The sequence below is a fragment of the Lagopus muta genome, chromosome 4 (genome assembly GCF_023343835.1).
Source record: "Lagopus muta isolate bLagMut1 chromosome 4, bLagMut1 primary, whole genome shotgun sequence".
NCBI lineage: Eukaryota > Metazoa > Chordata > Aves > Galliformes > Phasianidae > Lagopus > Lagopus muta.
Genome location: NC_064436.1, coordinates 65,481,921 through 65,532,454, shown reverse-complemented (window position 1 = coordinate 65,532,454; position 50,534 = coordinate 65,481,921). Strand labels below are relative to the sequence as shown.

The following is a 50,534-nucleotide window of genomic DNA, read 5'->3' as shown; positions in this document are numbered from 1 at the left end:
GATTGAGAGCAAATTACCCAGGAAAAAAAAAATAGAAAAAGAAAGAAAGAAAAGGGATCTGAGCTTACAGCTTCTTGCTTGCAAGAAGGAGTGTAAAACTGTATTTGAGGGAAATGCTTGGTCCTTCCCATTGCAGATTTTCAGCATGTGCAAGTAGTGCTAAAGGGAGTTGACCATCTCAGCTTTGTCATCGCTCTCCTCAAAGGCAGAACTTGACGTCCTGCTTCTCTTTTTCTCTCATTTGTCTCCCCCTTTCCTCTCATTTTCCCCTGTCCACATGACAGTCATAAAAATATAATGGGAACAAGATGAGAATAGTGCTGGTTAGAGCAGCTTCCTTCTGGATGAGAACCATGCGCAGAAACTGGGGAAACCATGAGATGCCTTTGGAAAGCCACTGAGGGAAGATCACAGTGGTCACAGTGACCATGTTTCCAAAACCCGAGCTGTGCTTCAGCCATACCTGGGCATCATGTGGACAGGATCAAAAACCCCAAGATGAGAATTTTAGCTTTAATTTTTCTTCACTACAGAAAGATTCTTTAGGGCAACCATCAGAGGGTGCTCAAGGCATCTTGAATCCTCTATACCGGTCAGCACATGCACAGATTTCTGACCGTGGGGATGCTGGTCCCTCCTGAGCAGGATCTGCTGGAGATGTCCCTGTGGGCTGCTGCTGTCAGGGGGGGCAATGTACCCAGCTTGCTGATTGCAGAATTCAGTTTAATTGTTCACAGCACACTCTTTTAAAATAAATTGATTTGGCTTTCCCAGGAGTGACACTTCTGAACTGACTCACCTGCAAAAAATTTGTCTCATAAGCAAATTAGATGGCTTGTCTTAAACAGACTGAACCCCTGTTCTTCTATCAGCTAAGAGGATCCTGTGTTATTTAAAGATCCTAAGTTTCCTTATATAAGAGTTCAATTGTTTCTTCACCAGAAACAAATAAAAGATCCAAAAAAGAAAAGAAAAAAAAGAAAAAAAGAAAATCCAACCCGCCTTTAAACAGAATATAAATTTATACATCATTGAGTTCTTAATTTTCATGGAATTTCTCTCCCCCTCACAGACAGAAGTTGTATATACAGGATTTTAGTATTTCCTCTCCGGCTCCAGCCCCAATTTGAAAGACTGTAAAAGTTTGAACTGATTCCAATAGTGCGCGGTTTGCATGGTCTCTGCTACGCTGCAGAGTCAAAACAGCCCACACAGTAACAGACATGCAGTAAATCTTGAGTGAAGTGTTTCCTTTCTTCACACACACACACACAGAGGACTGAAATTCAATTATAGTATAAAAAAATACTGCAATTTCAAGGCAGAAGATAAAAAAGTGAGCGCTGCTCCTCGTAGTGAGGAACTCGGTGTGTTTTGAGGCAATATCAGGTTTCTCTGCCTGGGGCTGATGATAACATGGAGCATATTCTGTGGTCAGGCTTGTTTGCAAACATGGGCTCATTATTAGCGAATAATCATAGCAGTTAATTGTCTTTGGAGAGCGATTTGGAGTCCCCTCACACTGCATTCTGCCTGTCCCATGTACTGTTTCCCAAATCCGGGGAAGAACAGAATGTAAAACCGCAGATCATCAAATTAGCTGTAATAAATGCTGCAAGACCTGTGTGCTCTGCTAATACATTGACTCCTTCGTTCCGCTTCGCTTTTTCTCTCTTGTACGTACTACAAACAAGGGAAGAAAACAGCAAGATGTGTGCCATATATACCCTCCCCCCTAAGGAGCTGTAGGCCGCCATGAAGGAGCTGCAGCCGCCATGAGGACGTCTCTCAGCCTCCTCTGCTCTGGGCAAAACAACCCAAGGGATCTCAGCTGTTCCTCCTACATCTTCCCCTCTAGACTCTAAAATACACTGATGGCTGACAGAGGGTGGATCTGTGTGATTTTGCGACAGGCAGGAGCCCTGAGTCCTCTTTCTATCTGTACAACATGGCGTGGGTTATTTGCAGAAGTCTGGTGGCCTGGTTTTCCGTTGGCCAAAAGATGGCTGAACCTGAGCTCTGCGCTCTTGTGAAGATGGTGGATATTTGCTATTTTGGGAAAACAGGCTCCAAACTTCTCCAGCCCACTGTGTCCCCACATGCAAAGCACGAGGTGTTGCAAAAATCAGCTTTCTTTATGTGGTGCAATTCGGAGGGAAGGATATATTCGTTAATATATGTCTGTCTCAATGTTGGAATTTTTTTGTCCTAAAAAGCTTGTTATTTAAAGGTGCCATCTGGGTTATTTGGGCATCTGTCCTTTATTCCTCAGAGGGACTGTGCTGAATCACAGCTGGAGACTTACCTTCTAGAGGGACCTACTCTAGCTAAAGTGCAGCTTCTCACTTCAACTCATTTTGAGTTAAAATCAGCGAGACACGGGCCTGGCTGCTGGTTGGTGCCATGAGTGGTGCCATTAGAGATCTTGTCACAAAAATTCTTCAAAAATTCTTTACTTAGAGGGGGGTGAGGCACAGCAATGGGCTGCCCAGAGAAGTTCTGGGTGCCCCATTCCTGGAGGTGCTCAAGGCCAGGCTGAATGGGACGCTGAGCAGCCTGATCCTGTGGGTGACAACCAGCCCACAGCAGAGAGTTGGAGCTTGATGGTCTTTAAGGTCCCTTCCAATTTAAGCCATTCTATGATTCTATCATAAAAAGTCACCTGGAGGATGATTCTTTTTTTTTCCATGCCAGAAACTCAGGCTTGTCACTAAAGAGGATTTTGTTCTAGTTGTTCTTAAGCAGAATTCTTCTAGCCTCCCAATAAAGAGACTATCAAAGGTGGCATCTCATACTTCCAGAAAACTGGTGGTTTAGAGAAAGACCACTTACCAGGATGAGAAGCTGAGCTGTGAGAAACAGATTTTTGTTTGTTTTTATGCTTCAGTTATAAAACCAAACATTTGTAAAAAATTTAGGTTTTGCTCCAGCCAAGCTTTAAATTTTTTGCTTTCTTTCAGTAACCCAAAAAATTAAAAAACATTTTTGTGTCAAACCCAATGTTCTTTTGTTTTAAATGAAAACATTTTATTTCAGGCCTTTGTGCAGAAACCAAAGAACCCAATAGCTGTGTGGAAGCAGTACTTGTCTTGTACCTACACACCTATCTCTTCGAGAGCTTGCACATGGTGAAGCAAACTTAAATTTCACTTGCTCCACCATTGGTAGAGTGGCTCCATTGGCTTCAAAATCCTTCCTCTGAGACAATCAGCCTGCCGCAACTCTATACAGTAGTCATCAGAAAATATTTCTCAAAACTCCTCTTAGAGCTTTGCACACAGTGTCATGAAACCCTAAAAGTCTCTGCTAAAAAATGGAAGGCCATGGTTGTCTCTCTCATACCTGTGGATCAAGTTTTCAATTACTCAGATCTATGTATGAAAAGTTGAGTAGAATCATAAAGAGGAGATCTTATAATAGGGTGACTCAAATGATACATTGCCAGTATATATCTTGTCCAGAGCTCACAGTTCCCCAAAACATGATGGCCACTTCTGTATGTGATTTTGTGTCTCCTACAAAGAGGTCATCTCTTGGGTGGCACTTGGAGCCAGGTTCTCCTGTCACCAGCCTTGGAGATGGTCCCTGGCTGGCACACAAAGCAGCATGTTGCTCTTGCAGAGCTGACCTCAGTACAGATTCATTTTTGTAATCTTTAATAGCGCAGCTATGTCCCATAGCCTGGTGGTTTGGGGGCAGAAAGATGAGAGATTCAAATTCAGATGGCCCCAGGAAGAGGAGGAAATTGAGGCAGGGTTCCTCACAGTCTAAGTGAATGTACTAACCATGAAACTATTAGATAAAAGAAAGGGGTGTTGATGTGTGTTAGGAAGAAGCAATCATAACTACATTTTTTGGTAAATTTACTCTCCACTGAAAATAAATAGTCTGGCCGCCTCTACTGAGAAGTCACAATCTCCCATTCAAATCCTTGGGTTCTCTGTTTACAGAATGACCTTTAATTGTTTTAAAGACTCTGCAAATCTCTGTTTCAGGCAGAGCAGTAGCCAGAATGGAATGGCTCCTTACGTAAAGCAGAGAGACATGAATAGTTTAAGGCAGCTGCAAGGATTAATGCTTTGCAGGGCAGCTCTTTGTCTTGGGCCACGGAAAGGACTGGTATTTGGCACTCCATTTTGTTGCATATTTTATGGTCTGGAAGAGGTCTTAAGATCTTTTGTAATGCAGTCATTCCACAATGGCTCTCTTCAGTGGTGCTTTGGAACTCATTGGAGGGCTGAATGGAAACGTGCTATTTTTCTTTTTGTATGGATGCATAGGATGAGATACTCTCTATCAAGGAATTTTTTTCCAAGTAGAGGCATAAGAAGGCATAAGACACACTTTTAGGATATGAGATTCCAGAGGTCATGAGACCTGGGATGGAGTGGTGAGTTTTGGCTAGAAGACACATGGTTTTGGTTTGATTTCTGCTTTTAGAATGGTAACGTGATGATGTAGTGAGCCTTTGGCACATGGCACTGGGGTCTGAGACCGCGACCATTGCTCAGTGGTGTCAGAGGTGGGGACGTGAAGAGTATCCTCAGCAGACATGAGGTCAAGTTGTTCAGCAGCAGGATCTTTCCTGCTGACACAGCCGCTTTGTAGGATGGTTTGTTGTCTGGGGCCAAATGCAGAAAAAGTGTTGCATGCACTATGCTAATGTGTTGATTGCTGCATCTTACCAAGCAGAAGATGTCCTGGTAATGCATGCTTACTGTACCAGTTATTATTCAGTTATTCTGCTGCTTTCTTGCAGTTTGTGCTTTCCTTCTACCATCGACTTGCTATTTATTTGCTTATTACAAGGGCATTTCTCTCTTCTTTGCTATCCTTTCCTTCAAAAAAAAAAATTGTAGCTCGTTCTGGCCACTGTTCTTGAGTTGGAGGAAGAACTAGATGCAACCTTCTTCTAGTCTGCAGGAAATCTGTAGGGATGTGATCCTGCTTTGAACTGTGCATTGAGGGGAAATGCCCGTTCTGTGAGATCATCCACTGTGGTGTCTGCTAAAGGAACTAAAGGTGCCATGGGTTGTGCTCGCTCACCCAGATCCCATCTGACAGGAAAAGGAATTCCTGTGTAATAAAAATCAAGATAATTACCCATGAAGAAATGCTTGATTGTGGAGGGATTTTCATACACATTAGTAGATGGGAGGTCAAAATCAGAGAATGTAAGTTCAGTCCCCAGAAAAAGCAACTTTGGTTGTGATTTTTTAATTTTTATGTTTAATTAACATTGTGGTTTTCTTCACGGATTGCTGCTTGGTTCGGAGGTAAGTCTGCATTTCGCTTTTCTGGTGAAAATACCTGAAATCCTTCAACCTGTGAGAGCTGTCAGTGAAGGGAATATCACACTATTATCCCCACCTCTTTCACACCCATTGAGTGAGGTATTCCACATATACTGGGAAAGAGAGCAGTTTTTTCCTCTTTCATCCAAAACATGAAGCTTAGTAGCTCAGCTTGCCCTATCTGACCCATTAACCAGGAGAGCAACATCTGGGTTCTACCAGATCTGCTCTTCTCTGAATATGATGGAGTTGGAAGGAGTTGGCTGTGGAGAACTATTTAGTCCTCACTTTTTTCTGTTCTGATGCTGTTTGAAAAAATATTCAGGAAAAGGGTGATAAATGAAGTGTCATTTTATTGTTAAAGAAAATTTAAAGAGAGAAAAAGATATGAAGAATGAGAACCATTATGTATGCAAGGTTACGGGATGTTTGTCTCTGGGGTAGGGGCAGTTGGATGAAGGATGAAGAAAAAGCTGTGCAGAAGGCTGTTTTGCTCTTACTCTTCCACTTCTCTACAAATATTTGTAAACTCAGGATTATTGGGTTTGGATTCATAGTGGACTTTGCTAGGAGAGTTAATGGGAGACAGATTAAGGGGGAAAATAAACTATGGGAAGTTGCCTGAGGAGAGATGATCTTTTTGGTGTTGGCTGTGATCTTGGAAGACTTGGGCTCTGTCCTAGAGTCAGCTGTGTGGTAGATATTGGAAATTTTAAGGTGTAAATGTTTCAGTTCATATGCTCACTTAGCAGTTCTAAAAGGCTCGGAGCAGCTCCAACTCTTAACACAGCACTTTGGTCCTTTGTGAGTGCATGTGCATCTCCACAGACTTCCACTGGAGTGTTGGTCACATCATTTCCTCGCAGTGGTTTAGGGAGGAAAAAAAATATCAGAATAAGCAAACTCTTTGACTTAATCCTTTAAGAAATGTGGAGCTTACTCCATCAGTTTGAGTTACTGCATGAAATGCAACAAGTTTCTGTCGGATAAAAAATTCCTGTCTTTCCACCAAAGGCATCTGTGAAAGAGATAAACTATAATGCAAGAGTCAGGATTTTTATTCCAAAACTGTCATTGCTGGAAATTAATATGAGCTCTAGCTATTTTTTCTGTTTGCTTGTGTGTTTTGCTTTCCCTCCCTCAAATGTTGCAAGGTTTTTAGGTTCTGGTTCAAGTCCATCCCCAACAATGCTGAATGCCCTTTGAGCTGGCCATTACAAGAGTGCAGGGAGGGCTTCACCCACAAACACCTCCAGGCTCAAGCAGGGCAAATTTTCATCATTTTGATTATAATGTTCTCAATTATTTTGTGGCTTATAAAGACCGGAACAAAGACTTGCCAGCAATGATCCCCTATTTGTGTCTGCAAGACAGAGGCACCTCATGCCTGGGATCTGCATGGGATTAGCAGAAGCCCAAAGCTGAGCTTCCAGGCAATACATTGCTGACAAACATGGTTCCCAAACACTCAGACTCATTCAGATTTTGATCCCTGCTTTCTTTATCCAGCAGTTTGAGGGGCTTTTGAAACAGTAGGCTTCCTCATTCTGGTGCTTAACTGAAATTCTATGTCAGTCTGATAACGAGGGCTGGGAAGGACCCTGGGCTGATGTGCAGTCTTACAGGGACTGCATATTGGCTTTTGCTGCACTGTTCAGAAAGTGTTTTTTTCCTCTTTGCCTTACTATTGTCTCTGTCTGTTTGTCCTTGATTTTATCAACTGAGAATGTGGCTATGTGTTGTCTACAAAAGATTTTTGAATGACTGCCTTTTGGCCAGCTGGTTCTCTTGGCATTTTGGTGCAGACTGGTGAGAAGAAAGGAGAAGGAATTGGATTCAGAACTCCAGAAAATGAAGCCACCTCATTTTTCATCCCCTTTGATTAACTCACTGATTTATTTGCTTGTAACAATGACAAATGACGCCACCAGCTGATGCTATCACATTTGGCAGAGTCAGCTTGGTTTGAACTCAGCAATTAAAGCCCTACATGGGACAGATTTATAGAAATGTTTCACAAACTGTTGGAGAAAAAAAAGTCTTTGTTAGACACAAGCTAAGTAGGAATCTGTAAGGTTCTGAACAGCAAAAACAAATAGCTATCTTTATTTAGAGCTCCTAATTTCCACTAATACTACTTCCTATCATGATCACAGGACATCTGTAATTTACTCTCATTGTATTTTCATCTGTTTTACTGTCAGTCTGATCCTGTTCTTATTAACACCAGTGTGAATTGGAAGCACTTCCACAGAAATTAACCACGCTGACTTTACACTAGCACAGCCTCCAGAGAGGCTTAAAATGCTTTGAGCAGGCAGCTGTAGGCAGGCAGTTAGTTGCTGGAAGAGAAATTTCACCTTTCACTTAAAATCTGCTTCTTGCCTTCATGGCTCTGAGGAGAGGCTCTGAACGTGAAAGGTTCAAACCAAGAAGGCAAATGAGAACTCCAAATATATTTATCCCTTGTTGTTATTATTACTTCGGAGGCAGCTGGAAAGTGTCATAATTTTTTTAGTTTTTGAGGTCAGATATTACTAAATGGCAGGGAAGTGGCTCCAGGTCACGTTACATTCATTAATACCAACAACAGTTTTGTGCGCAGAGATGTTCTGCCTGTAGGATAAGCCCAAGCCTATTCCCTTCCTGAATCACACATCTAATGTGTTTCACAGCCAGCAGAGGAACAGATATTTCCAACTGCCCTGAACTACTTCAGGAGAGGTTCAGGTTGGATATTAGGAAAAATTTCTTCTCCAAGTGGTGTTGCATTGGAACAGGCTGCTCAGGGAAGTGGTGGAGTCACCATTCCTGGAGGCATTCAAGAAAAGGGCCAATGTTGCATTGAATGACGTAGCCTAGAGCAGACACAGGCATGGGTTGATTGTTGGACTAGATGTTCTTATTGGTCTTTCCAACCTTAATGATCCCACAGACTCCACACCCAAATGCTCATGCCCCTGCAAGCTGCAGGACGTCTGGGGAGATGGAGAGAAGTTCCAGGAGAGGCTCCTGGGGTGGCTTACCAGGAGGGAAGAAGGTTCTATGGCACACAGCAGGGTGAGTACGAGAACAGCATTTTCTTGCTTACCATAGTGGAAATGCTAAGTCACAGCTCGAACCAGTGGTTGAGCATCTGGTGGGGAGGCAGGGCCAACCTGGGGGAGCTCAGGTGCAAGCAGTGCACTGAGTGACCACAAGGGGAGGAGCCAGGGTCCAGCCTCATTTAAGGGTTGGCAGTGGAGGCAAGAGTCTCCAGGCACTGGAGATCCCTGCCTACCAAAGGTCTTCTGTAGGTAAGCAGTTTTTCTTCCTTTGTTTCTGTATTTATAGCTGCTTCATTTGGGCTTGTTCTCATTTGCTGCAGCCTACTACTATGCTATTATTGCTGTACTTTCCATCATGTTACAGCATTATACCTACCTCAGCACAGATCAGGAGGTTGTTGTGCCTGAACTCATTTTGCTGAGAGGTGAAAGCAGGTATGTTTTTTGTCTGCCAGAGTGCAGATGCTGCCTTGGAGAAGGATGAATTGGTCACAACACATTTGGTCTTCCAAGAGTAGAGATGCAGATTGACCTAAATGGCTCAGCACTTTCCCTGCCGTAAAGCATAAACTCAGTTTAAACTCTGTAACATGTAAAGGCTAAACTTGTGTATTACATGTAATGCCAGAAAAGCGAGCAGCTATGTTATACATCCAACCTGTACAATGCAATGCTCTCATCCAGTCCTCCCCTTTTATGGCACTAATAATAATTCATTCTGCACATCTGCTAATGCTCCTTGTCTCTCTCCATTGCCCATGGCTTTTTTTCAAATGTTAATTCTGCGTGTGCTACCTTTTATCTGGAGATGAAGATGGATTGCTGTGTCAGGCTGGATTTAAATTCATTTTGCTGTTAAAAATTTGTAATTATATTGAAAGGTTGTACGAAATCCAAGACCTCTCTGGGCTATTGTGGTTAATTAACTGCTACAGATATTGTGCATTCAATCAAATCATTCTCACTGCATTAAATTAAGTTATTAAACGTTTGAAATTGTTGAGATACTAGCAATGCTTGATCACTGGAAGGTCACACACTTCGTTACTTATCTAGGCCAAGTGCTACGTGTTGGGTAATTTAAGTGCAAATGGATTTGTTGGTTGAAGGGTCCTCTGAGAAGGCATTTACTAATGACTGGCAGATTTGGGGATGTAGTTAGAGGCTGAGGCTGGGACCTTCATGAAAGTGATGACTTCCTCATGTGATGGGTTAAGCGAGGTCTATCTCTCTGCCTGAAGGCTTCAAACAGCTTGTTTGCAGCAAAGGATAGGATTGCTCTAAATAAATTTGGATGAGAGCAAAGAAATTATGTTGGATGATGATTAAGGCATTGGAACAGGCTGCCCAGGAAAGTGGTGGTGTCACTATCCCTGGTGCATTCAAGGAATGTGGAGATATGGTGCTGATGCACATGGTTTAGTGGGCATGGTGGGGATGGGTTGATGCTTGGACTAGATGATCTTAGAGGTGTATTCCAACCTTAAGGATTCTATGGTTTGAAATTGGAAAGAAACAACTATATATAGATAACTTTGTGTTACTATTCTGGAAAATGCTGTCTTTCCTACTTGTCCTTATTTGCCAAGCTTTTCACACCATTCTGTGTGCCAGCAGGTCTAGGTGTGTCCCATCTGCAGTCCTGGCTATTTCCAAATGTTGGAAATGCAGCTCGTGGATCTGCATTGTGCTATGATGTGCTAGGTTACATGCTTTCAAGGAAAGTGTGCAGGTCAGGTGGACGTGGCAGGGAGTGAGGCTGGAGATAACACTGTGCTGATGCTTGTACTGTATAACTTGGTTGCAACCACCCCACAAAGTCTCTTCCCTTAACCTGCATTTGTCTTGCTATGCTAGTAAGTAACCCCAGTTACACTCCCGGATGTGCTGGCAGCCCAATTTATCTCTTTTCTATCTGTCTCCTTGCTCCTCCCTGTGCACCACCCATACCTGGCAGAATGCAAACAACTGTTTGTATGTACTCAAAAGCCTTGTGACCATCAACACGTAAGATAACTCTTGAAGTGCATCTGGTGGTTCAGAGAAGCAGAAGAAAGCCATTGAGCTGCGAGCCAGGCTCTGCCCAGTTTGCTGGAAGGCATCACATGATGGTCTGAGATAACTGGAGAGGTAGTGAACACAGCTGCCATTCTCTTGTAGGTGGGGTAACTGAGGCAGGAGGTTATGCAACATCATAGGCAGCAGAAATCTGCTTTCAGGGAAAAAAACCAAAGCTTTTCCATCACTCAGACTCCAGCTCAGTGCTTTGTTGGGGATGTTAAAGACAATCTCAGATTCTCTCTGCATGGAGGATGCTGTAGAACAGGGTCCAGACTTCAAGTCAGTATAGCAGAGCTTCTGTCTTCCCTGCCTTAGCAGTCTCCACCTGCCACGTCTGTGCTGTGATGCAAGGAAGATGGCAGTGAACGTTCAATTCACCACTAAAATTGCAGTAAGCCTTATTCTTCTCCTGTTTCTTATCCCACATGCTCCTCAGAAATCAATATTTCTATCTGCTCCCCTGCAGGAATGTAGCGTGCCTATCCTAATTGGTCTTTTGGGAGAATACAGAGGGGAAGATGTTATTGTTTCTCTCTCAGCTGGATGTGTGTTATCATCTCCCGGACCCACAGCCTGCAGCTGGTTTTCTTTGTCAAATGATTTTGGCTAAGCTGCCATGATAATTACACAGCTGGGCAGTGGGAAATCCCGCCCAGTAGCTGACGCCTGGCTAATCGCCACTGGTTGTGTTTGGAGACTTGAGGACCTGCTGTAATAACACCGCCACTTAATTAGTCGTTTCCTGAGTAACTGCTTTGGAAAGCAGAGGAATTGCTGCTTCCTAGATCTTCTTAACTATGTGAGTACAAGATGGATGAAAGAAGTCCAAGTAAAAATCTATGGAGGGAGTTTATGCAGCTGGCTCTCAAAGCTCAGCCCTGCCTCAGTTTCTCTTCTTGAGTTTGTAAAGACAATCTAAATAACATCCACTGCTGGAGCATGGTTTATCATAAGGACATTTGACTGAACTTCAAATGTAGATTAAAGAAATACAAATGTCTCCTCCTCTCCCAGGGCTGTATGGCAATTCATCCACCCCTCTGCTGACGGGGCTTTCAGCTTGCCTTTCATGCTATCTGTTCTGCCTCTAAAGCTATTTTGTGCTGGTGTTTTGTTTGTTTCTAGGTTTTTATTAAAGATGTGAAGAGTTCAGCTGCACAGCGTAGCAGTGAGGTGAATAGCAGTACCTGTGTTTCCAGCTTACTTCCTCGGGAAACATTTTGCCGAGATTTAAACTAATGTGTTCCCCCTTGCTCACCTTGGGCTTAGAGCACAGCACTGTGAACCACAGCTCACCTGACAGGCGGCATCTCACCATGACAAAAGCTTCAATAAGCTTTACTGAGAGAAGATTAAAAAAAAGAAAGTGTGAAGTACAAATATCTGTCCCCAAAAGAAAAACCTCACCTGCTCCTCTTCCTCACTGACCACCAGCCGCCTTAATCCTTTTCTTCATCTGCCCCCCAAAAGCCCATCAGACCTTCCTCTTGTTCCCATCCTGTCCCCAGCCCTTGACAGGCCCTGTCTTTGTCATAGACTTATAGAAAGATAAGTCAGTAAGATTGGAAAGGATCTCTAAGATCGTGTAGTCGACCCACCAACCCTTCCCTACTATGCCCACTAACCATGTCCCTCAGTGCCATGCTTCCATGTTTCTTGAACGTATTGAGGAAAAAATGATGCCACCACCTCTCTGGGCAGCCTGTTCCAATGGTTGATGACACTTTCAGAAAATAAATTTTTCCTAATATCCAACCTCATATTTTTTCCTAATATTTACCTATCCTGAATACCTGCACCCCATGGCTATGCAACACCACCATTCTTTCCGCATCTGTCTTTCCTCTCATCCAGAGCCACTGCATTGCCTCTTCTCTTAAAGGAAAGATGCACTTTTTTTTTTCTTCCCAGTACCAAAACCCCACCAGTTCTTTATTTCTCCTCTGAGCCAACATGCCCAAATTTACCTCATCCTGTTGGCAGTTCTCACCCTGGCTAATTCCTCCAAATGCCTTGCCCAAATTCTTCCAGACCATTGCTGTATGGCAGCTCCATTTCTCCTTAAATATGGGGATCTTTTCCTCCTGGCATGCTCTCATTGCCATTGATGTGCATGGTCATCCTCCCCTTGTTGGTTGCAGTTCTTCTGTCCTTCTCTACAGTAATCATGGCTCATTCAGGGACATCGAATACCTAGATCACTGTCCCAGCCAAGGAAAATATCCTGACAGACTCTGAAAGCAAGAAAAGAGGTTATTTCCAGGAGAGGAAAAAACAAACAAACAAACAAAAAAACCCTGTAGGATGGCTCCACTTTGTTATTAAGACTCCAATATATCCTAGTTTTATCTGAGCAAAGAATTGCCATTTTAGTGAAGGATTTGTTGGAGAAGAGAAATTCAAATCCTGGTCCAAATTCAAGTTTGCCCAGAGCTTCAGGAAGCTGAAATTTGTTATTGTAGTTTGGATCCACCTCATAAAAGTGTAGTCTACATTCTGGCACTCAAACTCCAGTCCAAATTTCCCCCTCATTCATGCAGTTTCTGGTTTCAGCTTTGGGTCAACGTTATCCCTGGGAAGGAGGTGCAAACACCATCTCTGATTTGGTGCTTGGGGTAGAAAAGTCCGAAAGTTCTTTGTTTCATTTTTAATTGCTGGTACTCTATTGTAGTTAATTTTTTAATTCTTTATTTACATCTAATATTCACATTTTGCATGCAAATATTAGTACAGTCAGTATCAGCCATGTGCTTTGTGGGGCTTATTTGGGACTCAGGGCCAGCAGCTCCAATTAAACTGTGGGTAAATAACATTTGGGTATTTTGGAGAACTCCTTTCATCTTCCAGAATCACAGAATCAAATGTGGGCTGTGTGGTCCAAACAAGATCTGCTGAATCTAGACTCTGGATATTTTTTGTCCTTTGCTGCGTAGCCTAATATCCACGGTAATAATTGGTACTGGTACTTTATAGGAAAAGCAGAAGACGCAACTACCTGAGATCTATTTGTGCCAAGGAGGGCCATGAAGGTTGGCTGTGGGGTGGTCAAGACCCTGGTCACAGCTCTGGGGTCCCATGGGTGAAAGAAAAGCCATCTGGGGAGAGAAGGTGAAAGTGAAGATGTGGTGGTCCCTCCAAGGGATGTGTTTATAGAGCTGGATGAAATTGTTCAGTCAAAACATTCTTTCTGCTGAAAATGCCTCTTCTTTTTTTTTTTTTTTTTTTTTTTCTTATAATATCAAAAATTTTCTGTGGGAAATGTCCAATTTCAACAACAATTTTGGGGCTTTCATTGAGAAAGAAAATGCTTGAAAAACGTGCAGTTTTTTGGCAATGGAAAGCTAAGGAGTTTGGCAAAATCCCAAAACAAAACCAAAAACCCCAAATAGTTTTGGTTTGTGGCCAAAAAGTTTCCAGTTTTTGATTGCCAGAAACCAAACATTTTTCAGTTTTTGCTTTTTCAATGAAAACCCTCAGACTTCTGCAGAGGGGGTGAGAAGTTTTATTGTCACCAATTTTCTCTCGTAGGAACAGAAACAATTTCTGATTTTACCCTTCTCCTCCATGGATAGTGAGCATGGGATTAGGACCGGCTGTTTGTGAGCTCCCTTTGTGTGTCAACCTGAGCTGCAGCATCTTTTTTTGGCTGAGCTCCTCCAGCACTGGCTGCCTGCCCACTGTGGGCTGTCTCTGGGCAGGTTTGAGCATCCCCTGTAAAATAATTTGGACCTTCAGCTTCCAGAAATCTCTGCAGTGTCCTGAAGATGGTAAACATGCTGTGGGATGGCTGGGCATCGAAAGGATCTGTCCCTCAGTAAAACTACCTTTGTATTGGCAGGGGCATTGGGATTACACAACACATCTTGGCTTCTTAATTGTGATTTTTCCAGCCTTCCTTCCCACCCACTGTGCCTGGGATTACACCTGTCCTGGTGTACATGTTCTACACTGCTGTGTTCCAGCTTGGATGCTCTCCCTTAAAAACAATTACTTCATGTGTTGGGTCTAGTTAACACTCCTTTGCAGTGCTCAAGCTCACTGACCCTGCAGACGCTGAGTGTTAGCAGTTGAGCTCTAGTTGCCATATGTAACTCTCATTACCTCAGTGTAGACAAGACCTGTTTACACCTTTAGAGCTTTAAAATCTTTGAAGCGAATCAGCTGTGGGAGGCTTGATAGCAATTCTTTTTTTCCTTCCCAATGATGCTGAGTACCAGTATGTGCCTATAACTTCACTGGAGCTATGGGAGATGGACACCTGTGGAAGCTCAGACAACTTTTTGCCCTCCTCTGCCCTGCTGAAATCATCACTGCAAACACAGCCAGGTCTTTGTGGATTTTCTTCATTTCAGATGCGAAGGTGACTGACCAGCTGTTGTTTGAGTACTGCAGAGACCTTTGGAGAACCATACGTGTTCAGCTGGGGATGAAGGGCTAAATTCAGACCACTTGTGCTCTTGGCATGCTACTCGCCCTCATCAGTGCTGTGTTTGCTTTAGAAGTCTGACTTAGCTGGCATGTCTCCGTTGTTGGCTAATGAGGATTAATTCTGATTCTCTTCAGGCTTCAGAGAAACAGATTGTGGAGGGGCTTTCATCACAGGGGGAATTAAGGAAGCTAGCGAAGTATCTTAACCCAAACCACACCACTGATGGCTTTCAGTCAGAAAGGAGGACAGATGAGATTAACCTCAAAACCCCTCTGCTTCCTTGTGGGGACTATAAACCCCAGTGCCAAGTGAGAGAAGAATGCAGGAAAAGAATCATTTTAATGTGGATGTGTAAGAAACTGGACCACCAAGTCCATTCCACATTGGCCACTGAGCAGTCATCAGAGGGTGTTGACTTTTGACCACTACTGTTTTTGTTAACAAGGAAAATAAAACCATATGTTGCCTAAGTAGATGCACAAAACTTTTCTCCAAATCCCTACAGACAAACTGTCAGCAGCAAAAGTATTTACTTTGGTAATGCAGCTGGGCTTAATCCCAGCCCCATTGTGTTTGTGCATGCCTTTTCACCACTGAGCTCAATAACACGCTGCTTGTGAAGAGGGTGAATGAATGCATGCAGTATGATTTCTGTTATTAGGCCTATCGGTTACATCCCAAGACAAAAGGCTGGAATCAACAATGGTAGCACTACACAGGCACTGCTCATGCTTTGAGTTAGCCTAAGTGGAAATCTTAGTCATAAGTCACATCAACTAGCCATCAGTTTGAGGTAGGCCAGCAGGACTTGGCCCAGTGGTGCGGATCCTCAGCTGCCTTAAATCAGCATAAAGGCAGTGTAGTCCAAGGAGCCCCAGCTGAGGATTCTGGCGCCTACTGTCTATTTGTGAGCTTAGTGGTTGCTAAATACTTAATTTGCCGGGCTGCAAGCTGCTGTGGCTGAGCAGCTGGGGGTAGCATAGCCTGGTGGGGTCCCCAGCTGGGACCTCTGCAGGTATAGACATCTTTTGGGATTGTGTCCAGAGTGACAGGACCACCACATGCTGATCTTCCTCTCCCTCCAGCTTCCCTGGTATTCCCATGTTGAATAAGTTGGCTGGGACATTGCAGAGGTAGAGGGCAAGAGTGGCAGTTGGGTGGAAAGGTCTATGGGTTGGGTGTGAATGCCAAGGAGATCTGTGATTCAGTGTATTTCTGAGAATGATTTGGTAATGGAGATGGCAGTGAGGAATGCATTACAGATCTGACCTCAGGTCTGTGATGGGCTCTCCATGGAAGATGTGTCCAAAAATAGCTGCTTTCTGTGATTAAATTAATATGCAGGGAATAAGTTGCATGTGTTCCTGAAGTGATTTTTCTGTTATATGCATTAAAACAAGGCCATCACTGACTGTTTGAGGTCATCTATGGGTTGGGGGATGGCTGATGTAGGTCTGCATGCAGTGCCCTGAAGTGATACCCGAACTAAACAAATGTGTCTCTGCATTGGCTTGGCATGATTCCCTCCCAGAGAAGAAATGACTATTCATTTCAGGCTTTGCTGGGACAAGAGGCTCCTTTCTATGATAACAAGCTCTCTTTCCTGGTTACAAGACCTATTGGTAATGGTAAGATGGGAGGAGAAATAAATGAGTGAGTTATAGAATCCTAGAAATATTGAATCCTGGCCATTGTAAAAGACCACTAAGGTCATCTAATCCAACCATCAATCCATCCCGTCATGCACACTTAACCACTTAACCATGTCCCTTAGTACCACATCTTCATGTTTCTTGAACACCTCCAGGGATGGTGATTCCACCACCTCCTTGGACAGCCTGTGCCAAATGCATTAATACTCTTTCTGGGAAGAAATTCCTCCTATTAAATATACAGTCTCATGTGGAAGGTGAGGAAAGATCTGGAAGAACTGAGATGAATGGAAGCTTTCTGTGCGACTTGGAGCTACACAGTTGTGATCTGTCTGTAATTTGTGGGAATGAGACAGGAATAGTCATAACACTTGGTACCTAATCTAGCTTGTTTGCATCTCTCAACGAGCCTTCATCAAGCTTCCAGCATAACTTATTCTCAAGCACAGAGTTCCTCTGGATATGGATTTTGACACAGGCATATTCAGAAAAGAAAGTCAAAGGCACTGTGCCCACTGCTGTCACTGCAGACATCTGTAAGTAAGGTCCATGCTTGGTGCTGACATTGCCTTCGTGGCAGTGCGTGCTGGACACAGCTTTCTGTAGTGCTGTAGGATGTGGAGAACCTGGAGGCAGTGTGCTGCCAGCATGTCCCAGTCCTCATTGTGCTCTGCTGGTGGCCCAGCACCATTCTCACCCTATTGAAAAGTGACAGGACTGCTTTACAAAGCAGAAAGCTGTGGCTGCTGCAATTCCAGTTTGGAAAGTGGAGAAATGCCACCTGTCCTCACTGTCATCAGAAGAGCTGAAATATTCCGATTAAAACCCAGAGTCCTTTTTAGCATGGCTGCAGCTGGAGCATGGAAGCAGCTCTGTGAAAAGCTGTTTCAGTGGCTTCTCTTTGTACTCCATAGAGATGGGTTTCTATCGAAGTGAGTTGTGCTGTGGGCCTAAGGAACCCCCAAAAAATGGTTCCTCAGTGCAAATTAACCCATTCCCAAACTCTGGAAATAAATCGGGAAAGGAGATTTTGGCCCACGTTTCTCCTTGTGAAGCGAATATAAGGATTTTTTTTTCTGTCAAGTTAAAGACTTATAGAAAAATCAGATCAAGCTGCCTGGGGAGGTGGTGGAGTCACCAACCCTGGGGGTGTTCAGGAAAAGTGGAGATGTTGCATTAAATGACATGGTTCAGTGATATATTGGGGATGGGTCGGTGGTTGGGTTAAATGATCTTAGTGGTCTTTCCAACATTAGTGATTTTATGATTCTGTGATCTTCCCAACTCAGTGAAGCACATGCTATCTATCCACTTGTCACACAGTGGCTGGCAGGTTTGTAAAGATGCAATTTTTTTCTAATAATTTATGATTAACTTGAATGTATTCCTTATAGACCTATGGGATGTAAACCTTGTAGACTAGGGTACAAATAAGACCATGGCAAGATGGGTTCTTTAAGATGTCTTTTGTAGAGGTGCAGAAAGGAAAACATACTTCCCTTGTCAGGAAAAATGATACCAGAAAAAATTTAGAGATCGTTCATAAACTGGAAAACATGGGACACTTATTTTACTGCTTTTTGACGCCATTTGGCTCACAAATGGGGAAGATATTTTGATATTTTTCCCTAAACAATTTTTTTCTTTTTCTTTTATAAATTTAAGCTGGATTCTTGTTGCTCGTGAATCTAAAGTTTTCATTCAAAATCTCTTATGGGGTGAGAGACAGGGAATTATTTGAAATAACTCTTCCTGTACAGAAACCCTGAAACTCTCAGCATTGTCCTAGCAATGCTTCTTCCAAGCATCCCAGGGAAAGCCCTCTATTCAAGTTCTTCCTGGAGTGAAGTTGCTTTAAGGGATATGCACCATCCTTGAGGGCGTTCAAGGCTGGGTTAGATGGGGCTGTGGGCAGCCTGTTCTGGTGAGTGGCAACCAGCCCACGTCAGGGGGTTGGCACTGGATGGGCTTTAAGGTCCCTTCCAACCTAAGCCATTCTGTGATTCCCAACGCTCTTGAGCCCCAGCCTTTTTCCTGCCAATTTGCTGTCCTGCTGCCATGCCAAAACAATTCCTTATGGGTCATGCTGCACATGGGCTCCAACTAAGTTTAAAATTTCAATTATTTCAGTTCCCCCACCTTGGCCCCAAGTGTTTGAGTCCTTCCCCGACCTGGTTCACAAACAGTTGCGTTGGGCTGAAGGACAGGACATGCATGGCCCTCTGTAGCTGGCTTTGCCTCTGGAAAAACGTCACATGGAAGATGCTCGTGAGAATTTTCTGGCCAGCACTATGTGTTATGGAAGCCATCACTGCACTGAGATCAGGCCCTGCCTGAATAAAACCTCCTCTGCTGACCTCAGTGCCAATTGCTTCAAGTAATTAAGTCCCGAGCAGCACATTGTGGAGTAGGCCCTGTGCAGCATGCAGTATTGCTTGGTAAGGACACAAACACAGGTGCTCTCTGGGCAGTTGTGTATGAGCTAATGTCATGTTAAAGATTTCCCATCTCTTGGTGCTCAGAACAGAAAAATGAGTTTGAACCACAGGATAATTATAAGTGAGTTAAAACGTTCCTGGGCTCGCTAAGCCAGCTAGGATGCTATTTAAAGGAATGTATCATTCTCTGCTTTGTCCTCTCGTCTGCACAGGGAGCTTTCATTAGAGCAGCTGGCAGAGAGAGGCACTGAGCCTTGGAGTGCTCGTGCAGCTTTTCACGGACATCTCAGCTTGAAAGAGCCTTTGACTGTGCATCTTGCAAAATGTTTTCTCTGAGATGTCAAAACATGCATCAGTCAAACCAAAGGAGTCTGGAAAGCATTAGGTGCATGTAGGCGCTGCATTACCGATGTGGCTGGGGCTACTTGGGGGTTCACAGCAGGCACTTCCCGAAGATTTACAAAAGCACTGTGGTCCTTGGGGGATTTCTGATGTCCTGGGTGGCTCTGCCATGATGGAGACAAACCTCAATCCCAGCAGGATTTGTCTGCGGGAGGGACAAAATTTCCAAAGCTGATGAGGTTTGAAAGCAAGCAAACAACTTTTGTTGTCCCATCTCTAAGAGAAGAGCACACTGTGCATTTTGTTCTCTTCCAGAATATGATGTGACACACAGAACCACCCAGCAGCAGAGGGGAAGCTGCTCTTTGGGAATGTCGGCAAGAATGGAGGGTTGTGAGGCACAGCATGTGATTACAGCATCCTATGGGGATCACCTGAGCTGGGTGCCTTGAGAGGTGATGCAGCTTCTAAGACCCCACGTGGTCCCACAATGTGTGGTCTGTGACTCAGGGACAAGCTTGCCTTATAGTGTCTGGCACATGAAGCTGAGAAGCAGATCATGGAACTATAGAATTCTTAAGGTTGGAAAAGACCACTAAGACCATACAGTCCAACCATCAACCCATCCCTACCATGCCCACTGACCTATGTCTCTCAGTGCTACATCTCCAGGGTTTTTGAACATCTTCAGGGATGGTGACTCCGCCACCTCCCTGGGCAGCCTGTGCCAACGTATCACCACTCTTCCTGAGAGGAAATTTTTCCTAATATCCAACCTGAACCTCTCCTGGTGCATCTTAAGACCTTTCTCTCTCATTCTATTGCTGTTACCTGTGAGAAGAGGCTGACTTCCACATCGCTACAGCCTCTTTTCAAGGAGCTGCAGGGAGCTATGAAGTCTCCCCTGAGTCTCCTCTTCTGCAGAGTAAACAATCCCAGTTCCCTCAGCCACTTCTCATAAGTCTTCCAGATAAACCATTTTGCAGCTTTGCAAGCATACAAGGCACTGCTATGATTAGCAGGAGATATTTCTGTGTCCCACTCTTCACTTCGAGAGCCTGAAGGCTGTTGGAGGGGGCTTAGGAACATGCAGCATCTGAGTTTTCCGAAGTGAAAGACAGCAAGCACAACACAAAGATGGACACAGAGGAAAGCTGGCTTCAGCAAAACTCCTGCGTGTATTTCAGCAATCTGCTGAGAGCTGCTTGAAAACCATTTACTTTCAGGAGCACGGTTAGTGGGCATGGTGTATATGGGTTGATAGTTGGACTAGATAATCTTAATGGTCTTTTCCAACCTTAATGATTCTGTTATTCTATGATTCCGTGTTTCTGTTGTCTGAAAACATGTGAGTGTGGCCTCAGGCATGGCCAGAGGGTGTCCTTCAGAGCACATGGGATCAGAGCTCAGGGCTGAGCTCGCTGCTCTGCTGGAGCCCTCTGAAAGGTGCCAGGCTGGCGGCTCGGCAGTGCCAGCTGTGTCCCCGGGTGCCCATGAGCAGGTTCCTCTCAAGCCGCTCGCTGCTGGAATGCAGGCATAGCGTTTCCATGAGTAAGCCTCACTCGCAAGGCTGCATGTTTGCAGGATGAGGCCATGGAGGGAATTAGCAAGCTGCCAGCCTTTTGCGGGGCTGGCGAGGTGCACGCGGTGTGGAGCTGGGCAAATTCACGCTTGAGAGCTTTTAATTTCGTGCTTCCCGAGCAATAACTTTTCTCTGCAAAAGCTACTTTATCATTATTATTATTATTTTTAATATAATATAATATTTATTTAAAAACTAGGAAACTAAAGTAGGGATGGAAGAAAGCTGGGGCAGTTCTGCGGCGTTTTTCTGTTTTGCACTTTCGGTGTGCACAATGCAGTTCTGTCCTGTGCACCTGAGACACGTCTCTAATAACCCAAAACTGCAAACACAGTGCTAAAATCACACTGAGGCTGAGCCATGCCCCTTCCCAGCACAGAAGATAGCAGATGAAGCGCAGGCTCAGTGCGCCCATGGGGCAGGTCCCCATTCATCCTTGTGAGCATTGCAGCACCACTGTCCTCTCACAAGGACTAATTAGCCTTGGATTTTGGATACTGCTGTGAAGTGGCTGGATCTGAGGTCACCCCTGGGACCTGTGCACCGTGCTCCACATTCTCCTAGCAAGGAATGGAAGACTGCAGGGAATGTAGCAAAATTGCTGGGCTTGCTTCATATAAACGTGAAAATCATAGAATCATAGAACAGCTTGGTTTGGAAGGAACGTTAAAGCCCATCCAGTTCCAACTCCCTGCCAAGAGCTGATCGTCCCTTAGTAGATCAGGCTGCCCGGGGCCCCATCCAACCTGGCTTTGAACATCTCAGTTTTCCTTTTCTCTAACTCACTCCTTGCTCTACAGTCCTAAACACCATCTTGGATCTGCAAATCAGTTGTTACCTGTTTTCTAGCCCTTTAAACCTTTTCTCCCATCCAACAGATAGCTATGGAAAACTTAAGGTTCATGGCCACAATCCCCTCATGGGTGTGAGTGCAGTCCAAGTAAATAAATCCTGAGTGCAAGCATTCACACATGAAGAACTTCACACTCAGAAACATGACCACACTAAATTGCTGCCAGAGCTTTAAAGGCAGCTTTTGAAAATATTGGCCCCACATCTTGTAATTCTGAAGCAAATAGTTTGATTCATTAGGGAAATGTCAGCTCATTGCACCTAGGGCTGCATCCTAGGGATGCAGGGATGGAGACAGCTCTCTGCTTGTACATAAATGCAGACTGGGCTGATTAGCTACCAGAGGAAATGGAAACCTTTATGATTTCAACCTTATTTTCCATATCTGTGCAATTACAAAGACTTGATGTAGAAGAGTTTCTTGCGAGTATATCAAGCATATGCTCCACAGAAACACTCAGAACAATGTTTTTGGCTCCTATATCTAATTCTAGCAGAAGGATCATTTTCCTGACAGTCAACATCAGTTTTTATTAGTCATGAGCATTTTCCTTGCCTTTTCTTTGCCTCCCCTTCCCCTTCTGCTTTCCCCCTCTCTTTTCCCTTTCTCCTTCCCTTTTCCTTTCCCTTTCCTTTTTGTTTTCCAATTCCCGCAGTGCTATTGATAGTTAATCATTACCATTTCATGTGAGATTCATGGCAATCAGTTTGAATTGTACATATGTAAAAGTGCAGTCTGTAAATCTCAGATCAGTGCTGGAACACGTAGGTGGTGTATTTATATAAACCACTTTGAGACTGCAAACTTCAGCACTGATAAGTTAGAAGATTCCAAAATGAAGCTATTTACCCCCTATCTTCATTTAGCTCTCTCTCAAGTCCATCTTCTGGCCATCTCAGGGGAGGTTCAAGCTAGATATTAGGAAAAATTATTTTCCAAAAGAGTGGCCAAGCATTGGAACAGGCTGCCAAGGAAAGTCACCATCTCTGGAAATATTCCATAAATGTGGAGATATGGCACTTGGGGACATGGTTTTAGTGGGCATGGTGGGATTGGGTTGACACTAGAACTAGTTGATCTTATTGGTCTTTTTCCAACCTTAATGGTTCTATGATTCTGTTTTTGTGCATCACTTTAGCAGACAGCACTCAATGCTTTTTCAGCCCAGCGTTTGCTCCAACACGTCCTGTTGATGAGGTGGGGATCGTAGCCCATCACACCTATCCCCAGGTGAGCCCTGGTTGCTCAGGACCCTGCAGTACTGCTCTTCAATCAGGGGCTCTTGCCTGTCTGAGGATAATACCAGCTGGTCTCACTTTCAGCCCTCTGAGGCTGCTTCTTCTAAAAAACCTCCCTGGCTTTCATTCCCACAGCAGCCCCAGGCAAGATTCAGGGTCTAGTTCTTGAGTTATGTACTATTATAATGGATATTATGGAAAAGGATAGAACAGTGAGATCTTCTTCTCTGTTGCAAAGCCCTTATATTTAACCCTGTGTTTTACATACACTTATGTACATGGGATGGGCAAGCCCTGTTCATCTGCAGGGGTTTGGAACTTGGTGATCCTTGGGAACCTTTCCAACACAAGCCATTCTATAATTCTATGATTCTATCTCTGTAAGTGAAAGTATCAAATGGGAAGAAATGTTCATACAGAAAGGAACTTAATTTTACCCACATTTCCCTATATTTGAAGCTACACAACCCATCACTACACAAAATCCATTCCTGACACTGTGTCACCAGGGCACCAAGCGATTTACCTGATAGTACGAGAAGGGCCATGAACTTCAGTGGAACTAAGCACACACACAGAAATTCCCAAATTAGACTTGTTTGCTTCAACACTGATGTGAAAAGCCACAAGTTTTAGTTATTGACATATTGTGGGTTAAAGCTTTTAGACAGTGTAGTGAACAAATTTATTGTATGTGTAACCAGGGTTCAATTTTATCCTTCCCCCCAGCCCTCACTTTTTATTACGCATTTTAATCACAATTAGCTTGGATTCAGCTGATAGTTTCTGAGGGCTTCATCCTTTTGCTAAACTTAGCTACACGTTAAGCAAAGAGATGTTACTTGAACCCTACTTGAAGTAAAAGGTACAATTAATAACAAGAAAATTCAATTACTGAACATCTACCAGTGACGAAGTGCTGTAGAAAATGTTTTGATCTGAACAAAACTCTTCATCCTGTGCAAACTGAAATATTGCCTGATATCAAGGGCTTTCCATAAGCAAGTGGAAACAAATGTAATTATGATAGGCAGAAAGGAAAAATCAATGTTTTGCTTTGAAAATTAGCCTTTTCTCGGTTGTTTTTTTCTGGCTGAGACAGCCTGACGAGACTTTATGAAATATTTTGATCCGCTTGAAATTGTCTCTCTTTTTTTTTTTCTTTTTAACCAAAAGGATGTATTTTTGGCTGAAAATTTTTACTGTATCCAGAAAGGGAAATCATTCTGTCTTGGGTATTGTAAAAAGCCCCGTGTTTCATTGGCTTTTAATGGAACCTTAATAGTAGTTGGCAGCGTAGATGATGAAGCTGGAAGGTTGCAGTGAAATTAATATAATCAGAAGTTGTTCTGAGGCTCACAACCATGAGAAAGCTCTCAAAGCTCATAACTATTCACCCAGCCATAAAAGTGGCTGATCTCATTTCTTCCTATCCGGACCCATCCTTGGGAGAACAGCTCATGACTTCAAGAAACCCATGAGGGACTGTGCTATTGCTATTGATTTTTGACAGAAGATGTGCAGATACTGCAGCAAGGAGGGGAAGGATCAGATTTGCAAAAAAGGAAGCCTGCTGAAATCTGGAAAAGCTCTTGCATCTGGGAAGGAGGGGATAAATTTTAATCAATGTCAATGTTTCCAGGCGATTTAGAAAAGCCTGACTATGCAGTAAGCTGTAATGACCTCTGGCAGACTTTTAATCTACATGCAGCATTATAACTTGCTTGTTTTATAAATGATGAACACTGCTTCCACGTCACTTGGAGCGGTTGCATCTGAGTGAGCTTGAAGCTGAAGTGAGACGTGGTATTGCTTAGAGGATTCCTTCATAGAGCCTAAAATGGAGTTGGGAGAAACATACCCACAGGATAGGCTACCTGGGCTGATCCTTGTGGCTTTGTGGGGTGTGGTTTAGTGGGCATGGGGCTGATGAGTTGATGGTTGGACTGGATGATCTTAGCGGTCTTTTCCAACCTTAATGATTCCATGTTCTCTTGTTCCTCTGTGTTGTTTATTTTTCTCTCTCACGTATTGCCATGATCTTTCTTTTCTCATCATTACTGCTGTATACTCAGAAAGTTTTTGGCTTTCATATTGGTTTGCTATTGTAGAACCTTTAATAAATGTTATTTCCTGGTAGTGAATGTGTGACTTGGTCCAGCGGGACCTGTTTGTAGCATAGTTTTCTATAATTACCCAAAATTTACACAGCAATTCCAGGCCTATTATATGGGGCATAGTATGTAATTACAGGCATAACATATTAGGTCCCAATAACAGCAAATATATCATTACACAAATCATTCATGTAACTGTGCTGATATTTTTATATGGAGTAAGTGAATACAATTACTAATAATTGCCATACACATCTTACAGCTGCAGAGTAACTGATGCCACTACAATACAGAGCAGGGCAGCAGCTGGGAAATTCCCAGGGAAATGCCTGTGAAACACTGCATCTGAAAGCCAAGGTGGATTTGGGTGCATATGTGTGTATTTGCAGTTAATATGACAATTTGGGAGGGATCCACATTGTCTTGCTTAGATTTTGTGTCTCCTAGTTATGTGTGTGAGATGGTTCTCCATACCTGTAGAGCTTATGGAGGTGGTCCTCCAAGCTGTAGACAAAGAGAGTGAATCCTTCAAAAGCAGTAGCAAGCAAAGTTGGGCCATCAGGTCACCAAAGGGAGATGAGGGTCTCAGATTGGATATTAGGAAAAATTACTTCTAAGGAAGAGTGGTGATGCATTGGAACAGGCTGCACAGGGAGGTGGTGGAGACACCATCCATGGAGGTGTTCAAGAAAAGAGTAGATGTAGCACTGAGGGACATGGTTAGTGGGCATGGTGGGGATGGATTGAGGCTGGACTACATGATCTTAGCGGTCTTTTCCAACCTTAAGTATTCTATGATTCATTGAGGAAGTCATGCATCCCACCTTCCACTTTCAAAGTGCTAGTCTTGGTTCACTCTGTGTAACAGCAGTTCTTTGAGCCTGTAGGGAAACTGTTAGTGCTGGCATCTGTCAGGCAGCACCCGTGTGCTGTCAGTTAATGACACAGATGTTTTATGTGGCTAATTGTGAGCCTCTGCATGCAGGTTTATGGGAGATTTGGGTTGATGCGTATGGCTTCATAGAGGAATTGGGCTGATGCACACAAGTTAGGGGATTGATTTAGGCATGGCTATCCTGGCACCCTGATATGCATCATTTCAACCCTTGGCAAGGAGAGCAGCTTGGTGGAGGACAGATGCAAAAAAACTCCATGCCAGTATTTCAACAAGCTCAAGCGATGACTTCTGTTTCAACAGCTGCCTATTCATACCCACTGAACGGTTTAGACTGAAATCTTTTTTCTTCACTGATGGGTTAACTTCCTTTCTGGATCTGTTTGCAACAGGCCATCAGCTCCTTTGATAACACTAACCTGGATTTGCAATGCTGAACCCCCATCTTGCACACCATCCAAGTCAATGGGAGTTTTGTTCACCTCTCCAAATTATCTCAGAGGAATGACAGACTCCATAGGCTGGAGTCTGCCTTAAGGCATGCTAAGGGGCATATGTCTAGGAGCCAGATCGTGGTGCTTGAGAATTATTATGTAAAAGCTATGCAGAAAAGCAGGGCATATTAATTCAGGCACCACTCTGCAGTTATCAGCAGGATCTGGCTTGCATTTCATCAAGGTGCATTTTCACCTTGGTTTGGGCAGAGCTCTCCATGTCACCTTCCTGCCATCCTATTTCAGCATGGAAATACCCCAGTATGAGCAGGGACAATGAACTGGAGAGATGGGGGCCTACTCCAGCCAAAGCAATTTTACCTCATCATGGAAGCACTGACAGGTCAACCTGTTCATGTATAGTTGAGCAGGTGCCCAGGTGAGTCCAGTGGGCTCTTGCTGAGTCTGGTGAGGTGTGATATGGTTGTGTCAGTCGCCTTCCTCCACACTTGGTCGTGTTCCCACACACCTGGGATTACACTGATGATGCCAGTGTTGATACCAGCATTGTGAACAACAACAAAAAAACTATTAGAAATTGTGTGAAAGAGCTACTTCCATCAAAAAGGATTAGCATGAGTTTGCATCAGGATGAGGCCAAAATGATGACACCAACACACAAAAGAGCAGAGATGGAGCCATTTCATGTGCAAGTATGGTGGTCAGAGCTTCCAGTTGGGTAGACATAATCTCTCTGGGCCCACCCCATCTTGATTTTTGCCAGGACTTGGACTGGTTGTGGTGGTCCCACATTCCTGTGGGGACAAAAGCAGTGTGGCTGTTCTGATGGCTGTTGGTGTAATCTCGCCATATGTGAACAGCAGGAAACCCTTGAATTAAAGAAGGATCTAGCATCACAGGCAAGCAGGCAGTGACTGCAATACCTTGATGGGGTATTGGGTGGGGTGATGGTGGTGGTGCTGTAAAATGCTCCTCACCTTGATTCACACTGTTGGTGTTTCCTTGGCCCTTCACCCACTACAGCCACCATCCAAGGCAGCAGATGTGGCATCAGCACTGATGAAGTGTCCTGTGTTATGTCTGGGTTATGTTACTGGCTTGGAGTATGATTTCTGATTTAATGTGGTATACAGGATTCACGTTACATGCTGGACATCACGAGACATTGGCAGAGCTGACCCTCCAGCTTCACCTGTGCATCCCAAGTTGGGAATCAAGGCTTGGACTCTGCTGACTCCACCGGTTGAGGCAGAAGGGTGACAGCACAGAGGGTTTTGCTTTTACAGCATGCTAACAAACATAATCACCATATTATCAGGAGCGTGATTGCCCACTGTGTTTGCTGGGAAAGAGTGAGGCAAGGTCAGCTCTGTACCTTGGTTGACCCTGGCCAGGACAGCCAAATGTCAACTCCACCACGGGTTTCAAGGAAAGCACTAACATGTTTACTACCCTTTGGTAAAAATTTACCCTTCTTGTTGTCAGAGTTGGTTGTTGGAGCTGGCTTGGGACACACAGAGTAGTGCTATGAATCACCACTGCCATTCCCCTGGCCTTGTCTCAAGTCCCATTGGGACCCCAAAGACCAGCAGAAAATGTCACGCATTCTTTTGTAGAACATTTCTCTTGAGCAAAGTAAGTCTTTAACTTCTAGAGACTTTCTTCCTGCATTTACTAGAGGAGAATGGGTAGGGTGGCAATAGCAAGGAATATTTTAGGGAAGAGAATTTGGGAATTTCAAATGAGCAGCTGGGTCCCAAGGGTTAATGTTTCCCTAAGCAAGAGGACAAACAATATTGCATGACCTAAGGCCCCAATTGCAGCTTGACGGTGCTGTCCAGCCTGTGACGTATTTGCAACAAATTTTTTGTCTATCAACAGGAACTAAAAGGGGGGTAAAAAGCAAATAAATAACATCAGTGGTATTGTATCACTGGCTGTCCCTGCAGACCTTGCTGCACCGATAATCATTAACTCTCCCAAACTGAGAACCACTGCAGAGCTCAGGAGTAAAATATGGTATTTCTCATACTTAGAAAAAAAAAAAAAAAAGAAGAGTGCATATTTGATACTGCTCGGAGGGAGAAATGTCTGCAGTGTTTCCACAGCCCTTGTGGCCTTGTGGCACAGCCTGTGTGTGCTATGCAGAAAATGACCCTAAAAGGATGCACATAACGTATGTAATGACAGAGAGGGTTTAAACCATGCTTCAAGAAAGAAATACAAACATCAATCTAAAAATGTATTTATTGGGCTGCTAATAATGAACAGCGGTGAGGGTGGGGGCTGATGAGCAGTATAATGAAAACCTCGGGGTCTGGACACCATTATTCCATGTGCCCAGAACTCACATAGAAAAAAATCTTGAGCATCCTCTGCAGGACCTCTCTTCCCTGCCTCAGCCAGGAGATGTGGCAGAGATGCCCCCCCAGACCCACAGACACTGACCATGCAAGCTCAGGTTTTGCATGCTCAGTGCTCCCCTGTGCTGTAAAAGGGAAATAAACGGGCAGCCAGTGAGGAGCTCAAGTCTGGCGTCAATGCTGGGTGGAGGATGTGGTGAATGGAGAATTTCCTCTCCGCTGATGCAGATCCTACAGATGCTCGATGGGACACTTTGGTGCCAGTCCCAGCCCTCCCAGTTCCCGGCCAGCTTCAGGCACCCAGGAACCTGATTTATGCTGCTGTAACTAGGATTTGAACCGGGACTTGCAAATATAACCTTTCCCCTTACTTGAAACAAAATATGTCAATCTCCTGAGCTTGGAAACCCATATTCTTGAACACAGAGCTTTGTCCCCCATCATTAGCACACGAACTGCATTACCTATAAAGTCTGCTTACTCCAAGCAAATGTTTCTCCATTTTTTCTTTCTTTTTACTTCAATTTGAAGTGAAAGGTACAGTATAGGATTCAAATGCCTTTGCATTACACGGGTTTCTGACCACTCGAAAACCCCATGAAAATGACCTCACAAAACTGAAACGCTTGCAGAACTGTGTTGCGGCGTTCCACTCTGCCTAGCTGAACTTCCCTTTGATTTTCTTTTATTGCTTCACATGGCGCTTAGCTTCTACTTATTATTTTTTTTTCTTTATTAAAAATACAAACAAACAAAAACCCAACACCCTAGATCCTGCTTCAGCTCTCCCTACACGTCAGTATCCCTACCCTGTGGATGTCGCAGGAACATCAGGAATTGGCCAAGGAGGTGGAACTACGGAGCAGCTCCAAGGAAGAAGACAACGTGGTGGTTCATCACCCAGTGCCATGTCCCCACTCATTGCCACACCAAAGGCTGGTGGCAGGGCTGCGGGATGGGAGAGCTAAGAGGGACCTCGCAGAAGGATTCCGAAATTCAGATCTGTCCCTGACAGCTGCTGGCCCACTTGCTGCAATCTGAACGGTGTCTCTGACTTCTCTTTGGCTCAAGGATTTAACATTAAGGCAAAAATAAGACACAGTGTAGAAGCTCCATCAAATCTTTGGCACAACAGCAACAACGGCAACAACAAAAAATGACTGTACACATGAGCTGAGAGGGGAACATTTCCCAGTTAAGCAAAGGGAAAAGTGCTAAATAAATTGCACGTACTAAAAGGTGGCTGGCTTAAAAACAATAAGAAGCATCCTTGTCCTTTTTTTTTTTTTTTTTTTCCTTTCTGTTCCAGAGACTGAGAAAGTTCCTTGGCCAATTGTCATCTTGAAAAGGGGCTTCTGCACAAAAGCTGCTTGCAGACTTCATCTGGATTGTGCAATCTTTGCCAAGAACAGATGTAACTGGCTGGAAGCTCTTCTGAATCCTCCCTTCCCTGTTATTACTCCTGGAAAGAGAAAGATGCAGCATCAGAACTGTGAACATGTGCTGTTCTGGTGGCTCCTCACACAAATGGCCCTGGTTGGGGCCATTAACCCACAGTGCAACTGTTCTGAGTTTGGCTTGTTGGGCATCGACAGCTAGGTGGGCAGAGTCCCTAGAGTGCTGGAAGAGAGAGAGGGAACATGGAAAGTTTGGGAAGGAAAAGGAACAAAATGAGACATGTTGGCAAATACCTGCTTTGGAAAAGACCTCTGGATCCATTTTCAGAATCCGAAGTCAATCTCAGAGTTACAAAAGGGAAGCAAAAGAGCTGGTGTGGCCCAGACCTGTGGGACCTATTTTGCTATTGTGGTTATCACATTTATTTCCACAGAAACAGCTCCTCAGCCCACAGGAGAGGTAGAGGCAGGTGTATGTGAGTAACTGGTACAGGTTTACTGCTGCCATCGTAAAAAGCACAACTTCAATGCGCAGCACTTTGAGACAGGAAAAACCTCATCTAAACCCCCTCTGACATTAAAATAAGCCCTGTGAATATCCCACAAACAATCATTAGCATACTTCAAAACACAGTAAAATCCTTTGGGCTCACTCTTTGATGAGGTCACATCGCAGTTGGCCAAACTGCCTTCATCACGTGGGCTCCTAAATCCTCCTTTAAGTAACTCAGGAATTTAGAAACTTGGAAATGGATCCCATTTTCTGAGTCCAACCACCGTTTCTTGCTTTTTGCCAGTGGACTTCAGAGCTTTCCAGGGTGCAGTGCGGCCCCTGACGGTCCTTTGGACACGGCCATCAATTCTCCAGACAGACCAGGCGTCTTGACAGTCCAAAAAGGTCAAACTCCTTTTGATTGACCAAAAAACATTCTTTCTCAGATCCATTTGTTGCTTTACTCTCTCCCCTTTTCTATTATTGAATTTTGTAACATTAAGGTACAAAGTGCCAGGACTCGGTAGGTCATACTGGTGGTTGGACTTGGTGATCTTGAAAGTCTTTGCCAACCTAGATGGTGACGTGGTTCTATAATTCTCTGGAAGTATTATGACATTGATGTTCTACTTTATTATTACTATAATTAGGACTGCTGCCTGTGAGATGACCCATCCCAGGTGAGCATCCACACTGGGCTAAGGGGAGGGATGGGGATACAAGAGCCTCACTGCAAACCCTTCCTGCATCAGGCCTGCCCTTCTGATTGGCACACAGCGAATAAAAAAATGGAGCTCATCATGCAATTATTATCAATGACTTGTTGTCTCTTCTGACTAACACACTACCTAGTGCTGTTCTAGGCAGGAAAAACCACCGTCCTAATTAGCTGGGACTCGGGATTTTGAATACACAGGGGTTGGGTGAGAGAATGACAAACAGATTTGTGTATCACAAAAGTTTCTGATAGGAAATGCCTAAAACGATTTTCCAACAATTAATTATGATTATTAATAACCTGTAATAGAAATGAGAGTTATTTAATTTTTGTCACATGGAAAGAAAAAGAAGAAAAATGAGAGGAATAAAAGAAGAAAAAAAAAGAGGGGAAATGAAGAAAAAGGAGGGAAGTATTGAATGCTCTCATTAAGGTCAGGGCCCTGGGCAGCCTGATCTAGTGTGTGGCAACCCTGCCTACAGCAGATAGGTTGGAATTGGATGATCTCTATCTCTAATGTTCCTTCCAATCCAATCCATTGTATGATCCTATGATTAATATTAAAAGACAGTAGAGAGATGCATCCCCTGTTGCTGTCTGGAACAACAGTCTTAGTGAGCAAATCCCTTCCCCCGTAGGAGCAGCCTCACTCTTACCCAAAGCCACCCAGGTCAGAGGGACCCCAGTCCTCCTCCTGTGTCCTGGGGGCTCTTGAAAATCCTGAATAAATAGCACCTGACACTGCAGTTGGGAAAAGCGGGGGAAGTAAGAAAATGGAGTGAGCAAAGGAGAGTCAAAGTACAGCAGCTTTGGAAGAAAGATGTGGAAAGGAGGGTGGATGGAGGGAGGGAGGAAAGGAGGAAGTCATGGACAGAGGAAGAAATAGACAGATGGAAGGATGGGTGGAGGGAGTTATGGAGGGAAGGATGTAAAAATGGACGGAGGGAATGAGAGATGGATGGATGATGAATGGAGGGATGGAGGAAGTAATGGAGAGAGGGAGGAATGGATGGTAGGACAGAAAGTAGGAGGGATGGAGGACTGAAGGGAGGCAGGGAGAGATGGAGGGAAGGATAAATGGAAGGAGGAATGGGTGAAGGGAGCCCTGCAAAGCAGTGGAGGAGCTCAGTAGAACTGCTTGGTCCCAGGGGCTCATAGGGGGGTGCTGGGTGGGAAGGGGCTTTGCCTCTCCCCGACCTGCTCCCACTCCAGCCAGCAGCTCAGAAGACAGATTTATTGAACAGAGTCTGCTTTAAACTAATAATCACAACTCCCTTGGCTCTTGAATTTGACAACTGGCCCAATGACCTTGGTGAGTTTGCAGCATCCCAGAGCATTTCAATCTCTATAAATCAAAGTACTGTTGGAATGGAGTCAACCTTTGTTCCAAGGCTTCTCCTATCGTCCGAGTCACATACTCCTTTTGCTGAAGTTACCTGATAGCTGTGGGGTGAATCTCCCCCCCACAGTAGTAACTGGAGTAGAGGGAAACCTCTTGTTTTTTCTGCTCAAGCCACAGAGAATCCTCAGCCTAACCCCTCTGCTCATTCACATTTGCTGTTTGGGTCACTGGGGTGCAGGGGCATCTCAAAACATGAGCTATAAGCACAGGGCAGGGAAAACTCACATGGCACCCAGCTTCCCTACGGACCCTGCTGTCTTGCAGCCGCAGACAGGCAGATGGACGGGAAGGATCACTGCTCTCCTGCGGCCCAGCTCTTCCCCAGGGAAGCAGCCTGGCTGCCTGCCTGCCTGCAAGTGCGAGCAGGGAGAGGGAGCTATTTTTAAAGAGGAACCTCTGCTTGATCAGACTGCAGAGAAAGGGAGCTCCAACCTCATTACCAGACTCCCCCGGAGCACAGGACGGGAATCCACAGGGAAGAAATGCCGTGCAGATCACCCGAACACGATGCGGTAACACCATCTGATATCGCTATCAGGTGATCGATTGCCACCAGCACCGGGTGAGCAAACCAAGCTGGGAGCTGTGCCTCCAGCTCAGGGCTCCATGTAAATAAATCATGGATCCTGATGCAGGGTTATAGAAAAAATATGCTTCGAGCAAACAGAAATGCCATACAAATTAAGCCTGACGCTACCATTTCTCTTTTACAACCCCACTCCCAGCGAGTAAATGTGCTGCAGTATGTGGGAATAAACCTCACCTACAGCAGGAAATCTGCTTTTAGGCAAGCAGCAATGGGGCAGCACCAAGGCATGGCAGAACACCACAATAACTGTTTTATATAATGCAATAATTACATACATAACGTGAGCAATTTTGGTGTAACAGACTGCAACAAATGGAGCGGCGTTTCATGCCGTGGGTGCTCCTATATCATCTAATTATCAGGGAACATATATATAGCTCATCTTTAGTTTTAATTCCTTGTGTCTGTGTGCATCCACACACATACGCAGACCCCGGGACTCAAAAACCCAAGAAACTAAATTCCAGCAGAAAACTTTTATTGAGCTCCAACTGCTCGCCTGTTATTCATAACCCAGTTTCCTCTCTCACAAAGAGACCTTTCGCATGGTTTTCTCTTTTTTTTTTTTTCCTTCTGCCTCGCTAACAGCTGCTCGCAGTGTTGTATCCTGAGTGATGATGAGGTTCTGAAAGTGTTTTTTTGGAACAGATGGCCAGGAGAGAGCCGGGGAATGTGCCAGCAGCAAGCTGGGGAATGCGCCAAGTCCTGCAGTGACTGAGTACTCCGGGTTCCAGCTCGCGTGCCTTTCCCCTGCCCTCTGCCCCAAGTGGCGCCAGCAGGACTTCCCAGCTCGCGCTCCGAACATCTGGAGTCTGCGACTGCCAGAAGAGACGGGGAGGAGAGGGGGGGGGAAGCCAAAAAAAAATATAACACAACCACCCAACCCAACCGCCCGGCCCTCCCTCCCGGCTCCGGCGTGGCTCCCATGCTGCTGCTGAGCAGAGCAACCGGTGGGAGGCAAAGAGGGGAGGTTTTTTGGGGGTGAAATACCCCCCCTCCTCCCCCCCCCCCCCAACACACACACACATACATATATATATATATATATATATTTTTTTTTAGGAGTTTTCTGGTTGTTATGGGGTTGTCATGGTGTTAGGGCTGCCTAGCATACGGTGTTTTGTGATGAGCAAAAAGCTGTGCTGTGCTGCCTGGAGAGTGGGTGGGAGCTGCCCTGTAGACATGGGGAGCACTGCTCTGTACCCCCAGCCCCAAACCCTCCCAGACCCCTTAATGCAGCCATTCTGCAGAGCATATGGATCATGTAATCACACAATCATTAAGGTCGGAAAGACCACTATGATCATCTAGTCCAACCATCAGCCCATGCCCGTAAATACTCTAGACCATGTTCCTCTGTGCCACATCTACACTTTTCGTGAATGCTTCCAGGGATGGTGATTCCACCACCTCCTGGGCAGCCTGTTCCGACGCCTCACCTGGAGCATAGAGCTGTGATAAGTAGCCTGCAGCAGGACCCAAAGCCCCACAAAAACCAAGTGAGGCTTTTGGGGGACTCCTGGCCACCCGTGATATGTCCCCAGCTGGGACCTCAGATCCAAGCAAAGCTCCAACAGAATCCAGAGCTCAGCTGGGACGTCACAGTCAAAATCTCCATCACGCTGAATCATAGAATCATTAAGGTTGGAAAAAGACCTCTAAGATCACCAAGTTCAATCACCAACCCATCCCTACCATGCCCACTAATCCACGTTCCTCAGTGCCACATCTCCACATATTTCAGACACCTCCAAGGACGGTGACTCCAACACTGTGACTCATGCATGCACTGTGAAGGGCATAACTTAGTGCAGAGCCCTTTTATAACCAGCCAAAGGCCAGCTTTCAAAAATGAACTCTATCGTAACTTGCCACCTCCTCATGCAGCTTATTTTTTTTAGGAAAAGGCATTTGTAGGCCTTCAGTTACCCCTTTGGCTGCTTATAAATGAGATCTCCAATCACCAAACACCCTTGGTCAAATCTCAGTTGCAACGACTTAAATCACTCTATAACAGCAGTTAAGACTGGAAAGGGGAATTTTTTTCTTAGCTAAAATAGCTGGAGAGGCTAAAGCCAACTTTTCTAATTAACACAATGGAGTGGAAGGGGGGAAAAAAACCCACCTATTAAATTTCCTATTGCAACAACAAAGTCTGCACACAACAACCTAACATTAGGGACAGCAGATAATTCACCCTCAAAAACAAAGCACAAAGCAATGCAGAATCCAGCAAATGCAACATCTGGAGCCCCCGCTTGCCAAAACAAACTCCCATCAGCTACTTTTTTGTGTGAGATGCTCACGGTGCCACAGCATGCTGCAATCTGCCAGGGAACTCAGGAGATAGGGGCAGGGAGAAACGCAATAAAACAGAGATGGTAGCAGATAAGGGCGCAGCACAGTGCGAATACCAGAGGTCTGCACTTGGGGCTTGCTGTGGTTTTTTTTTTTAAAGAAAGAACAAAAAGAGAACAGCAACAACAAAAATCCACCCTGAAGTCTGTAACTCAGAAGGAACTGCTCAGCAAGCAGTGGTTTGCGAGACCTGATTAAAACCACGCTCGGCACAGAAAACGTGCCGATTTCAGAATTAATGAGCATGCGGTGATTTTGGGCCAAGCCATTGTATCCTCCTCCAGCTGCCTGTGCGAGACCCCCCAGGAGAGACATCCTTCCACACCACCTGACATCCAGAGCTCCCATCTTTTCTGCTCAGCTATCCCAGATTTACTGCTCCAGTTTGCCAACAGCCTTCCCCCTCGTGCTCGCAATGCCATGGCTTGGCTTGAAGAGAAAGGGACACACCATGATAGGGTGACCATTTCAATCCTGTCTTTGCATCTCTTGTCTTCATGTCTCCTGTCTATTGGGATCTGCTGACTGCTTGAGGTTCCTCAGTGAACCCTATTAGTTTTGGCTCCATCTTCAACTGAATGTGCTCTGGCCATCACACAAGCTTAAAATAAAATGATTCCTATCAGCAAGGGCTACCCAGAGACTCTTGGGTTGCCCAGAAAATCCTCCACACAGACTTTCCAGTATGGCAGAACTGCATCTGCAAGACAATTTCTAGAAAGAAAAGTAAGGTAGACCAAGATGTTAGGACAAAACTTGTCTTTCCTTTTGGAGAAGGTATTTGGAGGGGGGTGAGGATGGGTGTCCTCAGAGGATACGAAGCAAAGGCAGATTCTCTCCCGGTTATGCTGTTTCTGGGACTGGTGGTGGCCTCTGTGGAGGCACGATGGCCAATGTCCTGGGAGAGTTTCATTGTTCATGTGCTCTCAATAGGATCAGGGCTTTTCTCTGTACATGCGCTTTGGAGCAAAAGCCAAAAATGGAAGACTTTTAATTCTTAATTTATTTTTTTAATTAAGAGTGGGCACAGCTCTAACCCTCATATGTGAACAGCCTGGGATATGGAGCCACTTGAAATCCAGATCCAAGTTTTCTGTCTTGAAGCTTGTGTTGGTTTACATAAGCCAAGACAATGAGACTCAGCCCATCAGGCACCAAAAGCCTCAGAGCCAGCCCAGTGAATTGCCCAGCTGCCATAATGGATGTTCCATTTTGACCAATGACTTCCTCCATTTTGACCCTGGAAGGTTGATCAGCCCTAGGACTCCACTCCCATCTCCTGCCCTAGGGCTGGTGGCACTGCAGCAGTATTCCTGGGCCACCAGCACCCATTTCCTTGCAGTAAATACTCAATTTCAGGCTTCCCCATACACAACTGCTGTACCTCCTTGGCCACATCTTGCTGTGCACATCTCACCTGGCACTACAGCTCTGGGGGTCAAAAATACGGCGTCAGGAAGCGACAGAGAGCATACTATTGTGTTTATTTATAACCCAAACTTCTGAAGGATGATTTGTTGGGCTGAAAAAGAGGAAAACCAGGGAAACCTGCCCGAATCGGAGGCAGACCTTAACGACACCGGGAAGGAGCCTGCTCCCCAGCTTAGCTGTCCATTCATCCATTAAAGTCCCGCTGATTTATTATCCTGCATGACAAGCGAGCCCAGAAAGCAGGGGGAAGTTCAATTCAAGTTTACAAAACTCTTTTTGTCATAAAAGCCCGAACAAAGACATCAATCACTCCTTTAATTTACCCATGTCACTTTCCAAGAGGAAAACTGGCCGAGCGCTCTGCTTCCTCCTACGGCAGCTTGATGATGATTTCACCTAATTGGTTCAGCGTTAAGTAAGCTAAAGGAATGTGATGCGTAATTAGATTCAGCGTTGTTTCCTCAAGATACCCGCATGTCCTTCAGGTCATACATCTTCCTAATATGTTTATATGTACAACATCTCCATTAGCTACTTTTTTTTGGTTGTTGTCAGGCGATTTTCACAGAGATAAGTGTTAGATTAAACAAAGCAGAAATCACAGCCGGGCGGCCACGTTCTGGGCTCTCCAAAACGCTGGTTGCTTTTAACCAGCAACAGCCACAAGACAACGCTAATAGGATCATGTTGTGTTAAAACACGAGGGGGGGACTAACGAGAGGAAGAGCCTGGCGAGGAGAGCAAAGCTTTTGATTAGCAAGGAATGTGGTTATTACAGGATCAGACAGAAAAAGCAAAGAGCCGAGAAGTGGGAGAAAGACGAGGAGTAAAGAATCAGAAGAAATTCAAGAGGTTGAGAAAGGAAGGAAATAGCTTCAGATTTATTTTTTTTCCCCCTCTTTTGTAACTTTTACCGTTATTTGGGGGGGGGTGGAGGAGACTGTAACATACCTTCCTTTTTTTAGATCTTCCTTCTGCTTGTAAGGTCCTAGTGCACTGCTCCACGCATTCAGAGAAGCTCATGTTACTGTGGTCAGCGCTGTAATCCAGGTCTGCTAGTCTGGCCAGGGAAAGGATATAGTTACAGGCTATTCTCAAGATGGCCAGTTTGGACAACTTTTGACCATAAGAATAGCAGGGAACCTAGAAAGGGTAACAGGGAAAGAAAAAAAAATTAGGCCAGAAAAACAAAATATCTCGCTCGAAGCATGACAAAACAATTGTAGGTTATTTTCTTAGCGGTTTTTAACACAAATAGGAACTCTGCGATAAAAGGCCATATGGTCCCAACAGGTTTTGCAGAAGAACTCCCCTGCTGATCTCTGCGGGAATGAAGCAGCATGAGACCTCTCGATTTCAGCGGGGCAGTTCTGCTCAAAGCGTGATGGCAGGACATGGGATGCCTGCCTGCCGCTCAGCTGGCTTCTCAGAGAGGCCAGACCCTGTTTTTCTTGGAAAACCCAACCCCCTGTTGCCAGCCCCTTGAGTGACTTGCCCCGAGCATCCTCCTCCCTGCAAGTGGCTGCAAAGCCATTGCAGCCTTTTGCAGTAAGGGAGCAATGCTGGCAGAGGTGACATGAGCTCAAACAGCATCACTCACAGCTTCCAAATCTGCTCTGAAATTCCAACCCACTGCCCCATGCTGAGCACCAAAGCACCCATCACTCTGCCTCTCAGGAAAGCATTATCTGATGTAAGTTATTTCTTTACCCTTGAAGATTTCTAGTGTAATGTGGAACATGCAAACGATTCAAATTAAGCAGCACGTGTCCAAATAAATGCATGGGATACAGAAGGTTGGACTGCTTTTATATTGCCATCCAGCAAAACGCTACATGTGAGCTCAATTTTAGGCACGCAGCTTTGCTATGTCCAGCTTAAAGAGAAAATCCGCTGAGTTCAAATAGGCTTGGGGCCCCGTCCGCTACTTTGCAAAATTGCTAAAGGTCATTCAGCCCTTAATGCACAAGAATCTATTGCCTATGGGAAACTGGAGCCGGGCGTTTATCTGAAATCCATCCTCACTGCTCAGGCTGTCTGAGTGCCTGTCAATCTAAGTTTTCATGCAACATCAATCACTGCAATGGCCGAACGTCCCTCAACCATCTGCCTCCATACCAGCCTCCATCCTCCTCATCCCTCTACGGTATCACGCTCTGCTTATGGTTGGAGGTTTTAAAGCTCCTTGCTATACCCGTGCCTGAGCTTCTCTTTTTTCCACAGACACAAAGCCAGGCTCACCCCCAGTTTTACATAAGGTAAGAGGGGTTAAAAGGGGTTCTGCCTCTCTGCTGACCCCATAGCAGCTGCATGCAGATATCAATGGAAGAGCAGAACAGCTCAAAAATATATAGTATTTCCCCAAGCATTCTGCCAGGCTCCAATAAATGCCAGCTCCACGAACCCAGCTAGATGTGCTTCCTTGGTATTAGCAACCCACAATAGATCTTTTTGTTCATTAATTTGGCACAGTAAGTTGAAACCCTGGCAATAGCGCCCACAACATGCTTTTGCAGTTCCCTCCTCCTTCTCAACACCACAGCCCTCCTTTTGCTTGCTTTGAAGCTGGCTCCCACTGTCCTCTCTTCAGGTCCCCCAGTTCTTGAGATGAGGGAGCAACAGATTCATCTCCTCTGTATTTTCAGTCCTCCATCATCTATGGTTGGACTAGATGATCTCAGTGGTCTTTTCCAACCTTAATAATTCTAGCATTTATCTCTTTTTCTTCATCTGATTACTGTATTGTAGCCATCCTGCACCTCTGAGCAGTGCTGTTGCTCTTCCCTGAACCCATCCTCACCCCAGTGTGTCCTTGGGGAGCTGGGAGAAGCTGAACCACATGCAGTATTCATACTGTGGGTGCTCTCTGAGTTTATCTAGCTGATGCTGATGCTCTCTGCTTCACCTTATAATCTTTTTCTAATCACTCCTGATTTGATCTGAGATTTTCATCTACAGAAACTTTAAGGCCTTCTTTCTCTGAGATTATGGTCAGTTAGTGTCTAACGTTTTCTAAGAGTAATCTGGTACAGTTTTCCCCACATGCATTGCTTTACATCTACATTCTACCTCTTCTTAGTAGAGGAAGCTCACTTTCCAGCTTGGTTTTGTCAGATGCTTCAAAAGAGGACTCTACCATGAAAATTCAGACCAATAACATCTCAGCTAGACCACCCTTATCCATGAGTACATGGATTTTAATGGAAGAACGCTGTTGACCCCATAGGCCATTTGGCTTGCACGATATATCTGAGATGCCAGCGGCATCTGACCTCTCCAGAAGCAAGCCAACAAGCTTCAAAGGGCCTTTTTCTCTATGCATCATCTGCTACTGATACCCTTGTGGGGGCTGGGGATCTATTTATTCTCTGGGAATACCCAGTGGGACCACTGCTTTGACCTCCACTGGCATTTCCACAGTGCTGCTATCACCAATGCAAAAAGGAACATACCATCCACCTTCAGATGGTTATACCTGGCCCCCAGACGCAGTGAGCTGAGTTATTTTGGAAGCAGAGCTTTGGGCAACAGAAACACCCAACTGTCTTTCAACACTGGTGTCACAAAAACAGTGGAGATCCCAGATCAAACAGCAGCACACAAGACAAAACCAAGACGGAAACCAAAATGGAAAGATTCAGTGAAATGTGGGAGTAAGTTCAGAATTGGAGAAAGGAGGAAGTTAAATCAAGCAGAAGGAAAAGCGACCGCGAAATCGTTGGGGCCGATGCACAGACACTGTCCAGCTGCAACACAAGAAGACAGGAAAATGTCTATTTTCCTCATCTGTTTTGCTCTCCTTCTTCTGTGTGTCGTTCATTATTTATTTGTTTATTTATTTATTTAAAGGAACAAAATAAAACCCAAACTGTTTTTTTTTTTGGAGGGGGGCAGGCCTGCTACAAATTCCAAGAAAGATCTCAGTGTTAGCAGAGTTGACCAAACCCTCGCCTGGCGTTACACAACGCTTCTACACGATGCAGCAAAGTCCAAACTGGAGCTGCCCTGTACATACACAGGAAGAATTTCACCCCATGCAGCTCAGATACCACTGTGATGGGTGCGGGGCACCAACAGTAGGAGATAAGAGTTTTTGCCATGGTAACAGTGTTAGAATAACTGTTTCGTATGGACCCTCCCTGTCTTGGCTGGGCTCCTGCCATTTTAATGTTTCCTTTTGAATTAAACATGGAAAATTGAGAGAGGAATGAGCCACTTAATTCAGATCCAGATCTAACACTTTCCCAAGCAATGGGGGGGGGGGGGGGGGGGGGGGGGGGAGAAGAGAGGTTTTGTGCTTTGGTTTCAGCACTTCTTAGAAGACTTCTTCACAGAGCCAGCAGCAAGGAGGGGAGGGATCTGCCCAGGTTGGGTGAAGGGTGTCAGTAACACACCTGGATGCCAAGAAAATTCAAAATTCAACCAAATGGAGTATCTTAAGACACTGGAAAAACACTTGATGCCAGCAGAGCCACACGGTGCTGAAGACCTGTGCTCCACACTGATCTGTAGTAGGAGGCTACGTGACCAGGTGTGTGCTGTGCTCCAGGTAAACTCCAAGTCCTCTCCTTTCAAACACCCCCTCTAGCTCATCACATCTGAACCCAGCAGGGAGAGCTGTGAAGGTGGGAACTGAGCAGTTCTGCTCAGAGCTCAAGTAGCTATGAATATTCCTTTTCTGACCCCATTGATTTCTGTGCAACTCACCCTGTTGCCTGCATTATTTGCAATGATTTAAAGCAAGCAGAAAGGAACTGCAAGTGAAATTTCACACTGATCTGAAGGAATGCAGCAGAAAATAGTGGGCTGGGACCAGAAGACGCTTGCTGGTCATGGCTGTGGAGTTTTGGGGTCTTATCAGTGACCCTCAGGGTGAAGAAAGGCAAGATGCATGCTCTCGAGGCATGTTACTGTGCACAAGAGCTCTGTTTTGGCAGGAAGACAGGATAGGATGTGATGTAACAGGTCCTTTCCATCCCCGACATCTGTAATCAGAGGTGGTGTCCTTGGAAGATGCTGCCTTTGAAGTCAATAGGATGTCTGCCAGGCACTTTACCAGCATCCACCAAAGTGATGATCTTGGAGTCCATTCTCACCCAGGCCCCAGCACAGGGGACCAGGGATACTCACAACAACGGGACTGTGGGGAAAATTGGGATTATCCCAGGGACTTGAGCAGCATTAAGGCAGTTCACATTGCTGAGCATCTGGCTGGATTGTGCCGTCACCATGGAAAAGAGCATGGTATAATTTATATAACAGATAAGGTCTTTAAAGTCAAGTCCTCTCTGGCTTTGCATTGCATTCCCCCAAAGAAAGGAAGACATTGAGCCCTGGGGTCCAGACCTCCTTGTTATTGTAACATAAGTGCAACTTAACACTATGGATTTGCACAGACCCCCTCCATATGCAGGTCATGTATTTGGCCCCTTGGCTACAGCAGGAAAGCTGGGGAGGCAGAGAAACACCTGTGCCTGTAGCATAGCATCAGCTAAGGCCTCCTGACAGCTGGCTCCTTCACACCATGCCATAAGCTGTGGCATTTACCTGTCTTGCAATTCATCTCATTTATTTTTATGCTGGGAGCTAAACCACGTCCAAGAGAGCAGCTGGTTGCCTCTTCCCCACTGCCTCTTAGAGGATTTCACTGTCTCATTGTGCCTCATGCAAAAACACTTCCAGGAGGTTCATATAAATGTCCAGTGCTTGATAGTCCTGGTGTTCTGACTCCAGTCCTTGTTTTGCTCATTCTGAAACATCCTCTGCTTCTGTCCCCATCACGTTACCTCTCTGGGGATGGCAACTGTGAAGTTATTGGGAGCAGGCGGAAAGATTAAGTACTGACCGGTTTTGTCTAGAACATCATCACTTGTTTTCATAGAATCACAGAATTGTCTGAATTGGAAAGGACCATTAAAGGCCATCTAGTCCAACCCCCCTGCAATGAACAGAGACACCTACAGCTCCATCAGGTACTCAGAGTCCCATTCAGCCTGACCTTGAGTGTATCCATGGATGGAGCACCCACCACATTTCTGGGCAACTTGTTCCAGTGCTCCACTAAAGACGCATTACTTCACGGATTTGGTGCTCACAAGGCACGGATTCAAACCCCGCAGGGCCAGATCCTGTAAGCTTTGTGAGAAAATGCCATGATCACAGAATCACAGAACCATAGAATGGCTTGGGTTGGAAGGGACCTTAAAGCCAATGCATTTTCAACTCCTTGCTGTGAGCAGGTTGCCACCCACCAGGTCAGGCTCCCCAGGATCCCACCCAACCTGGCCTCAAATGCCTCCTGGGATGGTCCTTGGAGGAGGGATGCAATCCCAAGCGCCCCGTTCTGTCCAACCCGTGGGTGTTGCGGTGTCAGATGTTCTGCAGATCTCTATTCCGGCTGGCAATGGGCAGCAATTTTACACCACTGGAGTGGGAGGCTCTTGTTCCTCTGCCACCAGTTTGTGCAGCAAAGCATCCAGCCAGCAGACAAACCTCGCTTAAAAATGTCAACAGGAACAAAAGCAGCAGCAGCAGCCCCGACCCTGGTGCCTTCTCATCTCGGGTGGGTCCGTGCTTTCGGATAACCCAGCTCCCGGTTCCTCCCAGCTCCTGGCTCCTTTGCTGCTCGCATTGCAGCAACATGAGTTCACTCCTTGGAGCAAATGAATTGGCTTCCTGCAAACAAAACCTAGGTGTGGTGCTGGGTGAGTTCACCCCGCGGAGCAATTCCAAACAGCAGTCTGCTTAACGCGGCCCCGCGCCTGGCTCCGCTCGAGTGCTGACGGTCCTCAAGTGCTACGCCAGGAGGTTCTGCACCCTCAAAGCCTCCCTCTGGGCACAAGAAATATCATGCTGTGAGCTGTAGCAAAGCCCTTACTTTGTTGTAGGTGTTCTGAACCACCACCCCATATAATAACTACACAGAGGGTTACTGAAGAAGGAAGCCCAGGGCCATAACGCACAGCAGATCTTCTCCACGTGAGGCAACCCCCAAGTGGGGAACATTTTGGGGGGTGATATTAGCAGGGTAGCTGCCTTCCCATCTCTGAATGGGTCAGGTTCAGCTGCGGAAGGGGAGAATGAGCTCCGTTGCAGCTGTGGCCACATCTGGGAGGTTCTGCTCCTTGGCTGGCACAAAGGGCAGCACAAAGGTGGGACCCATGAAGGTTGATGGCTGGACTAGACGATCCCAATGATCTTTACAACTTTAATGTTTCTATGATCAAGCTAGGACGAGAGCAAGATGCACAAAAGGGGACATGGATCCAAGGAGGCTCTAACCAGGGATTAATAACCCAGATGTATGATAGGCAAGCATCCCCCTCCTCATCACAGGGACTGCAGCCTGAGCAGTAATCTGAGAACGGCTAAAGGCAGGGAGCAGGGGCTGCGCTCAAAGCCTGCTGGATTCAAAGCAGACTCCTTCCTCCGATTTCAGCGGGAGCCATAAGAAAACACAGAGGTTAACTCAGGGTGGCTGCAGCACGCAAAGCAAATATCTCCTGACAGGAATGGGATTTGTGTCAGAGGATAACATCAGTTAGACAGCAAGGGGAGCAAAGAAGCCTTCTCATTTCTGACACACAGCCATTGTTTTCAAGATTTTTATGCTTTTGTCCGTGCTCTCCCTTATTTTCTCTCCACTTGCATTGCTCCTGGCCAGTATTTCGTCATCTTCCTTAGCTGTTAAGCCCCAGTGCCTCCCAGTTCTGCTTCAACTGCACTTTAAATAACTGTGGCATCACCCGAGGCTGGCTCAAACAGCTGAGCTGCCCCAACTAATGCTGTGCCGCTCACGTGGGGAATGCAGCCCTGGGAGACCCCGTGAGCAGGTGATGGAGGGAGCTCTCAGCCTCCCCATAGCAGCAAGGCTACAACCAACACTAGTTGCATATGATGGTGGTGACAAACTTCAGTTGCTTTCAAACAGATGTCACACTGGGTGACATGGTTTAATTAGCAAGGTGGTGATGAGAGGATGGTTGGACAGAATGATCTTGGTGGCCTTCCCAACCTCTGTGATATTATGACAGAGGGTGAACACATGATGGTGCATCCTAAAAATAAGATGCAGAAAGCAGGCAAGCATTGATACATCCACCAAAGAGCCACAGTCTCCATAGGTGTGTGGCTCAAGCTGCAGGTTCTCAAGCTGGTCTGGAATCTGGATGAGAGCTAATTGCTTCAGTTGTGCCAGGGAAGGCTCAGGTTGAGTACAGAGGGAACTTATTCTCAGAAAGAGTGGCTTAGTTATTAGAACAGGCTGCCCAGGGAAGTGCTGGAGGTTGTCCCTGGAGGTGCTCAAGAAATGTGCAGATGTAGCACTGAGGGACATGATGCAGATGGATTGAGGGTTGGACTAGATGATCTTAGTGGTCTTCTTCAACCTTAATGATTCTGATTCCTAATTTCCTCCAGCACCCACCCTGGCTCTGCATATCCCTGGAGATGGTTCCCACCACCCCCAGCATCTTGCAGCCTCCTAATGTTTCCTCACAGGAGGGAGTGGGGTCTTTCTGCTCTCATTTAACTACCAGCCACAGCAGTCACATGCACACTGGCAGCTCAAAGCAAAAGGATACTAAGAAGGGAAAAAAAAAAAACAAAAAAAACAGCCCCAGCAGCTAAAAAGCCCCATAAAAGTCTAAAATATCTCCAGAACCCACAGGAGTGCAGAGAACGAGCCTGTCAGCTGCAAAAGCAGAGAGCCCTGGTAATGCAGCAGTGGAAAGATTTAGGAAAAAACCAATGCACTTGAAGGGAAAATTAATGTCTCTGGACACATCTGCTCCCAGTGCAGACTCTAGCTTGGAGGCTTGACATGCTGCTTTGAGGAAGAGCTGGACAGCAGTGCTTCGGAGAGAAAACAGATGTGAGGCATGGGCAGCTCCAGATCAGAGGCGGCTGGGGTTGTCTCCAGCTACCAAGGGAGAGTCTGATGCCACCTTAGGGTCTGTCAGCACAGATAAGATGCACGACCACAACCCCTGCAAATGCAAAATGCACTGCTAGATGGTGGCATACTTGGATGACCATGGAGAGCCCTCCAGGAGCAGAGGAGGTGGCTTCAGGAATGGCACATCCACCACTTCTCTTGGCAGCCTGTGCCAGGGCTTCACAAACCCTCTGAGTAAAAATTTCCTCCTAACGTTCAGCATAAATCTCCCCTCTTTTAGTTTGAAACCACTGCACTGCTGCAGTCTGCCAGATGTGAAAATGAGAACGCAAAGGAGCAAAGCAATGGCCTTGGGTCCCATGAGCTCTTTGCTGCATCACCACATCGCCAACGCCTGGGTTCACTGACCACCCACAAGGGCCGGAAGCACAAGGGAAAACAGATGCAAGTGACAACAGGTCTCATCTCTTACTGCAACTCCATGGCACCTTGGGGCAATGGGATGGTGCAAGAAGCCGCAGAGCAGCAGCCATGTGGGTGTCCCAGGGTGGGAGGTGGAAAGAGGGAGAGGAGCAGCACTCAGCAGGGATACTTAGAGAGTGAGAGCAAAGCACAGCAGAGCTATTTCCTCCTCCTTTTGCAACAGGTAAGCAGTGAGGTGCGTTTTCCATGGGGAACTACACTATTAGCCTCGAGTCCTGCATCAATAGAAGACTTTAACAAATGACACTTGGGGAATTCAGGGAGGAAAAAAAATCTCCCAGATGAATAGCTGACCAGCACAAGAAGCAGGACTGCAGAGAAGGAGCTGCATCATGGAAGCATCTGATCTTTGGTCCTGCTTTATGGGACTCATATGGTGAGAGATCCCTGCTGGCCATAACACAAAAGGGTGAGGACGATGGCAATGACACATTCCTCCTTCCAGAGCCAACAGCTGCCCATTTATCTGCCACCTCTGGCACAGCCAAGTGCTCAGAACCATGCTTGGATTATTCCCTCCTTGTATAAAATGCCTGTGGCTGGCTTTTCCTCCTCCAAAACCGACAGCAGTGACAACAAAAAGCCTTCCTGCCATCTGGAGAACTGGCGTCCATGAGTCAAAACATGTGTGCCAGATGCACACAGCTGCAGAGCCCATCTGCCTGGCACACTGTGTGCCAGCCACTCCCCTATGGTGAGCTGCCACTGGGCATCCCATAGAGAAACACAGCTTGCCTGTCCTCCTCCTCCTCACCTGGGATAACCAGGTACCCTACAGTGGGATTGATTCTGTGACCCCTGGCATTTTGCTAGTTGCCTTCAAGGGTGGTAAGGCAATGGAACAGGCTGACCTAAAGACATGGTGGATGCTCCATCCTTGGAGACACTCAAGGTCAAGCTGGACAGAGCTCTGAGCACCTGATGGAGCTGTAGGTATCTCTGTTCATCACAGAGGAGATGGACCAGATGACCTTTAGGACTGCCTTCCTACTTACTCAAATGATTCTACGATTCCATGGCACCATGGGTGGGTACCTCCAGCCCCATGTACCCATCAGGGTGGGAAGAAAATAGAATCCATGCAGGTACCATCAGCTCCTGCACACCAATCCCTTCCTATAGAAGGAGTGCTGGCTGGGTGCACTCCTCACCACAGACCTGTTGATTTCAGCACCTCAGGAACTGGCTCTCCAGCACACTCCTATCCCAAAGCAAACCTCTCCATGCTCCTGCCTCTCAGCCTTGCTGGCTGGGATGGTGCAGATAGAGAGTTTCCCTCCTCTGTCCTGATCCCAAAGCCACTCCGCAGCACCGGTGGGAATGATTTGAGTGACAGCCAGCACTGCGCCTATGTGCAATGAAGCCGACTGTCACCTGATGTCACGTACGGCACCAAGCACGCTGCTGGCAGCCCGGGGAGAAATGAATCCAAATGTCATCCAATGCTGATCAGGACAGCCAGCCCACCCCTCAGCAAATTGCTAGGAAAACCTCACAGCAAACATTTCCCAGAGAATGATTTCTTTCTGTCCGCAGAGCGAGCGCAGCTCTGCCAGTATGCTCCAGCACTGACCCTGGAGACTGGCTTTCATGGGAAGAGAGGACAGCAACTTGTTCTCCAGGCTCTTTGGGCTCCCAGCTGAGTCCTGGGCTGAAATGATTTATGGACGCAGGGCCAAGGCCAGGAATTTGAGGCTTTTCAAGAGTTGCCCATTTCCCAAAAGAGTGCGGCTTTAATTTGTTGCTTGCCTGACTTCTGCTTGAGGCTCAGCCTAGAACAAGACTGCCAGCGAGCTGGGAAATCAGAGCTACTTCCCCTTGCGGTTTCAGTGGTGTAGATGTCTGTCCATGGAGAATTAGACTGACACTTCCAAACACGTTACACACAGCCACCAAACAACCAAGATAGGGAAACAACTTGGAGAAACAAAAGAGATCACGCCTGGGGTTTACATTTCCAAATGGCAAACTCAGCACCAGAGGAACATCCTGGGTTAGTGCTGTTAGGCAAGGAGTGCCACACAGTGACTGAAGCCCCTCTGCCTTAGGTGCCTACCAGCAGTTCTCGCCTGACACACAGCCCTGGAGGGATGGGTCTGGGCGATGTGATGCTCAGCATCTCTCTGAGATGTGGGGCTCAGAGGGCTGTGAGCTGTGGACACCTGGAGAAGTTCTGCTGGTATTTGGTGGAAGGCAACAAAGCCAGGATGGCTGGGAGCTGTAACAGGGAGCAGAGATAGAGATATGGGGGTCAGATCAGGGCTGGACACTGATTTATCCTCATGGGGAAGAAATGAGAAGAATAACGCTGGTGTACAGCCTTGCTCCCTCCTTCGGCTCTCCCCTCCCCTTCCACACATTGGGGAGGCAATGGGATGGAGAAATTTTCTCCACAACATCGTTCACCTCTCAGAAGTCCCACCTTGCCCACGAGATCACTTCTTTTATTCACTCCCAGAGCATCACGAGGATTTCCTAAGCCCTCTCAAGAAGAAAGCCCAGCACTGTACATGCATCAAGCAAAAGCTACTGAAAAATCATGGGAAACTCATTGGGATGGGGAAACTCATTGGGAAAGGTGCACCACTGGGCTCAGCCAAAGCTACAATGGAAGCTTCAGAGGGAAACCCCTCTGAATGGGCTTAAGAATTCCATCCCAGTGCCCCGCGCTCCCCCCAGGACAGCGCACGCCGGCACGCACACGTGCTGCTGCATGGAGCACACAGCGAGCCGCGGTGATGCTCTCAAGGGCTTTTTCGTTTGCGCTGCCTTCTCCTCTGTGCCCTTCTGTCTCCGGGGGGAAAAAGAAACAGAAAAAAATCCCGAGTTCCCAACGCAGGCAAATGAAAAATCCTTGTTTCTCGGTCCCGATTGACAGCACGGTTCCACCCTCGGCGCTCCCAGGCGACATCCCCTCCTGTCACCGCATCCCCCCCGCACCCCGTCTCCCGGTACCTCGGCCCGGCAGGTACCTGCTTCCGCAGCGCCTCGAAGGCGGCGCTGATGGTGTGGACGCGGGTCCTCTCCCGGGCGTTGGCCAACAGCCGCCGCGTCTGCTGCAGGGCTTTGATCTCCGGCGAGACGCCGGCAGCCTCACCCGGCCGCGGGCGCGGGGAGGCGGCGGGAGGCGGCGGCGGAGGCTGCGGGCGGGCGGCGGCGGGGGGCGGCGGAGGCGGCGGCGCGGCGGGGAAGGCGCTGGCGGCGGCTCCGAGCGCGGCGGTTCCGCGCGGTTCCCAAGCGGGCGGCGGAGCCGGGGGAGGCGGCGGAGGAGCGGGGGGTGCGCGGAGCCCCGACCGGCGCCCGCTCAGCACTTTGAGCTCCACGCGGAAACTTTTGCAGCCGTGTTTGCGTCTCAGCCGCCGCAGCCCCCCGAGCTCGGCGGCGGGACAGAGGCGAGGCCAGGGCTCGCCCTCGGCCAGCGGCGTGCTCCGCATGGCGCGGGGCAATGCGCGGTTGCGCTCAGCGCCCACCCCGCCGCTCCGCTCCCGGTGCTGCCGCCGCTGCCGCCGCCGCCGCCGCCCCGCTCCTCCCGCCGCCGCCGCCCATCTGCGCCCGATCGGCCGCGTCGGGCAGCGGAGCCCCGGCTCGCTCCGTGCGTCCGTCCGTGCGTCCGTCCGTCCGTGCGCGGCTCCTGCAGCCCGCCTCTCCCCGCCGGCAGCCGGCCCGCCGCGCAGATGAGCGGCTTTAAAGAAACAGGAAGGCTGGCTTTTTTTTTTTTTTTTTTTTTTTTCTTCCCAAAACAGCTGTGCTGCCAATCTCCTTTGTTCATCCCCCCCCCCTCCCCTTCCCTTCCCTCCCACCCCACTCCCACTTTCTTCTTTAATCTCACTCTTCCATGCGATGGAAGAGAAATCCTGCCCCCCGGAGACTTGCAGTGACCCACCGTGTGCGCTTGTTTTTTCATTTTCCCCCTCATCCCGCTCCCTCTCTAGTGAAATTCGGGATTCGCTTTGGTTTCCAACAACCACTTCTCTTATCACTCATTTCCCACATCGAAATCC

At 46.3% G+C, this 50,534-nt stretch overlaps 1 protein-coding gene and 1 long non-coding RNA gene across 2 annotated transcripts; one reads left to right on the top strand and one right to left on the bottom strand.

Annotated features, from left to right (window-relative positions):
* The first annotated feature begins 6,883 nt into the window (after positions 1–6,883).
* LOC125692439 (uncharacterized) lies at positions 6,884–15,360 on the top strand. Its single transcript, XR_007376662.1, has 2 exons — positions 6,884–8,590; positions 13,931–15,360. It is a non-coding gene; the product is annotated as an uncharacterized LOC125692439 (long non-coding RNA).
* A 13,276-nt stretch (positions 15,361–28,636) lies between these two features.
* On the bottom strand, positions 28,637–50,206 carry ATOH8 (atonal bHLH transcription factor 8). Its single transcript, XM_048942463.1, has 3 exons — positions 49,506–50,206; positions 38,106–38,297; positions 28,637–30,228 (listed from the first exon to the last, which is right to left on the bottom strand). The coding sequence occupies exons 1-3, from the start codon at positions 49,965–49,967 to the stop codon at positions 30,223–30,225; spliced, it is 660 nt and encodes a 219-aa protein (XP_048798420.1). The 5' UTR covers positions 49,968–50,206; the 3' UTR covers positions 28,637–30,222.
* Between the last annotated feature and the right edge of the window lie 328 nt (positions 50,207–50,534).

Bases quoted from the DNA above. Each gene is read 5' to 3' on its own strand.
- ATOH8 (XM_048942463.1), bottom strand. From the start codon at position 49,967: ATGCGGAGCACGCCGCTGGCCGAGGGCGAGCCCTGGCCTCGCCTCTGT. The intron at 38,298-49,505 runs GTACCTGCCGGG...TACCCTTTCTAG, and splicing joins TCGAGGCGCTGCGGAAGCAG to GTTCCCTGCTATTCTTATGG.